Below are 60,948 nucleotides of genomic sequence, written 5' to 3' on the forward strand. Positions count from 1 at the left end.
TCTCTACAGAAATAGAGCACAACAATGATGAAAATCATCTTGAATGTATTTGGGTCAATATAAAAGGGTGAAAACGATATTGCCATAGGTCTATACTATAGGCCACCCAACCAAACAGAGGAAGTAGATGAACTTTTGCTAGTCAGCTAACTAAGGTATGTAGGAAGCACATCACAGTAGTAATGGGGATTTTAACTACCCTGACATCAACTGGGAAACAAACTCTGCACCAAGTGGAAGATCCAACAGGTTCCTAACAAACCTAGCAGACAACTTTGTTTCCCAAAAATAGAGAAGGCGACAAGGATCAGCCATATTGGACTTAATTCTCACTAACAGAGATGAAATGATAGAAGGTGTTGAAGCTACAGGAACCTTGGGGCAAGTGACCACGCAATATTGGAATTCAACATTAAGCAAATACAAGTAGTAGAACAAAGTCAAACTAGAGTCTTGGACTTTAAGAGAGCTAATTTCAATAAACTTAGAGAGATCTTGAGAAGGATTCAATGGATGAGAATCCTCAGGGGGAAAACAACTCAAGAAGCTTGGGAAATTTTGAAAAGTGAGATTATAAAAGCACAGTCTAACACAATACCAATGAAGAAGAAAAATAGTAGATCACAAAAGAAACCAGCATGGATGCATAAAGAACTATCTGACAAATTGAAAGACAAAAGGACAAATATAAAAAGTGGAAAGAGGGCAAATAACTAAGGCAGAATATCAGCAAATAGCCCGAGCCTGTAAAGATGAAGTGAGGAAAGCTAAGGCTCACAATGAACAAAGGCTAGCGACAAAAGTAAAAATAACAAAAAAGCTTCTTCCAACATGTTAAAAACAAGAAAAAGTCAAGGAAACAATTGGCCCATTGCTGGGAGAAAGTGGCAAGAAGATGACAAGCAACAGGAGAAAGCAGATCTACTTAACTCATATTTTGCATCTGTCTTTACACAAAAGGAAAAACAATCCAACCTATCAAAACAGCACTACAAAATACAGATTAGATACACAAGTTAAAATAGGGAAGAAAATGGTAAGTGAACACCTGTCTACCCTAGACGAGTTCAAATCACCAGGACCGGATGGATTACACCCCAAGGTTCTGAAGGAACTGGCAGACGTGATCTCAGAACCACTGAACTATATCTTTCAAAGATCCTGGAGCACAGGGAGCTGCCAGAGGACTGGAAAAGAGCTGATGTAGTTCCCATCTTCAAAAAGGAAAAACAGATCCAGGAAACTACAGACCTATCAGTCTGACCTCAATACCGGGAAGATTCTGGAAAAGATAATCAAGCAACGAATCACCGAACACCTAGAAGCAAACAAAGTAATAACCAAAAGCCAACATGGGTTTGTCAAAACAGATCATGCCAGACTAATCTTATCGCATTCTTTGACAAAATGACAAAATTAGTAGACCAGAGGAATGCTGTTGATATAATTTACTTGGACTTCAGTAAAGCATTTGATAAAGTAGACCATAACCTACTACTAGATAAAGTAGAAAATGTGGGTTAGACAGCACCACCACCAGATGGATTCGTAACTGGCTGACCAACCGCACTCAACGTGTAGTCCTCAACGGAACTACATCCACATGGAGGAAGTATGCAGTGGAGTACCCCAAGGCTCTGTTTTAGGCCCAGTACTCTTCAACATCTTCATCAATGACTTGGACGAGGGATAGATGGGGAACTCATCAAATTTGCAGATGACACCAAGCTGGCAGGAATAGCCAACACTCCAGAAGATAGGCTCAAGTTACAGAAAGATCTTGACAGACTTGAACATTGGGCGCTATCTAACAAAATGAAATTCAACAGTGAAAAAGTAAGGTTCTACATTTAGGCCAAAAACAAAATGCACCAGTACCGTATATGTGGTACCTTGCTCAATAGTAGTACCTGTGAGAGGGATCTTGGAGTCCTAGTGGATAACCATTTAGATATGAGCCAGCAGTGTGCAGCAGCTGTTAAAAAGCCAACACAGTTCTGGGCTGCATAAACAGAGGATAGAATCAAGATCACGTGAAGTGTTAGTACCACTTTATAATGCCTTGGTAAGGCCACACTTGGAATATTGCATCCAGTTTTGGTCGCCACGATGTAAAAAGATGTTGAGACTCTAGAAAGAGTGCAGAGAAGAGCAACAAAGATGATTAGGGACTGGAGGATAAAACATATGAAGAACGGTTGCAGGAACTGGGTATGTCTAGTTTAACAAAAGAAGGACTAGGGGAGACATGATAGCCGTGTTCCAATATCTCAGGGGTTGCCACAAAGAAGAGGGAGTCGGGCTGTTCTCCAAAGCACCTGAGGGTAGAACAAGAAGCAATGGGTGGAAACTGATCAAAGAAAGAAGCAACTTAGAACTAAGGAGAAATTTCCTGACAGTTAGAACAATTAATAAGTGGAACGACTTGCCTTCAGAAGTTGTGAATGCTCCAACACTGGAAATTTTTAAGAAAATGTTGGATAACCATCTGACTGAGATGGTATAGGGTTTCCTGTCTGGGCAGGGGGTTGGACTAGAAGGCCTCCAAGGTCCCTTCCAACTCTGATGTTATGTTATGTTATGTTAAAAACCAGAAAATCCAATTGCCTCTTGAAAAAGCACCTTTGGAACTACCTGTTGCTTGCAGCAACTGACCAACTGGCTTGTTGTCTGAACTTGACATCATTCAGTTCATGTGTGATGCTAAAGGAAAATGTGCTTCACTCATTCCTGCAGTATGAGAATCCAGCTGTTTGTAGTGTAAACAGATTTGTCTTAAGGTAATGTGTAAATCCAGCCTAAATGATTCTTCAAATTCATCCTCATTCTAGTTTCCAGTCTTTTTGCTAAGTTTATTTCCCATTAAAAGTAAAGGTAAAGGTTCCCCTCGCACATACGTGCTAGTCATTCCTGACTCTAGGGGGCGGTGCTCATCTCCATTTCAAAGCTGAAGAGCCAGCATTGTCCGAAGACGTCTCCGTGGTCATGTGGCCGGCATGACTCAATGCCAGAGGCACACAGAACGCTGTTACCTTCCCACCAAAGGTGGTCCTTTATGCTTTTTTTACGTGCTTTCAAACTACTAGGTTGGCAGAAGCTGGGACAAGTAACAGGAGCTCATCCCGTTACGCGGCACTAGGAATTCAAACCGCTGAACTGCCGATCTTTCAATTGACAAGCTCAGCGTCTTAGCCAATGAGCCACTGCATTCCTTTATTTCCCATTACAATCAGTTTATTCATTCTATGGTGCTTTTGTTAGAAATAATTGTATTTAATGAATTCTCTTTTAATCTGCCTTTTCTTTAACCATAGCTTGGTAGCAGCAGCGTCATCCTGTTCATAACAAGCTTTTCGCTGGATTTTAAGATAGGCTTTATTTTATTTTGAATCAAGCGTTGCGTTTTATCTTCACTACATTTGTAGAACTGCCTACATATCAGCCATTTTTCATTTAGATTATATCCATCGTTGTTCTGTTCAAGTGTTATTTGCGCTCTTGTTTGTTTAAAAAAAATGAGATGAGTTTTAACCCAACACATCAGTCAAGAGACGCTGATGGTTCAGATCATTGAAAATAGCACAGCTTCTGAGTATCAAACAACTCAAAATAGCTTAGATAAAAATATGCCACGTTGTCCTTTCTCTCTTATGCTCATATACATATGCACAGAAGCACAAGCATTTGGCTCACACACTGTAGAGCCAGATGGAAACAATATTACAGGATGGGATTTACATTAACATAAATGCAAAAATCTCAAGAGGTTTTATTGATAATATCTGATAAAATCTGACGTCTATTTTGTTGTCTCCAAGAAAAGTACAGGTAGTCCTGGACTTATGACCACAGTTGAGCCCAAAACTTCTCTTGTTAAGCAAGATATTTGTTAACTGAATTTTATCCCATTTTATGACCTTTCTGGCCACAGTTATTAAGTGAATCACTATAGTTGTTAAGTTAGTAACTTTGTTAAGTGAATCTGGCTTTCCCATTGACTTTGCTTGTCAGAAGGTCCCAAAAAGTGATTACATGATCCCGAACTCTGAGACATAAGGTAAAGGTAAAGATTCCCCTCGCACATACGTGCTAGTCGTTGCCGACTCTAGGGGTAGGCAACGACTAGCACGTATGTGCAAGGGGAACATATTCATATTCATAAATATATTTATGAATATATAAACACGTATATTCATATTCATAAATATGAACCTCTTGCCAGACATCTTCATGTTGATCACGTGATTATGGGAATAACTGCAAAGGTCATAACTATGAAAAATGGGCAGAAGTTTTCAGTGCCATTGTAACTTTGGTCACTAAATGAACTGTTGTAAGTTGAGGACTACCTGTAAGCAACATGTGATAAGCGTTTGACATGTTTGGCACTTGGGGCAAAGTCTCATTGCTATAAACTTGCAGCAAGGAATGTAAAGAACACTCATCTTTCAACTAATAAGACTAGGGCAGGGGTCTGCAAACTTGGCTCTTTAAGACTTGTGGACTTCAACTCCTAGAGTTCCTCAGTCAGCAAAGCTGGCTGAGGATCTCTGGGAGTTGAAATCCACAAGTCTTAAAAGAGCCAAGTTTGCAGACCTCTGGACTAGGGCAAGAACAAGTTTACTTAGCTAGTTTTTAAAAGTTTCTACCCTATTTCTTTTCAACTATGAATCTTCAACTTTAGTATTAACTAAAATAGGAAGAAAAAAAGTGAAAAAAGGTATAATGTACCATGCAAAATTTCGCATGAAAAATGTGTAGAAAATAAATGTAAAGTTAAGTTCTCCATAAATTGTCAATCAAAAGTGTACATAGTAATTTTCTTGTCACTGAATCCAGAACTAACAGTTTACCATTTTTTATTTAGTCTCAGCAGCTGTTGTTACATACCTTATAAATAAATTGTATTGCCTCTCATGCGCAAAATTCAAACTTCACAGTCTGCAACCTTATTTTAAATTTTTACTTTGGGGGGTGGAAACCCTATTATGTATTCCTCTGTTGCAGTGGTGAAATCCATTTTTTTTTTACTACCGATTCTTTGGGCGTGGCTTGGTGGGTGTGGCAGGGGAAGGATATTGCAAAATCTCCATTCCCACCCCACTCGGGGGCCAGCCAGAGATGGTATCTACCGGTTTTCCGAACTACTCAAAATTTCCGCTACCAGTTCTCCAGAATCTGTCAGAACCTGCTGGATTTCACCCCTGCTCTGTTGCCATATCATGCAGAGTTTGCATTTGGGATGGATGAGGCCACATGGAGCCATACAATCCATCAACTCCTCTGTAAAAAGCTACAGCGTTTGCTTGGGTCACAGCAGTGAAACTAATCTAGAGAGTGAAAAGCAAAGCATGTTTTTAGCTGTGCATTTGCTGTTGAAGCAATTTTCTGATAGCAGGCACATGGTGCTGTGAAATAGTTGGCATTTCACAATCTAATTTTTACAAGCTGCACAGTACTCCAACCTATAAAAAGAGCTTAAATCTCTTATGCAATGGTTGTGTTGTATCTTTCTTTGAAGCTGAGAGAATTTGTGGGATGTAGGATTAAAACAACAGTTTATATTTTCCAGAAAGGACAGTAGATCGATTTTAAATTTATATTGTTAGAAATTTTAAGTGCACAATTTAAGTAACGTAACTAATTTTAAAGTGTTGCTTTGGCATAAAGAAATACAGTAATTTCTCCCTTCATTCTGAATATAAATTAGGTATTATATTACAGTTCCTTGAATAACTTTTTTACTTGCGACTACAACACTTGTATATCATTATATAAAATATATGTCTATATACATATTAAGTACGATCACATACTTAAATAATATGTAATCCACAGTCGAAGCTGGTTTTAAAAAAATAAAGAAAACTAGACTAGACGTGAGTACACTTTGTGCTTAAAAGTTCAGAGAAGTTGCCTAGAGATTCAACCTATTTATATCTTTAATTGGTTTTAGATTCCCATCAGATCTAACGGGTCAGCGAATATTTCCACAGGACTATATTTTTACAGAGCAAGAAGCCTTGCTTCTTAGAAGAACTTCCAAAGTATCCTGCTTTTTTACTCTCAACAGCAGTGGAATTGATTATCTAGCTCCTGTTAGTTGCCACTATATGAATCAGCACAGACACAAGGATCATCTTGAGGTGAGCCTATCAAGAAATTGAAGCTGAGTAGAAAGCGGTCACCCACTACAATAGTTTGCCCTATTGCCACCCTCTGAATTTTCTCTGTAAAGAACCAAAGTCAGTGAGCCATTCTGGAGAGCCATGTCCATCCTAAGGTGAAGCTCTAAATTCATAATCCTCTAAGACCGTGATCGCAAACCTATAGCATGTGTGCCACAGGTGGCACGCAGAGTCCTCTGTGCAGGCACACCAGCTGTCGCTTCATCCCAGCTCCACCGTGCATGTGTGGGCACCTCCCGCCAGCCAGCTGGTCTTTTGGGTCTTTGCTGTGCATGCGCGGGGGGTGGGATGCATGGGGGATGCGTGCACATGCGTGGGGCTCATGCGTGGGGGTGCAGGTTGGTACAGGAGGCTTTCCATGCCCAAAATGGGGCACCGGGGGGTCCTCCCACATCCCCCATGCCCCATTTTGGCTTCCAGGTTGGTGCAGGAGCTTTCCAGGCCCAAAACGGGGCGCAGGCCTCCTGCATCAACCTGGAAGCCAAAACAGAGTGCAGAGAGGGCAGAGCACGTTTGCAGGGGGGGCACTCACATTGCGTTTTGGGGGTTCTGGAACGCGCACATGCATTTACGCGTGCGTGTGCGCACTTCGGGCACTCAGCACCAAAATGGTTAACCATCACTGCTCTAAGAGGTATTCTGGGGAGATCTGGGCCAGCAGTTCTGCCAGGTTGATGTTTCACCTAATCTCTTTGCTCTACAAAGAAAGATGGGGGACAGAAATGTACTGAGGAGTACCTAGTAGCCAAGTCTCTGCTTGCTATCTGATGCAGTGCAACCCAGTGCTAGGATTTGTGTGCTACTGGAGACAACTTGGCCTAAATTACAAGCATTCCAAATGACGCCCACATGCTTATTTACGTGATGTTAAATCTAAGCATGGGAGAAGACAAAGGCCAGCTTAATTCAAAAAACAGCTCAGCAAGAATACATAGGGAGGCTCTGTGCTATTTCCCATTGATTGACTAGAGATATATTTTCATCAGTTCAACAGTAAAAAAAATGTCACCCATTTTGTAATTATCACTGTTAAGAAGGTAATTATGATCTTGTTTCTGGGCTTTGGGGTTTTTTTTAATTATCACTATTAGCCTGGAATTGTATCGGGGTGAAATCCAGCAGGTTCTGACAGGTTCTGGAGAACCGGCAACGGAAATTTTGAGTAGTTGAGAGAACTGGCAAATGCCACCTCTGGCTGACCCCAGAGTGGGGTGGGAATGGAGATTTTGCAATATCCTTCCCCCAGGAGTGGGGAGGGAATGGGGGTTTTGCAGTATCCTTCTCTGGAGTTTTTTTTTTTTTATTTATTTGCATTTATATCCTGCCCTTCTCCGAAGACTCAGGGCGGCTTACACTATGTCAAGCAGTAGTCTTCATCCATTTGTATATTATATACAAAGTCAACTTATTGCCCCCAACAATCTGGGTCCTCATTTTACCTACCTTATAAAGGATGGAAGGCTGAGTCAACCTTGGGCCTGGTGGGGCTTGAACTTGCAGTAATTGCAAGCAGCTGCTGTTAATAACAGACTGTCTTAGCAGTCTGAGCCACTCAAGAAGTGGGGTGGGAATGGAGATTTTGAAGTATCATTCCCCCAGGAGGGGGCAATATCCTTCCCCTGCCACTCCTACCAAGCTACTCTCACCAAGCCACACCACACCCACCAAGCCACACCCACAGAACCGGTAGTAAAAAAATTTGGATTTCACCACTGATTTGTATATATCCCTATCTCAGGATATTTCTTGTGAGATATTTCTCTTGGTGAGGGGCATAATGGTTATGGTTAGTAATTTAGCTCTTTGGATATTGAAATATTAAAGCAGGTTTGGATTTGGGGTTTAGCATGTGTCTGCTTTGTTTTTAAAAGACCGCAGAATGGCAAGAGAAGGATTAATGGAAGTAAGAGGGTCCAAGTGTGCTTAATTAGGGAAGCGAGAAAGGGAAGTGGATGCGTGAAAGTATAAGAAAAAAAATGGGGCCTGAATTTATGAAGACAAAAGTGGAAGATATTGGGCCAAGAGTGGCTGGTAAAAAGAAAAGACTTGGTCAAATCCTGCATTATTGGTTCTGACCACACTGGAGGAAACTTCTCATGTTTGAAAACAGTGGTGGGATTCAAATTTTTACTACTGGTTCTGCGGGCATAGCTTGGTAGGCGTGGCATGGCTTGGTGGGCATGGCAGGGGAAGGATACTGTAAAATCTCCATTCCCACCCCACTCCAGGGGAAGGTTACTGCAAAATCCCCATTTCCTCTTGATCAGCTGCGACTTGGGAGGCAGAGAATAGATGGGGGTGGGGCCAGTCAGAGATGGTATTTACCAGTTCTCTGAACTACTCAAAATTTCCACTACCAGTTCTCCAGAACTGGTCAGAACCTGCTGAATACCACCTCTGTTTGAAAGTCATCATGAGACAAGTAAGATGTTGAGCGGTTGCATGAATTTGCCAGAAATTTCATCACTGTTGCTATTGAGGAATGGGCAGATACAAAACTGGTGATCACGGAAAAGATAGCAGAAAATCGTCTAGACCTCCAAGAATCCAGTTACAATAAATAAGAGAGACCACACTACAGACACAAGGTGGACTTAGAGAGTTGACTAGAGCCTTAGTGGCAGTCTCTGTTGGCCTGTTGTTCCTGCTCCAGGCTGGAAAAGTTCAGTCAACCAGGAAATTTTACAGACATGAGGGAGTTTATTGGACTTCTAGAAAGAAAAAAAATTGGGACTTTCTTTTAATATGATTGCTCTGTGTAAATGCTGGGGGAAGAGATGGAAGATGATTCCCACATACATCTTGTGAGAGAATCCAGAGGCTGGAGGAAGTGTGCCTGGTCATGTAGAACCCCCAGGAATGGAAGTAGGGGATGAAGGTTATAAGAACCGGCCAAATAAGAGAGCAGTTATGAGATGCAATAGGACTAGGAATTAGTGTATAGTATTAGCATGATTGGGAACGTTTGTCACCCAGCTAAACTTGCAGAAGAATAGTGATGTTTGTGTTTTGAATGACTGTGTTTTGGATGAAGTACTGCCGGATAGTGGACTATGACTAGGAAGAGGGAAAAGGATTGTAAAAGATATACCAACAGTGATGAGGAGCACTGCTCCAGAGGTGATGGGTTATGAGTAGCTTTGCATGGAATTGGACATGTTCATAACTCTACCCTATATCCATCTTCCCAACAATGGCCATTATTTCAGGGTTGATGGAGTTCTCAAGACTGTTGGTGCTGGATAATTTCAACCTCCATATCTTAGAGAAGGGTTCTGGTATAGCTTGTAAATTTATGGCCTCCATCATGACAATCAGGGCAGGGGTCGGCAACCTTAAACACTCAAAGAGCCACAAAGGTCCTAACAGGAAGCCCCCCGTTCAATTCTGAAGTCGACCGGAAGTCCAATTCTCCCACCATAGAGTCTCCTCCTAGCACAGCATCGTTCTTCCTCTACCTGTCCTAACTGAAAGCCCTATCAATTGTGGACTTCTTGCCCTAGAGTCTCTTCCTGGTCCGCCGCTTTTCCTCCCTATAACTGGAAGCTCCTCTCAAAATTGTGGTGGTAACAGGGAGCTGCAGCAGAAGGATAAAAGAGCCACATGCCTCTCCAGACCCCTGTCTTAGGGAAACATGGCTTCAACACATGTGGCTGAGCATACACTATAACTTGGCATAAATAAAATGTGATATTCTTTATCAATCTGTGGATCAAGGTTAAAGTTCTGCAAAGGATCCACCCCAGATGTTTAATGGATCCGAATAGTTTCCAGAAGACATTTGGGGTTTCCCCCAACAATCTAGCAGGAACTTCTGTCTTGTGCCTGGTTTATCTACAGAATGGTGAGGTAGCCACTGCAATTGATACAACTGCTTCAGTGCTGCATCTCTCCAGCCAGTTCATTGGTTTACTGATAAGTAGAGAGAAATGAAATAGGTGAAAAAACACATAGAAAGATGGTATAAAACCAAAAGTGGACATGACTTAGACTGGTAAGAACTGAATATTGTGCCAACTGTGATAAGAGGGATGACACATCAATTCTTCTTTGTGTTTCTTGGCATTCATGGAATCCCAATAGCCAGTCCTGTTTCCCGTTAACCCAAACATTTTGGGGGAGGATGTGCAAACCATATCAGTATATTTACTAAATAGGGCAGGAAATAGTAGGGCAGATATATACCTGCCCCACTATTCCTGCCCTCTCCTTGGCATGCCATGTTGTCTTTGTCTTTCTGGTTTTCTGCATCATTTGAGTAAATATCCTGATTTTATACAGTATAATATTTCACAATAGAATCCATATGATAGCTACAGCTAAATCAAAGTAAGTGTCCTGTTGTTGTTTTAGAGCTAGTGCTATGTAAATATTACTTTAATTCTCATAATAAGAAATGCTACTGTGCAAGCAGGAGGTTCAGTTTGTGATGCTTTCTTGTTACTAGCAACTAGTCTCTTATGATGTTCTGTGTGCCTTTTAATAAAACAGATCTTGTTATTACTCATAATGGAAGGAAAAGATTAATGGTAGTCACCCCTGCTAAGTATAATATTATTGGAAACCAACATGATTCTTTCTTTATCTGGAATAACTACTGCAGCTACATATATCCTGCCTGGCTCAGAATATGTTCATAATTTGGTCCTTACTCATCTGAGAATTGATTTCAAATATTTCAAATATTTTTGAAATATTTTATTTTTCCATTTAAGGACAAAAATGCACAAACACTTTTTGTACAATGCTGTAAAGGAACAAAGCCCCTACTGCTGGATATGAATCTTGAGCTTCTTTAAGTCAGAAACTGATGTATATGTTCCTGAGTTTTGGTTGATCCTTTGTGCCTATATGCCATACTAAGAGAGCATGGGTCCTTATAGCTGAAGCTAAGTACTTTCAACGGTTTTTTTGGGGGTATTCTGTCTACTTCTAAGCCCACCAAAAAAACATTTGCGGATACTTAAAGTATCATTAGTGCATGCACCTATTCAAATCTTTCTATTCCACATTGTGTTTATTTTTAGTTATATTTTTAAACAGCCATGTTCCCACTTTTTATTTTTATGTTGAACCCCAAGGCATTTTCTAAATCTAATGTTTTCTTTAAAAAAAAAATAACAATCTAAATTATTGGGCTCTCTTTTATTCAGTTTCAGAAAGATAATGTTATTTTTTAACATAAAACTGTATTAAAATGTTAAAATGAAAAATAACTAACAAGAACTAATATTTAGAATGAAGATAAAATAAAAAAAGAAGGAAATAAGAAAAGAACTAAGCCAAAAGTGCAAAAAAATTAAAAATAGTTCCAATTTTTTACAGCAATTATAACGATAGAGTAAGGGCCTAATTTACATTTACACTTATAAACGTAAGATGATAGAACTTGTTGAGATGGCCAAATCTGACAATTTTTAATTAGAGATAAGACATTGTTTAATGCTGTTTAAAGTGGCTTTTTGAGTGAAACAGAAAAAATAAATAAAATTATGATGTATGGTGGCTTTGATGGTTTTCTAACCACCAAAACCATACATCGTAATTTCAATTTTTTTCCCTGTTTCACTCAAAAAGCCACTTTAAACAGCATCAAACAATGTCTTAGCTCTAATTAAAAATTGTCAGATTTGGCCATCTCAACAAGTTCTTTCATCTTCCCCATCCATTCCTCCATTGTGGGTAAAGTCAAACCTTTCCATCCTCGTGCATGTGATGGCCTTTCTGCAATTGGAAAGATAATGTTACCGAAATGCTTGCCAAAACAAACAAAACAAAAACCACTGAGAGAGGATTTACCTGGAATAACTTTTGCATTTTGCTATAATAATAATAATAATAATAATAATAATAATAATAATAATAATAATAATAATAATAATAATAATAATAATAATAATAATAATAATAATAATAATAATTTTATTTATAGACCGCCCTTCTCCCAAAGGACTCAGGGCGGTGTACAGCCACAAGTAAAATACAAACAGAAAACAACAGTACAAAACTAAAAACAACTCTTAAAAAACCTATTTAATTTGGCTACTTATAAATAAAAATATTCCCACTAAAATTTACTAAAAAATTTAAAAACCCATAAATCAATTTAATAATATTAAAATTTAAGTGAGTCCAGCAAGACAAAATAAGTAGGTTTTGAGTTCGTGGCGGAAGGTCCTAAGGTCAAGTATTTGTCTAAGTCCAGGGGGAAGCTCGTTCCATAGGGTAGGAGCCCCCACAGAGAAGGCCTCCCCCTGGGGGCCGCCAGCCGACATTGCTTGGCTGACGGCACCCTGAGGAGCCCCTCTCTGTGAGAGCGCACCGGTCGTTGGGAGATAGACGTTGGCAGTAGACGGTCCCGTAGGTATCCCGGTCCTAAGCCATGGAGCGCTTTAAAGGTAGTAACTAACACCTTGAAGCGCACCCGGAAGACAACAGGCAGCCAGTGCAGTCTGCGCAGGATAGGTGTTACATGGGAGCTCCGAACGGCTCCCTCAATAACCCGCGCAGCCGCATTCTGGACTAGCTGGAGTCTCCGGGTGCTCTTCAAGGGGAGCCCCATGTAGAGAGCATTGCAATAGTCCAGACGAGGTAACGAGCATGAGTGACCGTGCATAGGGCATCCCGGTCCAGGAAGGGGCGCAACTGGCGGATCAGGCGAACCTGATAGAAAGCTCTCCTGGAGACGGCTGTCAAATGGTCTTCGAAAGACAGCCGCCCATCCAGGAGCACGCCCAAGTTGCGCACCCTCTCCATTGGGGCCAATGACTCGCCCCCAACAGACAGCCGCGGCTGCAGCTGACTGTACCGGGGTGCCGGCATCCACAGCCAGTCCGTCTTGGAGGGATTAAGTTTGAGCCTGTTCCTCCCCATCCAGACCCGTACTGCCTCCAGACACTGGGACAGTACTTCGACAGCTTCGTTGGGATGGCCTGGGGTGGAAAAGTACAGCTGCGTGTCATCAGCGTATAGTTGGTATCTCACCCCAAAACCATTGATGATCTCACCCAGTGGCTTCATGTAGATGTTGAACAGGAGAGGCGAGAGAATCGATCCCTGCGGCACCCCACACATGAGGTGCCTCGGAGTCGATCTCTGCCCCCCTGTCAACACCGTCTGCATCCGGTCAGAGAGGTAGGAGGAGAACCACCGATAAACGGTGCCTCCCACTCCCAACCCCTCTAACTGGTGCAGCAAGATACCATGGTCGATGGTATCAAAAGCCGCTGAGAGGTCTAATAGGACCAGGGCAGAGGAGTAACCCTTATCCCTGGCCCTCCAGAGATCATCCACCAACGCGACCAAAGCTGTCTCCGTATTGTATCCGGGCCGGAAGCCGGACTGGAACGGGTCTAGATAGACGGTTTTATCCAGGTACTGGGGTAGCTGACGTGCCACCACACTCTCTACAACCTTCGCCGTAAAGCGAAGGTTGGAGACCGGACGATAATTTCCTAAAACAGCCGGGTCCAGGGAAGGCTTCTTGAGGAGAGGTCTCACCACCGCCTCTTTCAAGGCAGCGGGAAAGATCCCCTCCCGCAGAGAAGCATTAATAATCCCCTGGAGCCAGCCTCGTGTCACCTCCTGTGTGGCCAGCACCAACCAGGAGGGGCACGGGTCCAGTAAACATGTGGTGGCATTCAGTCTTCCCAGCAACCTGTCCATGTCCTCGGGAGTCACAGGGTCAAAATCATCCCAAACCACCTCAACAAGACGGGTCTCGGAACTCTCGTCTGGATCTACCCAATTTTGATCCAATCCGTCCCGAAGCTGAACGATTTTATCGTATAGATAACCGTTAAACTCCTCGGCACGCCCTTGTAGGGGGTCCTCCCGCCCCTCCTGTCGAAGGAGGGAACGGGTCACCCGAAACAGGGCGGCCGGGCAGTTATCTGCCGACGCAATGAGGGAGGAAACGTAAGAACATTTCGCATCCCTCAGTGCCACTAGGTAGGTCCTGCTGTAGGACCTAACTAGTGTCCGGTCAGCCTCAGAACGGCTGGATCTCCAGACACTCTCTAGGCGTCTTCTTCGGCGTTTCATCTCCCTCAGCTCCTTGGAGAACCAAGGAGCTGGTTGAGATCGACGCCGGGTCAGAGGCCGCAAAGGCACGACACGGTCCAAAGCTCCAGCCGCGGCCTGTTCCCAGGCCGCAACTAGCTCTTCAGTCGTGCCGTGGGCCAGGTTTTCGGGAAACGGCCCAAGCTCCGTCAGGAACCTCTCAGGGTTCATCAGGCGCCTGGGACGGAACCAACGCATTGGTTCCGTCTCCCTGCGGCGGTGGATAGCAGTCTGAAAGTCCAGACGAAGGAGAAAATGATCTGACCATGACAAAGGCTCAATACGTAAATCATTTAAAATCAGATCATTCAACCACTGGCCAGAGATAAAAACCAAGTCTAGGGTGCCACCCCCAATGTGAGTAGGGCCATCAATTAATTGAGTCAGGTCCATGGCCGTCATGGAAGCCATGAACTCCCGAGCGATCGAGGATGCCGCACCAGTTGATGGCAAGTTGAAATCCCCCATGACCAAAAGTCTAGGGGTTTCAACTGCCAACCCGGCCAACAACTCCAACAGCTCGGGCAGGGCTGTTGTCACGCAGCAAGGAGCCAGGTACGTGATCAACAAGCCCACCTGAGTCCTATGACCCCACTTCACATAGAGGGATTCACACCCAGCTATCTGAGGCACAGGTCTCCCTCGGTTCCAGACTCTCCCTAATAATAACCGCCACCCCGCCACCCCGCCACCCCTACCTATGCATTATAGGTAGTCCTCAACTTACGACACAATTAAGCCCAGCATTTATGTTTGCTAAGTGAGCTTTGCCCCATTTTATGACTTTTCTTGCCACATTGGTTAAGTGAATCACTGCAGTTGTTAAATTGGTAACATGGTTGTTAAGTGAATCTGGCTCCCCCATTGACTTTGCTTGTCAAAAGGTTGCAAAAGGTGATCACCTGACCCTGGGACACTGCAACCATCAAAAATATGAGTCAATTGCCAAGCATCTGAATTTTGACCCCCATGACCATGGGGATGCTTTAATGGTCATAAATGAAAAATGGCCATAAGTCACTTTTTTCAGCGCTGTTGTAACTTTGAACAGTCACTAAAGGAACTGTTGTAAGTCAAGGACTACCTGTGCTTCACTGATAGGACATCTGCCCTTTTTTTTTTCATTTTTTTGAACAATGAAAGAACTATCCATTTGTGTGCACGTAGTATGCCAGGAATCCATTGCCCTGCCTTATGCTGAACTGCCTGTGACTTCTGAAATAATTTACAACCACCTACAGATAAAGTTTTGGCAGGCAGATATCTTTTGGCCACTTACCTGCATGAGACAAGCCAAATGATGGTCAGATTCACCTTTATACTAAGCCAAGGGTTTTTCTAAGTAAATTATATCTTACTTGTTTCCTTTGACATTCTGAGTCAAAAGCTTAATGTAGTATAATCACAACTGTAAAGGTAATTGTTTTTGAATTTTTGGAAATGAATGCTCATAGTTTCATTGCAAATTAATTACTTCCTAGTATTTGGCAAACTAAATGTTACTCTTACAAGGGGATTGGGAAACTATGATTTAAAGTGCAAAGCTTGCAAAGCAAAATCAAATTATAATTTACTCTTACAGTTTGCAAAGGTACAGTTTGGTTTCATACCACCAAAACAAATTTCTTTTCAGTGCCTCATTGTGTTGCATGAATGCAATCTACCCATTGAATACCCATGTTTATGGCCAGTACGTGATGTGATTTCTGCTAATTATGGTTTATTGTGATGCAATTTCTGTTAATTAAGGTTTATTCAGCAAATTTATTTATTTATTACATTTGTACACTGCCTGACTCCCAGAAACTCTTGGCAGTTAATAATAATTTATCAAATTATAACGATTAAATAAATCATAGGCTATGATGCAGGGATGCGATCATGATTTCCTGGTTTGGATACAGCAAGAATCTGTGATTTAATTCATTTTATTACTGAAGGTTATGAAGGAGGGCAGATGATAGATAGATTATCATGGCATATCATGATTTAATGTGATTTCTGGACCCCTCCAACCAGTTACTGTCAGACAATAATTGAAGGTGGAAAGGTCAGATCATTTTATTTTATTTTTCAGTGCAATCAGTAGATTTTGTGGTAATCTTACAGATCGTACTAAACCATTATTTCGTAGGTCATTGTTGATTGAATAACTACAAGTCAGCCAGATCCACACATGCTAAACCATGGCTTACAGTTCTCCCACAACCTAAGGCAGAATCAATTTACAATCTTGTGTTTAGTGACTATTTGAAGTTACAACAGTCCCAAAAAAGCAAAACCCACAATTACTAGCACCAATGATGTTGTCTAGTTGGGTAATGGAATATCTGTAAGCAAACAACCAAGCACAGACTACGAAGGACTGCACAATTTGTACTTTTTAAAGTTCCTTCTGTATTTGTATTGTAGGAGGGAAAGCCATATTAATCCATGTAGCTGAAAATGAAAAGAATCTAAAAGCACATTTTAAAGCTAACTATTTTTAATAAACAACTAAGATCATGGCATCTGGCCCTCATAATTCCTGGCAACTGGGGAAGAAATGGAGGTAGTGACAGATTTTATTTTCCTGGGTTCCAAGATCACCACAGATGTGGACTGCAGCCAGGAAATTAAAAGATGCTTGTACCTGAGGAGGAAAGCTATGGCAAATCTAGACAGTATACTAAAAAGCAGAGACATCACACTGCCAACAAAAGTGTGCATAGTCAAGGCTATGGTTTTCTCAGTTGCAATGTATGGCTGTGAAAGTTGGATGATAAGAAAGGCTGAGCATCGAAGAATTGAGGCTTTTGAACTATGGTGCTGGAGAAGACTCCTGCGAGTCCCTTAGAGATCAAACCAGTCAGTCCTAGAGGAGTTCAACCCTGACTGCTCTTTAGAAGGCCAAATCCTGAAGATGAAACTCAAATACTTTGGCCACCTAATGAGAAGGAAGGACTCACTGGAGAAAAGCCTAATGCTGGGAAAGATTGAGGGCAAAAGAAGAAAGGGACGTCAGAGAATGAAGTGGCTGGATGGAGTCACTGAAGCAGCAGGCATGAGCTTAAATGGATTCCAGAAGATGGTAGAGGACAGGAAGGCCTGGGAGAACGTTGTCCATGGGGGTTGCAATGGGTCGGACACGACTCCACAACTAACAACAACAAAAATAAACTGCAGGGTATGAAAGCATATTCCTTATAGTAAAATTGGTCTCAAAAGGTGTTTCCAGAATTTCCAGATTTAATATCTCATAAAAATAGGTCTTTAGGATTATAGATATCCTAAACTACAAATGGCCACTAGATAGCAGCAACTCGGAGTTGCTTTGGAATGGTCCCCTGGATTTTTACAACTCAGATCTGGTAGCCTTACAGTTTTCAGTGAGTGTGTGTCTCTTGTCTGTAGTCTGTGTTCTGTTACTCTTGCCTTTAAGGATACGTTCAGAAAAGATTAATGAAGGGCTTTGTGCAGTGAGAGAATTTCATCACTGAATCCTGATCTTGAAATTCTGCTTTTATCCCATTCTAGAGCCCAGATTTACAGTAGTGATTTAAAGAGCCTTACAACATCATCCAAACCCTTGTTCTGCTGATAGCGCACAAAGATAGCTAGGTGGTGCCATAATGTGCTATTAATCACTAGTGATGAAATGGCCTTAAAAAGCACAGACGGAGAGTGTCTTTGGAGGGAAAATGTACTGTCTTAGCTACTGTCGTGTAGGGAATAGCATTATGAACTCATCTGTTTTGAAATTTCTCATCTAGTTCCTGCTTTGAAAGTGACTTTTGATTTTCTAGGTGCTTTAAAGGAGGGGTCTCCAACCTTGGCAACTTTAAGACTTGTGGACTTCAACTCTCAGAATTCCTCAGCCAGCTTTGCTTTAAAGTAACTTTGGGGTAAGTTTGGAGGTGTTTTTCCCCCCATGCTTTCAGGTAGCAGGGGTTGCTGCTTTTGCTGCTGCTGCTGGTGGTTTTCACATATCTCTGCTCCAGGAGATGCCTCCCCGTTTATCCTAAAGTCCATGAGGCAGCGGTGGGTTTCTACCGGTTCAGGCGAATCATTAGCGGCTGCGGCAGAAGGCTCTGTCCACCCACCTGGACGTCATCACAGATGCTCTGCGTATGTGCAGAAGGTTCTGCGCATGCACAGAAGCGCCACACGTGAATGAAGCAAGCACACACACACACGCATGCTCATAGTTCCGAACCAGTAGCGAAAGTAAGTGAAACCCACTACTGCCATGAAGGGAGTTCCTGGAATTAAACTGAAGCGGGAGAAGCCTGGCAGCTGCAAATGGCTAAAGAGATGCATGCACAGTGTCAGTTTTATAAGGCAGGCCAGACTGAGAAACCAATGCCACGCAGGTCAGCACCGCTTCTATCAGTATTATATCTAGAAAGTGGGAGGTCATGAGTTCAAGTGCCACCTTAGTCATGAAAGCCAGCTGGGTGACTTTAGACCAATCACTCTTCCTCAGCCCAACCCACTTCACAGGGTTGGTGTTGTGGGGAAAAAATACGAGGAGAAATTAACTATTTTTAATAAACAACTAAGATCATGGCATCTGGCCCTCATAATTCCTGGCAACTAGATGGGGAAGAAATGGAGGTAGTGACAGATTTTATTTTCCTGGGCTCCAAGATCACCACAGATGTGGACTGCAGCTAGGAAATTAAAAGATGCTTGTACCTGAAGAGGAAAGCTATGGCAAATCTAGACAGTATACTAAAAAGCAGAGACATCAGAGACATGCCAACAAAAGTGTGCATAGTCAAGGCTATGGTTTTCTCAGTTACAATGTATGGCTGTGAAAGTTGGATCATAAGAAAGGCTGAGCATCGAAGAATTGAGACCTTTGAACTCTGGTGCTGGAGAAAACTCCTGCGAGTCCCTTAGAGATCAAACCAGTCAGTCCTAGAGGAGTTCAACCCTGACTGCTCTTTAGAAGGCCAAATCCTGAAGATGAAACTCAAATACTTTGGCCACCTAATGATATATATTTGCTGCCTTGAGTAGTTCGGAGAACTGGTAAATACCACCTCTGCCTCCCGAGTCCCAGCTGATCAGGAGGAAATGGGGATTTTGCAGTATCCTCCCCCTGCCACGTCTACCAAGCCATGCCCACAGAACCGGTAGTAAAAAAAATTGAATCCCACCACTGAGACAGACCATCACCTTGTAACTAAGATAAAGGGTCTGAACCACAAACCCTATCTATAAGTTTTTGCCCCAAATGTGTGTGTGTTTATGTACTGTATAACTTAATTATTTTTCTATCAAATGAAAATTGCAGAAGACTTAATACGGCATTATGCTGAACCTATACAGAACTCTACTTATCTTTTTAAAGAACATATGAAGAGCTTAGGTAAAAATCCAACACCTATTATGTACAATACCTGACCTGATGCCTATGGGAAGCACAGTAGCAAAAATATTGGTCATCGCCCCTGTAGCTATTTAGCAAGTGATCACTTCAAAGGGCAAGATATGATTCGGAGCATGTGTGGACATGCATAGAACATGTCAGCTACACCTTAAAGCAATTGCTTCTTTCCCTGACCTCGCACAGCTGCTTTTGCTACTGCTGTCTGACCTAGGGAAAATATGCTTTATCTGCCGTGAATTTGTTTAATCTGTCTTTAAAGCTCTCTAAAGCAGTGTCCAAGTTTACATAAGGTAGCAAAAAGTGCCCCTAATTAGTTAGACATCATGCAGGCTCTCCGATTTTTTGGCTGAGGTATGCAACACCTATCTAATCAAGGTCCAAAGGGAGCTTCTCATTGAGATCACTTGAAGGTAAATAAGAGTTTCCATGTGGTTGGCATCCTGCTTTGTCATTGAATGCACAATTTTCCTGCTCATTTTAAGGACAAGAATGTTATAAAGCAGGGGGTCTCCAACCTTGGCAACTTTAAGACTTGTGTACTTCAACTCCCAGAGTTCCTCAGCCAGCTTTGCTGGAAATTGAAGTTCACAAGTCTTAAAGTTGCCAAGGTTGGAGACCCCTGTTGTAAAGGGTTTGTCAGAATTGTCTTCCTTCTTTCCAGCCCAGCAAAATAGTGAAAAGAAATTATGTAAAAAGATAGGCTTCGAACTCTGTCTGCTAGCAGGAGACCTTTCTTAAAACTGAAAAGAAGAGGAATCAATTTAATTGGCTGGAAAAGTTGACAAAAGAAAGAACAAGTAAAATGGAAGGATCCAGCAAAGAACTGAGGTGGGAAAATTACCTGGGAAAAAGGAGATTCTGCAAATCTCTTTTCCACTCAAATCCCCCAGGTATCCCCCTAAATATATGTTTAGATACAAAGCACTCAAAAATAACACAAGGGGAAAAAACTAAAAGACACAGAGAGATGTAATATCCTGATGAATTCCTGGAATGAACATGCTCGTATGTTACAGTACTTCATTACCCAGAAGAATGTTCAGATCAGATGGCTTCTATGGTCACTGCTGATCAAGGATTTGAAAAGAATTTAAATGGCCATCCTCTAGATCTGAGGTATCCAACCCTGCAACTTTAAGACTTGTGGACTTCAACGCCCAGAATTTCCCAGCTAGCAAGGCTGGCTGAAGAATTCTGGGGATTGAAGTCCACAAGTCTTAAAGTTGCCATGTTTGGAGACCCCTGCTGTAGAGCATGGGTTTCCAACCTGTTGACTTGCCTGGGCTTCATTGAGTGAAGAGGAATTGTCTTGGGCCACATATAAAATATATAATACAGTTAATGTATACAAATCACAAAATAATGTTAAAAATTCACAATCTTATGGGGCTTACATTATTAACTGTTCTGGGCTGCATGTGGCTCATGGGCTGCAGGTTGCACATACCTGCTCTAGATGTTTTCTTGTCTTGACCTTAAAAAGCAGCACAATGATTCCTCTACAGCTACTCCATCCAGAACCTTCTCTTCTCTAGATCTCCTGCTAGATGCAAAGAAACATTGGTCTCCAATGTTGAGAAACAGGCCAAATTCTTGAAAAATGATGTACCCTTGATACAATGGCAAAAATATCTCAGTAAATTCAGGGCAAAATAACCCACAAGTTAAAATGAAAGTGATACAGGATGCTACAGAGGAAGGTTGGCAGTGCCTAATTTTTAAATTTGGAAGTGCACAACCTCGGATATGGTCTACATGTCTCCGATATGATAAGGTTAAAGTAAATGTTGAATTTAAAAATCATTATGTCAGAGTTGCCCTTTAAGAAAAGGTCGCGCCCAAGATTGTCAGGATACACTTCAACTCTTCCCAGGAGAAACAGCAGCAAGCCAAGAAAAAAAGGCTACATTATAATTACTTGCTGATATTTATAGGTTGCAAACCTACACTTAAATCGAGAGCGCAGTGAAATACTGAAGGTATAAACTTGACTTGGTTTGCCTATATACAAATAAAGGCACAATTTAAAAAGGGCGTACAACAAGGAAGTAAAGAAATAAGTAAGAATGAATTTGAAACAGAATTATGCAAAGATGACAAACATGTAATCGCAGGAATTTATAAATTGCTGTTAAATTGTGATACAGAAATTCAGCACGTTAAAGAATGTAATATTAGATGAATGCTAAATTGTGGGCATGGAATTAGCATGGATATTTGGGGAAAATGTGAACTGGAAATATTAAATTTATCCCGTGCAATAATTTAAGAGATTTTTTTAAAAAAATAAAATGATATGTAGATGGCCTTTGACACAGTGCAAAAAAATTAGAACCTATTGGTGGTGGGCTTGTGAAGTGTTGGTGAAAATAAAGGGAAATCCTTTTCAGATGAAATCAGAGCTGGACTCATTAGCGTTTAAGGGAAAAAACTGAATAAAAAGCATGGTCTTTTATTGTTGTAATCACTGTGGCAAGATAGTTGGCTGGAAAATATGTGCAGAAATGGAAAAAATAAAGAAACTCCACATGTTGAAGATTGGATATTTAAAGTTATGAACTTGGCAGAAATGGAGGGGGAAAAAACTCTGACATGTCTAATGAGGGAGGAATCTGCAGAGGATTAAAGACTGGAATATTTATTACAAACGTCGAAAAAAAATCTTGATGTTAAAGTAGATGGGAAAAGCTTGATGATAAAGGATTCTATAGATTAAATAAGGAGAGATAACAGAAGATTTAAATAGTGATTGCAACTGTATAAATGTATAAGATATAGTTAATGGTTCTGTGAGAAAAGTGAAGGAAACGGCTATATGTTTTTTAAATTAAGTGTTTAATTTTGTATTCGTAGATTTAGATTTATGTATTGCATTTTTAGGTTTATTTTATGCATAGAAATTTAATAAAGTTTATATAAAATTAAAAATGGCCAAATTCCAGAAGGCAAACACTTTCATTCTACAAATACAGTAGGAACAGAACAGAACAGAGTTGGAAGGGACGCTGGAGGTCTTCTAGTCCAACCCCCTGCTTAGGCAGGAAACCCTATACTCGTGATGGCTAACCTATGGCACATGTGCCACAGGTGGCACGCAGTGCTCTCTCTCTGGGCACGTGAGCCATTGCCCTAGTTCAGCTCCGCCACACATACACATGCACCTCCCGCTGGCCAGCTGGTCATCAATTCTCTGCCACTTATGCATGGGGGCAGGATGCGTGCGGGGGGCTGTGTGCACGTATGAGCTGGGGGTGGGGACGTGAGCATGTGGGGGGTGAGGGGCATACACAGGGGCCATGCACGCATTGCATTTTAGGGTTTGGGTGTGGACTTTGGGCACTCGGTCCGGTAAAAGTTAGCCATCACTGCCCTATACTATTTCAGACAAATGCCTGTCCAAACTCTTCTTTAAAATTTCCACTGTTGGAGCACTCAAAACTTCCGGAGGCAAGTTGTTCCACGGATTAATTGTTCTAACTATCAGGAAATTTCTCCATAGTTCTAGGTTGCTTCTCTTCTTGATTAGTTTAGATTAGAAATGTAATGCCTATAGTTCAGTCGGCTTTTAAAGAATGAGGAATTAGGATGGGAGTGGAGATGGGACAATGACACTCTGCTGAGTTACAGGAAAGAACATGGTAATTATCCCACCTCGCCATTCTTGAAAAATCTAACCACGTTTGGATGTCGGAGAAACAAACTACTGGCTAAATGGAGGAGTCAAAAATAAATAAATAAATCCCAAAGCAGCCAGCTTTTTGTGCAGATCTGAGCTCAACCTGAGGGAAACTTTCTGTCTGAATGCACATGAGCCCAGTTGTCAGTCCAATTGTAGGCCAGAAAGAAAAGCTGAAGTTAATTACTAACATCTTCTTGAGTCTTTCAGCATGCAATCACATGCCTCATTCCAAGAAGCACAAAAAGGGTCTTATTTTATTTATTTGCTCAATTTCTGTAGCTGTCCATCTTAATTCAATTGGCTCTGGGTGGCAAAAAATATTGCAACAATTAAAACCATAAACACACACAGAGATAATTCTCTCTCTCTCTCTCATTCTCTCTCCATACTTTTTTCATTCAAATTTTAAAGAGAATATTTGAAGAGGGGGGAAATTATAGAGTGGAAATTAGTTTCTCCCCCACCCCTGAACAATTACTGATGGCTTTTAATGAATTTGCAAAATTCTAATAGACTGTATGGTGTATATACAGTAGATTAAACTCTATTCTTTCTCCTTCATCTCTTTCAGAAAGTTTATGTGAGAATACTGAATATTCGTTTCAATATTATTTTGCATAGATCACAGAGAAAATGGACACAAATGTGGGGTTAATCCAAATTTCCCAACACGATCCTCTACAAATGTGATGACCCTGCTTGTTACTGTTTCTGGAAGTTGCGTCCCATGCTAGGGCAGGCTAAGTTAAAGATTCTGGGCAGCTGCTATGGTTTTGTCCTATTGGGAATGAAGGAATTAAAGATTCACTGGGGAAGTGAGTTTCAGAGAGGTCATGACTGAGAGCTGATGTTATGGATAAGAGGTCAGTCCAGGAATGCTGCAGAATGCATGACTCCAGTTGCTGTCTTCAGCATTGACTGCAATAGGGAAATTGCTTGCTAGCTATTGGTGATATTTTTTATTTATTTATTTCATCAAGCATGTATTTTATGACAGATACACGTATAAACATAATTATAAATACATGTAAAGGATATGAATAAAATAAAACATTAGGACAGGGACAGTAGGCACGTTGGTGCGCTTATGCACGCCCCTTACAGACCTCTTAGGAATGGGGTGAGGTCTACAGTAGACAGTCTAAGGTTAAAGTTTGGGGAGTTTGGGGAAGAAACCACAGAGTCAGGTAGTGCATTCCAGGTGTTGACCACTCTGTTGCTGAAGTCATATTTTCTGCAGTCAAGTTTGGATCGGTTTACCATGAGTTTGTATCTATTGTGTGCTCTTGTATTGTTTTGGTTGAAGTTGAAGTATTCATTGGCTGGTAGGACATTGTAGCAGATGATTTTATATACTATACTTAGGTCAGACCGAAGATGGCGAAATTCTAAATTGACTGGGATTACTTTGTAATAAATTGGATCAAAAGGCATGCAGTGATTCATGCAGTTGTTTTAAGCTTAGATTGAGTGAAAAGATGAGAACTGGTGAGGCTGGAATTTTTTTATGGCAGAGAAAGGTCTTTTGTAAGGTAGAAACTGGGAAAGACTGATGGCAAACCTTCAAGACTGAGAAACAAGCAAGGACATGGTCAGGCATTTGAAAATGTGGGAGGGAAAAACTCCATATTTAAATCTAAGGAGTAATATATATTTATCAGAAATAAGTTTCCAAAATGCTGATAAGGAAGAGCTTATGTATCTCTGCAAGAAATCTACTTATCTAACCTTCTAAAGGTGATTGAGAATGTGGAATAGGGAGGGTGTTTAATTACTATGTCAGGTCCAAAGTCCTGATGCTGAGGCTCAGCAAAGAGCAATATAAGATGTGATGACAGCAGAAATTACATCAGCTTGGTTCATATGTGAATTAGGTGATAGGTTCTTTCTGATGAACATAGTTACCAAGGAAAATGCTAGTTCTTTCTGACTTTTCCATAACTCTTTGTTTTATCCATGAAGAGGGGGAATATTGGTACATTTAGATTTTAAAAATCCAATAACTAATTAAAACATTATACATGGGTGATAATCCACATACAAAATGAGAAAAAGGGGGCAGGAAGCCCCATAAAAATTAACTAAGAATCCAAAATTCTTTTCAAGAAAGGCAAGAATGCAAATAAACTTGTTGGGGTCTTGGAACCACTGTTTTCAATAGAGACCATCCTTGCTTAAAAAAAAAATCTGTTATAGTCTTTAATAGTTATCTCAAGTTGCCGTATGTCTAGGCAAGGCAAATATGAAATTATTTCCAAGATAATTTGATTATACATTTTATGGGCTATCCTGATGTAATGTAATGTAAAAATGGTGGAATTGTTTTTGAATGAAAAATCTATTATCCCAGGCTCCTCTACTCTACTACATTGATCTACTCTAGATTAATGTGTCTCAACCATGGCAACTCTTAAAATGCATGGATTTCAACTTCCAGAATAGAATGGATTATCAATGCACATGAGTCAGATGCAACAACATCTGGGAATGGAAAATCTCTCTGTTCTTTTGCTGATGCTACTGCAGTAAAAGAAGACCAAAGCAAGACAGGGGCTGCGACATATAGTAAGAAAGGCTAACCTTGAAAGGGCCTTGAACTCTGCCATCAAGAGCTTAAATTGGGCTCTGGCCCTAATGGGAAAACAATGTAAAGACTTATGATGGGAAGAAACAGGGGGAATATGAAGAAGGTGCAGAACAATGTATACCGAAACTTTCTAGACCAAGGTCTATGGTTGGAAAGAAGAAACCTTTTGAAAGTTATAAGCCTTTGGACTTTTCTTCTTCATCCCATTTTTTTTAAATTTGCATTTATATCCCGCCCTTCTCTGAAGATTCAGGGCGGCTTACACTATGTCAGGCAATAGTCTTCATCAATTTGTATATTTATATACAAAGTCAACTTATTGCCCCCCAACAATCTGGGTCCTCATTTTACCTACCTTATAAAGGATGGAAGGCTGAGTCAACCTTGGGCCTGGTGGGACTTGAACCTGCAATATTGCAGGCAGTTGCTATTAATAACAGGCTGCATTAGCCTGTTGAGCCACCAGAGGCTTTTTTGGACACTTTTGGACACACATTTTTGGACACTTGGTCTCAGAAAACGTATCCATGAAGTGGTTCACAGTGAAATATTTTATTTATTTTTATTTATTTATTTATTTATTTGTCATAACAATATATACAAGCGTTACATAAAAGGTTATAAATATATGAACGTATATATGAGGAGAAATGAGGTACTAAAAACGTGTATATACATAGGGAAAGAAACAGTAGGACAGGAACGGAAAAGCAAGTGATCCACAGCTGTAAAACAGCATTAGTGTCTGGGTGAATACTCATGATTCATAACCACAATGCATGACCGTTGAAAGGAAATAGTTCCAGGAGAAAATCATTATAGACATGGGCAGAAATGTGGTTATTTACAGTTGCTACTCTCAATCCAGTTGATCAAGATTAGGGATAATGGAAGGAAGAGTTTAAACTTTCTGGAGGTCAGCAAGCAACTGAGTCAGACTATTATTTTAGGATACAGAAACACAAAATAAAAATGCCCCAAAAAGAATACCAGCAATTTTAAACTGGTTTCCATAAGGAAATAAGGCTTTTCTTGTTTAGCTTGAGCTTCACCTGAATTTCTATTTACAGCTGAGCTGCCTATGGTATCCCTGGGGCTTAGAGAATATATCTGACAGCGTAGGCAGTCATTTTTGGGGCAATAATTTCTCATCAAAAAAATCAGGAACAGGATATATTCTTGAGCCACTTTCTGATGACTAACCGTCTGCCTAAATAGGAAGTATACTGAAAAAAGCTTAAGAGACAAGCTTATAAATAACCCATGTTTTGATGATGTTTCCCCCCCAGAGGAATAGATTTTTACAGGCTTTTAACAAGAATAGTTACCAGAATTGAAATTTATATTAAATTAACAAACAAACAAGCAAACAAACAAAAGTTTTCCTTTCATCCGATTTCAGTACTAATATAGTGAGTGCATGCTTTTAAGATTCATGCATTTGGGCAAATTGGCCTTCACCTTCTCCCCCTCAATATTTTTGGGAAGATGTTTTATTATTCTTGCAGAGTTAATGCAAGACCCAAAGTTGTGCATTGCTATGCATTCCTTTCTTTCTTAAGACAGTTTTTAAACCATGGACATGCTTTAAAGGGTGCAGCAAAATCTGCACCTTTTAAAATAATATTGTCCTATGCCACCTTGTGTAAGGTGTGTAATATTGTATGTAAGTGAATATTGCTAACTGACCATTACTAAGATGGCATAATCCATAGGAAGCCTTGGATGATGTCTTGCCTTTTTTTCAAGAAATAAGCCACATACAGAAGAAATTAGTCATGGAGAAGATGAGAAAAATTGTCCTTATTAATGTTCTTTTTGTATATATGCATTATAGATACAGGGGCCAGATATTTTGATCATCCAGTCGATATTGATGATACCTTGAGGTAAAATGGGTGGCCTATAAATTTTAAATAAATAAATAAATAAATAAATAAATAAATAAATAAATAAATAAATAAATAAATAAATAAATAAATAAATAAATGTAGTAAGATAATAGTAACTTCCCCAGAGGCTTTCTTTAGGTAATTTAGGTAGATTGTCAAGAGATTTTCAATATTTCTCAGTGGCAATAGGGGGAAGGGCAATTAATTCAAATTTACTTGCAATTCTTGAAATTAGAACAGTAATTGGCGAGAGATTCACTGACATAGTTCTATGGCTTTTGATTTCAATCAATATTCGCTTTTTATAGTTAGTACTTGGTTGTAGTACAGAAGACAACCCAGGTTACAAAAATAAGTTTTTTTTCAGCATACTCATTCACAGTTTCCATAAAATTGAGATCTAGAGCTGTGCATATGGTTCCAACTATAGCTTTGACATTTTAGAAAATGTGAAAAAGAAAAAAAAAATTCAGCTCCACTCATTTGTTTTGGGATACCGTATATACTCGAATATAAGCCGATCCGAGTATAAGCCGAGGTCCCCAATTTTACCCCAAAAACTGGGGTAAACTGGGGACTCGAGTATAAGCCGAGGGTGGGAAATGAGGCACCTACGGTTGAAACCTCCCTCCTCAGCTGAGAAGGCTGGCGGCTCCCGCCCGCCCTCTCACTGCACCGGCAGGGCTTCCCGTCCGGTAAAATGTGAAAAAGAAAAAAAACTGAGTATAAGCCGATCCGAGTATAAGCCGATCCGAGTATAAGCCGAGGGGACGTTTTTCAGCACAAAAAACGTGCTGAAAAACTCGGCTTATACTCGAGTATATACGGTAATTGAAAACTGTCTAGTTCATTCCAAGGGAGTATCAGCTGCAACTAATTATTATTTATGATTTTATTTATTTAAATATTCAATGTATAAATTTCAAAAGGAGATTTTTTAAATAAGTTAATAGTGTTTTCTTGCTTGCAGGGTCATAGTCATGCAATTTCTGTATTCTAGTAGATTCTGTGGTAAAGTCAGTACTAGGAAGCCAGGGTTGGGTACTACTTACTACCGGTACTTCCGGTACTACCAGGTTACTACTTACTACCAGTTCACATCATGCCCGCGCTCATGTGCAGATCACTTTTGATGACGTTTGGGTCAGTGGGCGGAGCCTCCCGCCAGTTTTACTATCGGTTCTATAGAACTGGTCCGAACCGGGGGCAACCCATCACTGTAGGGAGCACAGGATAATAAGCAAATCTATTTTTAATAAGGTATAATATGTTCCCTTTTGACAGCAAAAGGGAACATATTATACAAACTTCAATATGCTCCAGTATATAGACCTGCTTCACTTATTAATTCTGGTTTAGTATTTTGCTTAGATATATTTGTACTTTGTTCAATAAACTGTAGTTAAACCGAATCTTACAAATGATTCGATATCCATATGAGGTTAGCAGTTCCTGATTGTAAGAATGGGGAATCAACAGAAATGGTTTTTTTCCTTCTAAGTGGTCTAAGAAAAATAATATTCACCTGTGAATTATTTCAACTGTTATTCTAGAACTTAATTTGTATTAAACTAGGTAATCTGTTTAAGATAACTTTGAATAGAATTGGCAACAGAACTAATTAAATAAATAAGATAATTTGGATTATTTTGCAACCTTGTTTCAGTAGGACCACCCCTCCAATATTGAAGTACTCCACCCCCCCAAAAATATGCCAAACATAAAGACTTTGTCTTCCAAGGCAAACAAGCAGTTGATACTATAGCCAGATGTTTTAAAATGTTTTATCTGTGGTTTCCTTATACCATGTGAATGTAAAAAACAAGGAGAGAATAATAAAGGGAAAGATGCCATAGATAAAGTTTTCTCTAATTAAATTTGGCAACTAAAATTGTACGTGTGTGTCAAAATTTCAAAGAGTGTTTCAGTGTTGAATGTATAGTTTTTATAACAACAACAACAAAAACATTTATGGTGTATAATTTTGAGTTCTCAGAGCCTCACTATTGTGTAGGCTTCATATAAGCTTGAAAGTATTCTCATTCTCCCTCCCTCCCTCCCTCCCTCTCTCTCTCTCTTTCTCCCTCTCTTCTTTTTTTTCTGGGGAAAATGTAGACTATAGATAGCCAGTTCTTCTTCTATGTACAGGAAAAAGTGTCTAGTATTCTACTTTAGTTCAAGGACATTTTAGCAAAACAGAAAAGTCCAAAGGGCTAGTAGCAGTAGTGGGTTGCCCCTGGTTCAGACCAGTTCTATAGAACTGGTAGTAAAACTGGCAGGGGGCTACGCCCACTGACCCAAACATCATCAAAACTCTTCTGTGCATGCGCAGAAGAGTGCGCAAGCGAGCGAGTGGAGCGAGCACGCGTGCACGGGCACAATGCAAACCGGTAGTAAAGGTAAGTAGAACCCACCCCTGGCTAGTAGGCTACCATTTCTGAAGGGGATAGGCCATCATCTATTATGCTGCAGAACTGTTCCCTCTCGTCTTACAACCAAGCAAGATGTCAGAGCTACCTCAAGAGCTACCCACCTACCAGAAAAAGTGGGCAGCATATTTTAAATGGGGAAGGGGGATTTAATGAAATTCACAAGCTTCTGGAATCCTTCACAATATTAGCCTAATAAGGTACCGGTTTAAAAACAAATAGCCAAAAACATCAAAACAAAAACAAAACAGAAGTATCACTAGATAATTAAGAATCAGAGCTGGGGAACAAAAAGAATAGTGAAATAAAAACCAGCTGGGAAAGATTATCAGAGTGGTGTATATCATTTCTGTCTTTATGTCTACACTTGTAATGGGCTGTAAGAAGAACCTTGAAGAACAGAAAGAAATGCTGCAACCAAGATAAGGGTCAGATTAAACAAGTGTGAGTCAAAAACAAATGTAATTTGAGAAAACATCTCAGATTTGACCCTCCCTAGTTCTCTTGTAGATAAAGGCAGTAGGGGGGTGGTGCTTTCAGATTTGCAAGATTCTGATGCTGTAACCCTATAATTAAAGTAGTTTTAATGTTCATATCCTTGACTTCCAAGGCTGGTTAACCCCTAAGTGCTGACTCACTGAACTAACGTATCATAAAATTTTAAGAAGTAAGTTTATCCAGAATTGCTTTACTAACATGCTTTGCTAACATTATTAAATTTGAAGATGGTCTAGAACTCTCCAGTCCACATGATTAGATGACAACAGCACATAATATAAGTGATGCTTACAATTATCTTACAAAAAGGCAGTAATCAACCCACAATTTCTGGAAATCTTAGTTCCAATTTATTAAGGTTGGAAAAAGCTTCTTTGGAATCTGTATGTCATCCATAAGAATATAAAATACTATTATTCCTTATATTTTATGTCAGTGTATTCTAGGGCCTAACACACTAAAAAAAAAACAACCTCTCACTATTTCTTCCTATTTCTGAATAACGTTCATAAAGTAAAAGCATGTTTTTATTTGAATAGGATCTCCATTTTATGACAGTGTGTTCTAGGGCCTAACAATTTTTTTTATTTCAAAAAAACCTCCTTGTGGTAGTCCTTCCTATTCTGAATAATATTCATAAAGTAAAAGCATGACTGACTGACCTTGTGATGAACATTTCTATGCTTGGCACTTTGCAGGAGCTTAAAACTTCCACGGAAATGCTTTCTTGGTAGGTACACATTATAAATTAGATTGTTTGCACTATTTCCCAAGCTGCTTATCTCTGCTTCCATTGAGGGAAGATTATACGTACCCATTTTTGTATGTCAGTTTCTTTGTCCTTGGTTCAAGGAATTTCAAGCATTTATCTATGACATTTACCAGACTCTCCTACTTGGACCTTTACCACCCCAGACTATTTTCAAACAGATAACATAGGGAGTTGGCCCTCACCATCTGATCCTTCACTTTGCTCTGGTATTTAGCTAGTGGTTTGATGAAGATTGTAGAGACCTTGGCAGGTTCTGAATATGGACACCTGCCCACCTCAACAGAAAGAAGTAAAAAGCCTCAAACAACAAAGCTAGGGCCTTGATTTAGTGCTGTATAGGTTCACTGTTCTTCACTTTATATTGTAAACTATATTTACTTGTAACGTGACAATTATCTTTTAGTTTATTAATCTCGATATATTGAAGGTATACTTATTGATCTGAATTGGGGAAGAGAGAGCTATGGCACTGAAGGGACTAGGCAGGGGTCAGCAACCCGTGGCTCTGGAGCTGCGTGTGGCTCTTTCATCCCTCTGCTGCAGCTCCCTGTTGTTGGTCGGCTCCACAATCAATAGGGCTTTTGGTTAGGACAGGTAGAGGGAAAGGATGCCATGCTAGGAAGAGACTCTATGGTGGGGGAACCGACTTCCAGTCAGCAGAGGAAAAAGGACGCCGTGCTAGGACGAGACTATGATGGGGGAACCGGACTTCCGGTCAACTCCAGAATTGAATGGGGGCTTCCGGTTAGGACCTTTGTGGCTCTTTCAGTGTTTAAGGTTGCTGACCCCTGGACTAGGCTAAAAGTCAAGAAAACCTGAAAACTATCTTGCATTTTGGTCCCTGCCAAGGTTAGGTTGGCCAGGCCAGTTTGCCTTCTGGTTGTACAGTGCTACTTTCAAATGCTAGGTCAGTTTGGAAGCAGTCTCTATCATTATTTGCTACTAGATCAAAGGGTTGAACTACTGATATTACTAAAGTCTAAGAGAGAGTTTTGAAGATGATCTCACCTAGTTCTTTCTATGTATATACTATGTAGACCAATACTTATCTGTGAGATGTTCTTGTTCTTGTATGAACAAGACATGATGTTCAATTCATGCTGTTCTAGCATGTATTGAGCAGATGAGGTGGTCTCAGATATTATATCAATGCCCATGCTGAGATCTCATTTTAATGAGGCTAGCGTGGGACTGAACACTGATCATTATAGAGGTCTCTTAATTCTTCATCAACCCAACAACAACAAGAGGTTGTATCTTGTATCTAGAGTTTGTGAGAGAAAAAATATTTCAGTTGGAGGAAAGTGACTTGATCCCATGTGGCCTTAATAGCTGGGAATACATTCAGCCAGCTATGCCAGGATATCATTGAGAACATTTCTCTAAGGGATTGCTAGAGTTGAAAATGACTTGATGACACATAAGCAATCAATCAATGCAGCACTGCTTATCCAAATAGTCTGTGCATTGCGAATACATACTATCCTCAGAGAGGACTTAGAAATTAAAGCTCATTGCAGAATGAGGCAGTGAAGCTCCTGTCAGAAACTACATAAGATTTCCATAATGGCAATTAAAATCATGAGCAGTTTAGAAACACAGTACCTGAAGAAAAATCACAGTTCAGCTCTCTCAGCACATTAAGACCCGCAGACATCCTGTGTTAAGATCTTCAGCATCCTATGACACAGAGAAGTTTGTTATGTGGGAATGTTGGAGGGGGCCTTGCTTCCTGTGGCATCCTGGCTTTAGAATGGCCCCTTCCTGGGGGCCAGGCTGTTGTTGTCACAAACTGTCTTTTGCTACCCTAACCATTTACTCCTGGATTTAGAATTTAACATTCAGAGCCCATCTATCTTGTTTGCCCCTGAAGTGCCTACATGGCAGAAGTAGTATTCAGCAGGTTCTAACCAGTTCTGGAGAACCGGTAGCGGAAATTTTGAATAGTTCGGAGAACCAGTAAATACCACGTCTGACTGGCCATCTATTCTCTGTCTCCCAAGTCCCAGCTGATTGGGAGGAAATGGGAATTTTGCAGTAACCTACCCCCAGAGTGGGGTGGGAATGGAGCTTTTATAGTATCCTTCCCCTGCCACGCCCACCAAACCATGCCATGCCCACCAAGCCACGCCCACAGAACCGGTAGTAAAAAAGTTTGAATCCCACCACTGTTACATAGCTATTATTTTGTGTTTGAAACTGCATGGCTTTTAAAATTAATGAATTAATTGAGCTGCATTTAAAGTTTATTTTATTTCTATGGATTGTAAGCCTGACACTAATTCCTCTGGAGAGGGGTAGGCTATAAAGACTTTTTTTAAAAAAAATACACCAAGAGGGAAAACTCATCATAGGGCTGAGCTTCCTGAGAGATAGTTTATCTGTCATTTATGCATGTCTCTTTGGATTGCAGACAGAAGAAAGAACAGGATGCTTTCCAGGATATGTTTTTGATCTCACTGGAACCAGGAAATCAGGCCAGGTGGCTTGATTCTGTGAGAAACCCAGTTCAGATTTTGAAGAGTAAGTGCAATCCATTCTCATTTGAGCCTGTTCTCTCTTTTTTCAATGCCTGCTATATTTCTCCCACTTATTCAGCTGAGCAAAAGGAAAAGACTAGAGAAGAAGTGCCACTTCTGACAGAAAGAAGGCAGGATGTTCAGAAAGGGGCAGATGATAACAAAGAATATGGCATTCTTACCAGAGAGTCTACAACTAGTTTTCCCACCTATAAGTCCCAAGAAATTTGTCTTGCAAAATTTATTCTCTTAATACGAATTACTGGAAAGAAAAAGAAATATATTGAAATATACAAAAAAGATATTGAGACTCTAGAAAGAGTGCAGAGAAGAGTAACAAAGGTGATTAGGGGACTCGAGACTAAAACATAAGAAGAACGGTTGCAGGAACTCGGTATGTCTAGTTTAATGAAAAGAAGGACTAGGGGAGACATGATAGCAGTGTTCCAATATCTCAGGGGTTGCCACAAAGAAGAGGGAGTCAAGCTATTCTCCAAAGCACCTGAAGGCAGGAGAAGAAGCAATGGGTGGAAACTAATCAAGGAGAGAAGGAACTTAGAACTAAGGAGAAATTTCCTGACAGTTAGAACAATTAATCAGTGGAACAACTTGCCTGCAGAAGTTGTGAATGCTCCAACACTGGAAATTTTTAAGAAAATGTTGGATAGACATTTGTCTGAAATGGTGTAGGGTTTCCTGCCTGGGTAGGGGATTGGACTAGAAGACCTCCAAGGTCCCTTCCAACTGTGTTATTATGTTATGTTATGAAATACCATCCTCCTTCAAGGGGCAATATTGTTCTTCTATACTCACAACTGGGCAATGCCTTTGATTAGGATAGAAGTTTATACTGAGAGGCATCCCATTATGCACAATAGAACTTCCTTCCTGCTAAATGGGTAGAACTACTTTTCCCATCAGGAACCATATGTATTCTATAATACATGGGGAGACATGACATTGTTTCCCTTGGCTAGGGTTGATGGGAACTGAAGTCCAACACATCTCTCATGATGTGAGCAGCTGTTGATATCATGGACCCACAGATTTGCTTTCCTATCTCAATCTCTAATCTTGGATGAATTGTACTTCCTCATTTAAAATTACTGCCCAAGGTTCATTTGGAAATCTTTTTTTTTTTTAACAAAACTGGTTCTAAAAATGGGGCAGGGCATTTTGTGATCTTGTGATTTTAATTCTTTTGTATGTTTTGTATATCTCTGGTATGGTGCTTTGGTTTGTTTTGGTTGTTATTTACTTTCTGTAGGTGGCTTTGTGTTATTCTGATTAAGTAACTTACAAACTGAATAAAACAGAATAACCATGACTTCAGAGCAGGTTTTCTCAGTCTTGGTGTCATCCAAATCATTGGACTTCAGCACTAGAATTCAGGCAGTGGCCTTGGTCCCAAAGTGTTTTGGAATGGAAGGTCACACATCTAAAAGACAACTAAGTTGAGAAGGTTTAGTTTGAGATTTCATGTTTGGTCCAAATGCAGAATATGGCTTAGTTTTCATCTGAACTAACCAGAAAACATAGCCTGGAACAAATATAAGGCAATTTATGTTTTTCTAATTAGCTGAATACAGAAGTACCATGTGTTCTGCGTCCGAATGACACATTAAATTTAAAAACTAACCAATTGTTTTAAAGTTGTACCAGTCAGACTGGGCCAGCAGACATGAATACATCATTGCTTTCTTAATGATAAGAAAGAATAAGTCTAATATCACCATGGAGCTGTTATTTGCCAACAGAAAGAAAAGGAAGTGGTCATTTGAGAAGCTTTCATCTGGCTCTTTCACAACAGTTATGCTCTTTGCAATTCCAAAGAAAACTGAGATTAATACTAACTGTATTTATTTGAATTCTCATGGACTTTTCCTCTGTTTATCTTTATGAGTTTTAAACAATGTTTTTCCTATTACAAGATTACAACTGCTTCAGCTATAATGTTGCTGGGAGACCATAAACTAGAAGTTATCTTGACAATGTAATCTGTGAATAAGACACAATTAAGAAAAAGAATTAAGTTCATGGGATTAAGGGTGTAAGTATAATGAGCTAAGATTTGAGCTGTCTGAAATAGTCCTGAAGGACATTTTTAATAGATTATTGGAAATGTAAGGAATAAGGATGTTAATGACAATTCATTAAGCTAATATCTTAATAGTAATAGCAAGATTACTATTAAGAGCCGTAGCGGCACAGTGCCTGCCAGCTACCTTCAATTTGCCAGTTCAAATTTCACCAGGCTCAAGGCTGACTCAGCCTTCCACCCTTCCGAGGTCAGTAAACTGAGAACCCAGATTGTTGGGGGCAATATGCTAATTCTGTAAACCGCTTAGAGAGGGCTGTAAAGTACTATGAAGCGGTATATAAGTCTAAGTGCTATTGGTATTGCTAATAGCACATAGGTTTCTATACCGCCCCATAGTGCTTTACAGCATTCTCTGAGTGGTTTACAATGTCAGCATACTGCCCCCAACAATCTAGGTCCTCATTTTGCAGGCTGCGGAAGGATTGAAGGCTGAGTTGACTTTGAGGCTGTCAGGATCGAACTCCTAGCTATGGGCAGAGTTAGCCTGCAATACTGCATTCTAACCCCTGCACCACTTCAGCTCCTATATAGCTGCCCATTTCTCTTCATGGCAACTCCACTACTGTAAATTACAGCATAGCACCAAACACAAAAGCTACAATATGCTGTTTTTATGGTAGCAGCCTAATGAAGAGCCTGCCTATTGGCCATCACTATTGAGCTCAAAATTTTTGAAAACCTGTCAAGAACAATACTAATTAAATCTTGCTACAAAGTTTAAGCAAGAGTGGCAATGGCAGTTAGACCAGACTAATTATGGTAAAAACAAAAAACAAAACAAAACCTTTTTGCATTGCATTTATTCCGCATACATAGCTGTGTAGTCACCTTCCTTAAAAAGCAAGTGCTTAATAATTAAACTCTGAACTTCCAGGTACATTATGACAAGTTCAGAGTATATATAAAGTCTTAAATTACAAAGTTCAGATCCCATGGTGACATGGAGAATATGATATAAAATAAATGGTAATAATTTATTTATAACTATTGAAGATGAGCAAATACAAAGAGCAATATAGCCTGTAGCATAGATATGATAGAAGTGTTTTTTTAAAAAAAGCTGAATATTTTGCTGATGTTTAATTCTTCTGATCACACTAAACAAAGAAAAAGCCATTTGTGCTGATGAAAAGAAGTGTTAATTTACAGGGAGAAATATCTGGTAGCAGATATGCAGCTTGCAGATGTCTTACAAGATGTTAAAAAAATTATAAGTGGAAGTTTTGTCTTGTATGGCCCATTGTTTTCAATAGATTTTGCTTCTAGGAAAATGTGCATAAGAATGCAGTATTATATAAAATATATTTGGTACATATGGTGAATCATTTTTAAATTCTATGACTCTTTCTTCCTCAGCTGGACTTTTGCTATTCTTACTTAGAGCTTTGATCTATAGTTATAAGTTTAAAAAAAGACAATCTTTGAAGTTAAACTGTATGAAACTTGCAGCTCTATGAAAGCTATCAACTGATAATATAGCACTGGGATTTCTATCATTTATTCATATCTGATCAGAAATCTTTGTGAAATTTTAAACATTAGATCATCATGAACTTACAGCATACATACATCACAATTCAACTGAAATACAATAGATGCTACATGCCTACTACTAGCCTATTTTCATCCTTTAAAACATTTTCTTGGGACAGTATATTCACACAATACTGCTAAATACTCATCCCTGTCCTGTGTGACTCTTCAACTACAGCTGAAGTTGAGTCACTAAACTTGGTTTTAAATTTTGATTATAGCTAACCAGAAATGGTAGTTCCATATTCTAAGGACACTTTAGCAAAACCAAAATTCTGTTAAGACTTATGTTTTTGTTTCTTTATATCCTGCCTTTATACTTTTTACAAATAACTCAAGGCATAGCATTATGTTGTGCTGGAAGGAGGAAAGAGGAAGTAATGAAATGGCTCTAACTTTCAAATAAATTTTGTGCGCTGGGTTACTTGTTAGTCATTTGAGATTATTTGCATAAAAACTGGATGTACATATCATTCAAAACAATGTTTTATACATACAGTATAAAAAAATCAAATAATTAGATTTATATATAAAAATAAGGTGTCAAAATGCACACATGTACAGACACAACAAACAACTTTGAAATAATAATAATAATAAAACATTCTTACATATTCTAGTTTTTCCTCAAGGTCTGCTGCAGCTTGTTTCATTGTTTTTTACTCAGTCTCATGCTTATTATAATGCTTGACCTGCAGAATGTCCATGATTTGAAACCTGACAGGAATGTACTTTTAATTAGCCTGTTTACTTCTCTCAAAACTTTCTATCTAGATCAAGTGGCTGGAAAAGTGATGAAATGGTTTACAAATGATGAGATTTTACAAAAACAGTTAAAAAACAAACCAACCAACCAGGAAGCTTAGGAAAAGGAAAATAGTAATTAAAATGTTCCTGTTGAGTTTTAACCTGGGAATCCTGTTCATATTAAACAAATATTGTAACTACCGAGAAAGATTTGAAACATTAACTGCAACAGACTTCATTGAGGAATAGCTTGGAAAAGGAGATAAGGGGGTGTTCATGCGTCCAAACAAACTGGAACACAGTAATCTTCAACTTATGACCACTGTTAGGATTGTTGCTAAGGAAGTTAGTTGTTAAGTGAGTTATGCCCAATTTTGCGACCTTTTTTTGCCATGGTTAAGTGAATTACTGCAGTTAAGCGAATCGTAAGCAAATCTAGCGTCCCCCACAGACTTTGCTTCTTTGAAGCCAGCTGGTAAGCTCCCAAGTGGTAATCACTCGACCCTGGGTTGCTGCAACCATCATAGTTATGTGCCAGTTACCAAGCACCAGAATATTAATCATATGACCATGGGGATGCTGTTACGATTATAAGTGGAAGGACCAGTTGTAAGTCATTTTTTGTCAGTGCCACTGTAACTTCAAGCAATCGCTAAACAAAAAGTTGTAAGTTGAGGACTAAGTTGTAGGCAAACTGAAGCACAGTGTCAGAATCAGCACAAGCTGGAAAACACTAGTATTGAAGTTTCAACTTGGAGCAGGAAAAATCTGGCAGGGAGCCAAGGTTAAGTAAAAGACCATACTGTGTGTCTTGGCTCCAGAAACAATTGGTTACTCTTAATCTTAACAAGACAACCTAATCATATAGATATAGCCAGTATCTCTAAACCTTCTGACTTCTATGTGACTTAAAGTGTCCTCATTAGATCATCCAGCCACCACTGAAATGATTAAAAAATGTTCTGATTACAGTTACTGTTATTTTGGCACAGTGGTGATTTAAAAGCTGTTAAAAGTCAGATGTAAAGCATACTATCCACCAAAAAGCTCTATCCAACAACATTAAATTTAATGTGGAGAAAAGAAAAGTTTTACACCTGGGTAGGAAAAACTAAAGATACAAGTACAGATTAGGTGAAACCTGGTTCAAAAACAGTAATTATGATAGGGACCTTGGAGTCCTAGTATCAATCACTTAGACATGACTTAACAGTGTGCGCAGCAGCCAAAAAAGCTAATGCAATCCTTGGTTGTATCAGCAGAAGCACAGAATCAAAATAACGTGAAGTATTAGTAGTGCTTCATAAAGCCTTAGTAAGGCCACCCCTGGAATACTGCATCCAGTTTTGGTCACCACATTACAAAAAAAAGATGTTGACATTTTGGAAAAAGTGCAAAGAAGAGCAACTAAGATGATTAAAGGCCTGGAAGCTAAAATATATGAAGAATGGTTGCAGGATTTGGGTTTGGCTAGTCTAGAAAAAAGAAGGACTGGGGGGGACATGAGAGCAGTATTTCAGTATTTGAGAGGCTGCCACAAAGAAGAGAAGGTCAGTTTATTTTCCAAAGTACCAAAGGAAAGGACAAGAAACAATGGATGAAAACTAATCAAGGAAAGAAACAACTTGGAATTAAGGTAAATTAGGTAAGGTAAGGTAACAGTGAGGACAATTAACCAGTGGAAGAGTTTGCCTTCAGAAGTTGTAGGTGCTTCATCTCTGGAGGTTTTTAAGAAGAGACTGGACAGTCACCTGTCTGAAATGGTGTAGAGCAGGCTGTGAAACTCCTGGCCCATGGGCCAGATGCGTCACATGCTGGACACACCCACGCCCGGTTTAGTGAAGGGAGAAAAAGTCCCACCACTGCCGTGACACCGTGAGTTTGACATCCCAGGTGCTTGAGCAGGGGACTGGACTAGAAGATCTCCAGGGTCCCTTCAAGCTCTATTCTGATTGATACCATTTATTCAGTCCCTGCTTTTTGAAATACATTTTATTAAAATACAATGCTACAATTTTCTTAATTGTAAAACTTCATGTGACTGTAACTAAATCAGTCTATATTCCATTCTGTAATTTGGTGGGAATCAATGGATATTAAGACGTATTATTTAATGCAACTAATTTTAGGAAAACGCTGAATTCCTATACTTGCAAATGTTTACATTTCACAGCGATGTTAAGCACAAATGTGTTCAACTATTTCTAGAAAGTGATAATATGAAACATACCAGGAATAATTAGGTCATGTTATCACTTGTTTCTCAATCTGCAGTGAAAGTGAGGCATAAACAATAATAAAGGAAACGTTGTTTCAGAGGCAAGTTAAAATAACTAAACAAAAACAGAAATAAGGGAGAGTGTCTTTTCCCAATTCCTTTGCTACAAACAGAAAATTCAGGTGCATTGCACATATTATGGTAAAATATTTCAACTTAATGTCATTGTGCTATGCATGATTATCCAGGAAGAAGCCACTTCTCTCAAAGCAGCATATAAGAATAATACATTGTGCTAATTATAATTACTAGAGTAAAGCCTTGGCACAAATTACCATGTTGTATATGTATTTTGCAAGGCCTAGCTCTCTGGAGAAGACTCTATGCTGGGAAGCGTGGAAGGTAAGAGAAGAAGATGGCCAGAAGCAAAGTGGAGGAACTTGGTTACAGTGGCCAGGGATAAACCATTAAAAAAAATCTGAAAAACCAGGTTAGCGACACATCATCATGGAGAAAATCTTGCATGGAGAAAAGGTTGCTATGAGTTGAAACCTATTTGATGGCATGTAAAAAAAAAAAAAAGGCCAGGATGTACTTTCAGAACATAGTTTTCGAATCAGCATCTGGGAAGAGAATTTTAAAAAAATAATCATAGTTTGTGAAGGAAAACATACATGTCTGGTAATTTACTTTTGCTTTGTACAAGTTTAGATTTTTGACAGGGAGTAAAATGTGCTGAAGTGTGAACAAGGGTGGATTGCATTCAGACTGGTTTCATTTTTCTGGAGAAATTGACCTGTCTTCAGTATGGAAGAATTATCCTCAATCCTTAGATGGATGGATACTTTTCAGTGGTGGGTTTCAAATTTTTTTACTGGTTCTGTGGGTGTGGCTTGGTGGGCATGGCATGGCTTGTGGGTGTGGCTTGGTGGGCATGGCAGGGGAAGATACTGTAAAATCTCCATTCCCACCCCACTCCAAGGGAAGGATACTATAAAATCTCCATTCAGTCCCCAATCCAGGGGAAGGTTACTGCAAAATCCCCATTTACTCCCGATCAGCTGGGACTTGAGAGGCAGAGAATAGATGGGGGCAGGGTCAGTCAGAATTTTTAGTACTGGTTCTTCGAACTACTCAAAATTTCTGCTACCGGTTCTCCAGAACTGGTCAGAACCTGCTGAAACCACCTCTTATACTTTTCATTTAGAACAGGGGTTTGCAAACTTGGCAACTGTAAGACTTGTGGACTTCAACTCCCAGAAGTCCTCAGCCAGCTTGCTGGCTGAGGAATTCTGGGAGTTGAAGTCCACAAGTCTTAAAGTTGCCACGTTTGGACACTCCTGATTTAGACAGAGTACCTTAAAAATAAAACGAAACACTATCTATGGAGGATTCCAGCCATCCTATTTATTGATGCGTTGACTTCAGTGGGCGATAAACAAGGCGGAGACAAACAAGGCCCTGTCACAGGATGGTGCTGGGAATAAATGGGGCCAGTCAAATCCATCTTTTTGCCCGCCGGCAGCTTCGAGTCTTAAAAAGAGAGCCGGTGGCATCTTGAATTATGGGACTGGCTGGTTTATAACAGGTGTTAGACCTCCTCCCCCTCTCCCTCCCTCGGTGCAACCCTGACTTTTTTTTTTTTTAAATGACCAGGGAGCATTTCTTCCAAAGTCCCAAAGAGGGAAGCCGCCCGCGGCGCTCCCGCGTGCAAATTCGGTGTGACAGAACCTCCCTTTCGGCGTCTTCCCATTGGCAGAAAGAGCTACAGCTGGAAGCCCCGCCCCGCCGCCCTCGGCTCGCTACGAGGCGAGCCAAGCCAAGCCAAGCCAGAGCAGGCGGGCGAGTCCCGTCTAAGGGCAGTCAAAGCCGCGCACACTCCGCCGCGCGCAACCAGAGGGGAAGGAGCCGGCGGCATGTGCCTGGCTCCCGGGTAGAAGAGAAGGAAGGAGCCGCGGTCAGAGCGAGCTTCCCAAACCGCTCCTGGTCTTGGCCGTCTCCTTTTGCGACCAGTGCGCTGACTCCTGGCTTGTGGCGGTAAGGCTTGTAGGATTTCGCCCTCTGCTTCTTTTTTTTTTCGGTCTGTGGTGCGTGGAGCCTCTGCGGGGAAAAAAAAAAGGAAGCCCAGCAGCTGGGACTTTTTCGCGCGAGTCAGCGGGCGGGTGGGAAAGGAAAGGTAGCGTTGCCGACAGAAGCGGCTTTCTCCCGGTCAATTCTCTCGGGGGTCCGGAGCGCGGCTTAACGCAGGTGGCGCTTGGTTGGGAGGCGCCGGCGAGCCCCGGTTGGCTCGGCTCGGCTCGGCTCGGCTCGATCCGCCCGGCGCGAAGGGTTTTGCGCGCTCTTACCCACCCTCAGAATTGTATCGCCGGACGCGTTTCACCTGCTTCGCCGGGGGTGTTTTTTTCTGTTCTGTCGGGCTTTTAAACAAAACAAAACAGGATGTGAAAGAGCTGCCCCAAAGGTTCGCTCCCTCCCCCCCATCCCGACAGAGGCGGAAATGAAAGCAGATCTGCGGTTTGGGCTTCGGTGATGAAATATTTCTCGCTTCTGAGCTCCCTTGAAGGGGCGACTTGCCATTCTTTTTAAGTGCAGGTGGTTTCTTGATGCTCCGTCCTCCAGGTTTCTAATAGGTTTTTTTTAAAAAAAGAAATAACGATATAGCTTTAAAAGCCTATGGAGAGGTTCGGTCTCCCTCCCTCTCTCCCTCCCTCACTCTCTCTCTCTCTCTCTCTCTCTCTCACACACACACACACACACACACACACACACACACATCTATCTATCTATCTATCTATCTATCTATCTATCTATCTATCTATCTATCTATCTATCTATCTATCTATCTATCTATCCTGTTTTCTGGAAAATAAGACATCCCCTGATAATAAGCTTAATCGTGCTTTGGTGCCCATGTGCTAAAATAAATGTCCCACCGAAAATAAGCCCTTCCCGAAAATATTTAAACACAAGCTGGAAATCAGGTAAGATGGCAAGAGGAGCCCCATCTTGTTCCATGTGCCCCAAAATAATAAGACCTCCCCCAAAATAAGGCCAAGTGCTTATTTCGGGGTTTAGAAAATATAAGACAGGGTCTTATTTTTGGGGAAACACTCTATCTATCTAGCAATGGATCTTGCAGATATAGCATTTTGTTTCTTTCGGCCCCAGGACAGTAAGGTTTCTCTGTTGGGAGGATGAGTGAACCTTTCTTGCACAATGCGGAATTTGATCCATTCTGAAGTAAACTCTGTTGAATTCATCTTCTGGGTAATTGCAGATTGCATTACAATGGAACAGATTTTCTTCTGGCATCATAAAGTTGAGTAGAGTCTGATTCTGTAGACACATGAAGGGTAGTAGTGCATAGGTACTTGACCTGCGGGAAATTTGTTCGCATAGATACAGTATGGAGCAAATGAAATTCTGTACCAATTAGCTCCAATTCTCCCTCCCAGTATGTTTTGATTTCCAATTCATATCATATTGAGAACTGAGTTTGGGTAAATGATTTACACTTTGGACCCAAGAAAGCACCATCTAAAGGGGATGGAGGGAATACTGTTTTCTCCAGCCTAGCATCCCTCCAGGGTGTTGTGATTTGCACCATACATTATTCATGTCCATCCTTTGGATTTGAATTCTGGGAGCTTGGACTACTGCTCATGAAGAGGTTGCAAAGGTAAGGTGCAATTTTTTTTGTGTGTGTGCCTTAAAATTTCACTGCTCTTAGGCTTTTTTAAGTAGTCTTAAGGAGTTATGCAGCTTCTACACTAGTATTGAGGAGTTACACTGTTGCTGATTGTAAAGACTAGAAGTTAGGTGTTTGTGGGGAAAATGAGATGTGGCAGATAAAGAATGAAGATAGAAACTGGGTGGGTGTGGAAGGGAAGTCAGAGGCTGCTTATTGGCAGCTGTTGAGGTTTATGAACATGTTGTTCCAGTTGTGGGTGAAGAAAGACAGCCTAAACAGAGTACAAACCATAAAGGTATCCTCATAATAACCTTATAAGAAACATCCATATAATGTAAGGATAAACAGCAAAACAAAACACTTCACTTGAAGTATCCTTGACGACACTTCACTTCAAGTAGAATGTCTTTATGTTTGCCATACTACATAATACCTTCTTGAGCTTTAAGAAACTGAGCTTGTATACGGTAATTTTCAATGTCTTCTTTGTACTGTATTCACATGACATGAAAATCCAAGGTTAATGGAACTTAGTTTTCCTGAATTGTGAGCTCATTGAACCCTAGATTAATCACAGGCACTGAGTTTGGTTCAGTATGCTAAGCTAAAGTATGGTTAACTAGCTTTTTTTCAATGTATTGCACTCACACAGCCTTGGTAAATCTTCCTATCAGTATGGTTCTTTGCCCCGGTATGCTATGAATCACTATGAAACAGTGTGCCTATTTAAGGAGATGTATGCCTGTACAGTCAAGTGGGGAACGGGACATTAGACTTTGAATTTCTCCTATGAATTCACTTTGGATCCTCCTCCACATAACTGTTACATGGAATGAAGTGCCAGAATAGATCTGTGGGTGGCTGTCAGCTTAAATTCTAATAGTGTAATAAATTCTGCCACATTGCTCTTCTTTTTTGTAAGCATGGTATGATATCCTGGGTTTTTAGTTTGTATGTTTGCTATTTATTCATTAAAAATAAATTCCAAAAGGGATTGAAAAGCAATGGTTCCATTTGACTCAAAAATATATGCACTTTAAATACGTTAAAGTATAAAGTATATTTTAAAACATTTGACAACCATGGGGCAAAATTTGGAAAAGGGCAGAATGTGGTAGGTAGCTTCTAATTTGTAAATACATCCAGGAAGAATGGAACAGGGCACCCTATACTTTCTAAAGTATCCTCAAGCATCCCTGCTTTATTGTACCAAACTCAGTACTTTCCCTTTCATATATTGCTTCAAATAGCTACAGGTACTATGACTCCTAGAGGGATAGCATGTTCAAAATTGCTGATCTTCTTTATTTGAAACGTCAAGGGAATCAACACTGTTTATTCCAGGCACTTGAATAAAGACTTTATTCTTAACTAAATGTACAGCAGATACCAGTTACTTCAATAAGAACTGCTCACCCTATATTTTTATGGAAAAGAAGTTAAGGCTAAAGTTGATTAGGTGTTACTGTTTTAAACCTCAAAACCACCATAGAAAAATAAGAATAGAATAGAATAGAATAGAATTTTATTGGCCAAGTGTTGATTGGACACACAAGGAATTTGTCTTGGTGCATATGCTCTCAGTGTACATAAAAGAAAAGAAATGGAATAATAATAATAAAATAATAATAATAAATAATAAATAATAAATGGAAAGTGTCAAAAACAATGGGCTTTGGTTCGTTTTGTTTAAATTCTACTTTTTTACAAGTTCTAAATTCTTTTTTTAATATGTAAACTCTTACTTTTTTCCGTTCATGTCTGCTGTTGTCTTTAATGTAAAAAAAAGTTTATTCAATGAGCAATGCAGTTGCAGTGCTTGCTCAACATGAGGCATGTCAATATTTTATGAGTGACTATGTAATACTGTCATACCATTCTGTAATTTCAGTTGTGATTGCTCTGTTTGCTTCAGTATAAGATCTTCAATACACTGAATTGACCTTATGTTGGGCCTAATTAAAAAAGGTGTCTGGTATTATCCTGGCTCTGAATTGTGGATTGCTGCTCATTACAGTATTTGTCTAGTTATTTGTATTGTCTGCAGTTCTGAGTTACACCCAGGCAATTTAAACATTCAATTCATTTCACAAATGAGACCCCCTCAAAGGGATTTATTTTCTTGTATGGATCGTCTTTGGACTCACCTCAAACATTTTGTCCTTGGGAGGATCCTTGCTGTAGGACTGGTGATCTTAGGTGGTACTACATTTGATTGGTATCTGCATTTAGATGTCAGCATGTTTTTATAGATTAGCTTTTCCCAGTTGGGGTTCTTCAAGAGGTCACTAGGGGTTCGGTAAGGGATTGTGATTAAAAAAAAATCATTTTTTGAACTTTGTGTGCCACATGATGCTAACACTCTCAGGAATGGAAATTTTTACATGCCGTGACACAACAGCTGGCTTGCAAATTTGCTGTTGTTGTAAACAATGTGTAGGTTAGAAGGGAGTTGTATTATAAAATACATACATACATATATATATATATTACAATTTTTATGCAAAGGTTCCCTGAAACCTGAAAATTGTTTCAAGGGTTCCTCCAGGGTAAAAGATTGAGAAAGGCTGCTACAGACTGATGGATAATACATTAATTGGGAGCCATGTTATGCTGTGTGCAGTAATGAACCAGAGGTGCCCTGGGCCAGGACTGTTAAACTCACGGCCCACGGACCAGATGCATCACACTCTGGCTACACCCATACCCAGTTTAGCAAAGGGGGAAAAAGTTGCAGTACATCACGTGATGCTGCCGTGACGCCATGAGTTTTGACACTCCTGCCCTGTACTCCAATGTATGACATAGACCTTGATGGCTAAATCCTAAATATGCTTATTAGGGCAGAAAGTAGATTAATAGTTCAAATACAGATAGTCCTCAGCTTACGACCACAACTGAATTCAACATTTCTGTTATTAAGCGAGACATTTGCTAAGTGAGTTTTGCCCCATTTTACGACTTTCATTGTCACAGTTGTTAAGTGAATCACTGCGTTGTAATTTAGTAACATGGTTGTTAAGTGAATCTGGCTTCCCCATTGACTTTGCTTGTCAGCAGGTCGCAAAAAGTGATCCCATGACCTTGGGACACAGCAACGGTAATAAATACGAACCAGTTTGTCGAGCATCTATCTCAGGGGTGAGATCCAGCAGCTTCTCACAGGTTCTGGAAAACCTGTAGTGGAAATTTTGAGCAGTTCGGCAAATAGCACCTCTGGCTGGCCCCAGAGTAGGGTGGGAATGGAGATTTTGCAATATCCTTCTCCCAGGAGTGGGGAGGGAATGGGGATTTTGCAGTATCCTTCCCCTGGAGTGGGGTGGGAATGGAGATTTAGCAGTATCCTTCCCCTGGAGTGGGGTGGGAATGGAGATTTTGCCTTCTTCCCCTGCCACGCCCCACAGAACCGGTAGTGAAAAAAATTTGGATTTCACCACTGATCTGTCTGAATGTGAATCACCTGATCGTAGGGTTGCTGCAAAGGTCATAACTCTGAAAAACTATCGTAAGTCACATTTTTCAGTGCCCTGGTAACTTTGAACAGCCACTAAATGAACTGTTGTAAGTCAAAGATTACCTATATGAGACTAGGATCTAGTATTCTGATCCTGAAGTCAGCACCAGCACTAATATAACATTATGGGTTTTACCATAGTAGTGCAGGAGCTCCAGAGCCACCCATTAAGCATTTTATATGCAAGTGCAGCAAGTAAGTAAGCTTGATTTATAATTGGCACATAGACCAATAGTCACAGCCAAAAAGATGATTCCATTTGAGCACGGAATCTGAACAACATTCTTGTCACCAGAGATGGCTACTCAGAGTCCGAGTGATGAGAGTCTTGGGAGCAAAAACATTCTTGCTTTACTTATGATTAGTTGTTGACAGTGTCGTTTATGATTTTGCATAAAGTAAAATTAGCATAATATGAATTAGTGAAATTGAACTTTGGAACAAAGAGATGCCTCTCCCCCACTCCTTCCTTGCAAATTAGGTACTACTGCACAGCAAGTTTCTAAACCTGTTTAATGTGGTTCCTGTTTATTATATATGAAAATAAGACTTGCAGGGCTGGCTTTCCAAGGATACTAAGCACTAATTATCAATGCAAAGTATAGTTGCTCAGAAAAGGTAATATAAGAAAAGTATTCTTTTCTCATTCAGGCTGAGTTGCTTGATAAAAGTAGTAAAAAAATCCTTGTATGAATAGATTATAAATAAAATGTATTCAGATGCATAGCTATAGGTATCCATAATAAGCCCTATGCCACAAATCTTTCTTTTTATAGATTTTTTTCATTTTTTAAAATTTATTTACTGCTTATGTCACCATGCGGCTACTCTAAACAGCTTTCAGTGATATGAATAAAATTAATAATAATATACCTCTTTTATCTTGTCCCTACTTTTTTCTTTTGTGCCAGGCCTATTTTTTTATTTTCTTATTACAATTTATTACATAAGTGTGCAGCCTGCAGCACTAAAGTGGTTGCCTTCCTCTGCCTTAAATGTATGTAAAAGAGCAAAAGAAATTCGCACAATACTATAACAAGCAGATATAGGTGTATAGCCTGGACATGGGAGATAAAAAGCATTAAGGAAGTAAATATAAATAAAACTTCAAGCAAGTGAAATAAGGCTAGTTCCTATATTGTGCTTTTTCTGCCTTAGTATAACATGTGATCTAGTTCCATAGAAGCAACAGAGCTATAATTTGAAACCATGTTTTCTCTTTGTGGTCCTGTTTTTTGTTTATTCAATTTGCATCTCAAACAACACTGACCTGGGACAGTGAACAATTGTAAAACCAATTAAAGCCAAACCTAATAGAAATTTATAATGATACATGTAGACAGAGCTACTGAGAGAAATATGAATGTGACCATGAAACAGGACCCTTAACATACTTCAGGCCCCAGGATTGGGCACATAACCAGGCTTTCAAGGTTTAGGAAAGGCCAACAGAGTAGAGGCCATCTTAATTTCTGAAGGGAGAATGTTCCAGCGGGCAGGGTAAGACAATTAACTGATACTGGGAAGAGGTCCAGCTTCTACTCATCCTTCAGCCACAGCCCATGAGCCACTCGTTTTCTCTCAGCCATACTATTTCACAAGGTTGCTGTTAATGGGGCAAAATAGAGGGAGGGAACACCGTATACACTATCCTGAGTTTCCAAATGAAAGAGGATGCAAACTGAATAGCTAAGTAGTTTTTAGAAATAAAAACAAAAAACAAACTTTATCGTTCAACTTGAAAAGATCCTTTGAAATTAGCTTTTCCCAATGCTGAATTGTACGTCTGTTGTTACTGGTAGTCCTTGCTTAATGACCAGTCACTAAGCAACTGTTCGAAGTTACAATGGACCTCCCCAGAGATACTTTGTGACCCATTTCCAGAGTTCTGATGGCTGCACAACCCCCCCTCCCCAATCAGAAGATGATCTCATTTTGGATACCTGGCAATAGGCTCACATTTACTTTCATTTGCCATGTCCTACTGTCACGCAATTGCGATTTGCAGTGTTTTTTGCCAGTTTCTAACATTGACTTGCAGTTTCCACCAAAAATGCTCATCGAAGAAAATGGATTTGTTTAATCACCATATTGTTCACTTAATGACTGTCACAGTCATGTGACACACATAACAATTGCCTTGACTTAAGCCCATAACTCTGGGCTCAGCAGTGGTTGTAAGTTGAGGAATACCTGTAATAAAACTGTGCTTCTACTTGGATACAGGTGTTATTATTTAGTAATGCTTTTACTTTTCTTCAGCTGAAATAACTGTTATTTAAACCACTCACTCTAATTACCAGTGGTATAACTTGGGTAGCCTCAGAGCTCCTCTTTGATATGTCCTTCTACCCAAATCTCACTGTTCCTTTCTTCTTGGTTGACAGATGGAACAATTAAAGCCTCATCTTTTTCCATGCTACGTGCCTTCATTTAGGTATCTGGCTGAGAGGAAACAGATTTATCATTGGCTGAGTGACAGGTTCCATTTATCCAGTCATTGTAATCTGTAATATGAAAAGTTGGGGATATTAACCCTTCCCAGAACGCTTTTGGGCTCCTTTATCTTGCTGTACAGCTTGGTTGCTCATACAGCTACAGTCTTTCTTCTAGTGAATGGATCACTGGTATCCTCGCCTTAATCTGATATTTAAAAGAGGCAGGGCTCCATAACCTGAATTGTTTTTTGGACACATTGAAAAAGACAGAAATGAAAATCAAACTATATAGTAACATCTGCGGACCAGTGGTGGGTTTCAAATTTTTTTACTACTGGTTCTGTGGGTGTGGCTTGGTGGGCGTGGCATGGCTTGGTGGGTGTGGCTTGGTGTGCATGGCAGGGGAAGGATACTGTAAAATCCCCATTCCCACCCAACTCCAGGGAAAGGTTACTGCAAAATCCCCATTTCGTCCCGATCAGCTGGGACTCAGGAGGCAGAGAATAGATGGGGGCAGGGCCAGTCAGCATTTTTACTACCGGTTCTCCCAACTACTCAGAATTTCTGCTACCAGTTCTCCAGAACTGGTCAGAACCTGCTGAAACCCACCTCTGCTGTGGACCCTGTAGTATGGAGGCATAGGTTAGGAATCAGACCCTTACTTGCCCTAAGAGAAAACAATCTCACAAGAAAAAGCAAAACTAAGTTTCATTCTTCTAAAAAAGGGAAAGAGATAAAAGATTCCTTTTGGGATTTAAATAGTTATAAACAGTAAAGGAGATGAAATGGGTTTCTCCAGTAGTGGGTTGCAAATCCCGTCGCTTCCGGTTCACTCTTGGCTACGTGCATGCATGCATGCGCGCCATTTCTGCACATGCACAGAAGCGTCCGGGTGGGTGGGCAGAGCCTCCCGCCGCTACCAGTTCGCCTCCATCCGGGGCAAACCAGTTGCAACCCACCACTGGGTTTCTCGCAGAAAACTATAAAGGAAAATATAAGGTTCTGAAGCTTTTGGTTGGAATGTCCCTCCATTGAAGTTGTTCCTTTTACCAGAGGAGCTGTTACTGATTTTTTTCCTTCCCCTTGGACAATTGTTTGTAATTTCCTAAATGACCATAGCTCTTCTGCCTGGAAACCTGAGGGATTGGAGAGAAATCTCCCTTTTGCTATATAAAAAGAAAGCATCTCTTCTTCATGAAGATGTAGATTCGAATCAGATGCCACATTTGGCTTGACAGTAAACTTGTGAGGCCATGCCTGTCCATTCACTCCATGTACATTACATCTTTTTTTTCATATCGACCTGCTTATTGGAGAGTATCTCACACAGTGCTAGGTCATGATTTTTTAATTTTGTTGTGTTGAACAAGCAGAGATAGTCACACATAAATACTAAACACATAATGGAGTCATCCATTATGCTAACCTAAAGCAAGCTGGCTATATTATGGCTTAGTCATAAAATTACATATGCTTCATTGCACCTAAAACCTATCCATCATACATTTAATAGGTTACTTCTGGGAACTGATAAAATAAATTCCAGGTATACAAAACTTATCTGATTCTCATCTACCACTCATTAGACCTTGAAAGTTATTCCTGAGGATCTTTTGAGGGATTTATGCCTCCCCAAAGACTGCTTTGATTATGCCAATGGAATAACATTATAGATTGTTGGCTATTGGACTTCTGCCATTATATTTACTTTGGCCATAATGCAAACAAAACCTCCTGAAATTATTTAACAGGATAGTTAATTTTTTTCATTTATTTCTACAAAAACTTTGATAACCCAGATTAATGTCTATGAATTCATATATTAAGTGGTTGGTGTGTTAATGTTTCCCTCCAGTATTATTACTCTACATGCAAAGAGAGAATTGGGTTAGAAAAAAAACATGGTCATGTCTAGAAAATAATTGATTTGATGATGTTATCTGGGTAATTAAGGTTTCTCATGGTTTTATCCTACAATTTCCTCCTGATTTTCCAAAGGCAAATGGCTTTTGTGAGATACTGGGTGTGAAAATCAACTTTTTGCCAATCATCTGTTAACCAGCTGTTGAGGTGCTATGGAGGATTAATATTGAGCTTAAACAATGTTAGTTGTGTCTGTAACACAGAGTTACAGAGAAGCAAAGTATAGATGAGATTGGGAACCGTTTCAAACATAACTTTGATCATTATGGCCGTTGGACCTATAAGTAATACAAAGTTCAAGGTCTGATAGTAGTCAGGATATCATGTAAAGAACACAATGTGAGCAAAATTTCCAGTAAAATTTAGAAATAAAACTCAATATAAATTTTAGGAGCATTAGAAGCTAGTAGATATATATTGGAGCGCTTTCAGAGAATTCAAATATTTGTTTCTGTAATATATGCTAAGGTGTTGCATATCACGGTTGCAAGATGTAGCAATGGTTTTAAAAAGAGGTATGATAAATTCCCTCAATAAATTTTCTCAAAGATGAAACTTTCAATATATGCCTGTATGTTACCTTCAGTACTGCCTATGAAGTAGGATGCCTCTAATTACCAGAGGATGGAAAACTCAAGTGTGTGAGTATTGTTGCCCTTCTATTTGTGGACTGTTGAAGGAAATGCATGTTGGAATGAACCTTGTCTGATCTAATATATTACAGGTAGTCCCGATGTATGACTCCAATTGAGTCCTACATTCCTGTTGCTAAGCCAGGCAGTTGTTAAGTGAGTCATGCCCCATTTTACGATCTCTTTTTTTGTGCCATGGTTGTTAAGCAAATCATCACAGATGTGAAGTGAATCATGTGGTCGTTAAGAGAACCTGGCTTTCCCCATTCATTTTGCTTGTCAGAAGCTCCCTAGGAAGGTTGCAAATGACAGTCCCAAGACCATGGGCCTCTGCAACCATTGAAAACATGCTGGTTGCCAAGCCCTCAAAGTTTGATCACATGACCTCAGGGATCCTGTAGATGTCATAAGTGTGAGAACTGGCCGTAAGTCATTTTTTCAGTAACTTTGAACAGTCATTAAACCAATGGTTGTAAGTTGAGGACTACAGTACTTGTAGGCCCTTTTGCTTTAAATTCTAGAGATAACTGTAAAGAGACTTTGATGCTTCTCTCTGTGTACTTAAACAACATTTTTTCTTCTTCCAAAGAAGAATATTTGATACCTGTTCTCTACTGTTTAATTTTGGCAGTATCTTTTATATCTGAAATAGACAGATAGAGTTTGATCAATCATATAATGAACATATTCCTAAATATATTCAAGTGTCACGAAACAAGCAATCTCCTATAATGCTTTTTTATGGGTTTAATTTACAAAACAAATCATTGAGAAATAAATTCTACTGTGTTCCATTGAGCTTTCTCTATATAAGTGAGTAACAAATTGTGATCAAAGCTAGCGGTATTGGATTGCAGCCAGATATTTGTTGATTATGAATAAACATTCCAAGCAAATATTTTGATATTACATTACCCTGTAGCTTGCTTATGTGCTGTTAACTTGTGTTCTGCCCAGCCTCCACCCAGTATTGTGGCTTTAGCTTCATTCATTTCAATAGGTATAATTTCAAACTGCATGTTAAATACCAGCCAAAGAGAATAATTATAGAATTAATAAATCTATAAATGGATGTTCAAAAATTAATCTGTAATAAAATGAATTCCTTATGCACAGTCACTCATGCCCTTGTTACATCCCGCCTGGACTACTGCAACGCTCTCTACATAGGGCTCCCCTTGAAGGGTACCCGGAGGCTTCAACTGGTCCAGAATGCGGCTGCGCGGGTGATAGAGGGAGCGCCTCGTGGCTCCCATGTGACACCTCTCCTGCGCATCTGCACTGGCTCCCAGTGGTCTTCCGGGTTCAATTCAAGGTTCTTGTTATCATATTCAAAGCGCTCCATGGCTTAGGACCAGGGTACTTACGGGACCGCCTACTGCCATCAGTAGCCTCTCACCGACCAGTGCGCGCTCACAGAGAGGGCCTCCTCCGGATACCGTCAGCCAAACAATGTCGGCTGGTGACCTCCAGGGGAGGGCCTTCTCTGTGGGGGCTCCCACCCTCTGGAACAAGCTGCCTCCGGAGTTTCGTCAACTCCCCGACCTCCGGACCTTCTGCCGCGAGCTGAAGGTGCTGATGTTTCGACGTGCAGGACTAGCTTGAACATAGTTTTAAATTAAGGTTTTTAATTAGGGGTTTTAAACGGGGTTTTAATTGTATTTAAAAAATTTTAGGCCATTAATTGAATCAGTTTCTTATATTGTTTTTAATTTGTATTATATGTATTTGTTTTTATGGGCTGTGAACCGCCCTGAGTCCTTCGGGAGAAGGGCGGTATACAAATATAATAAATAAATAAATAAATAAATAAATCCAATTACTGTAGTATTAAACTTTTAATTCATAAGATGAACATGCTGTAGAAAGAGAATGGAGAGTTAATAATATAATAATAATAACAGAGTTGGAAGGGATCTTGGAGGCCTTCTAGTCCAACCCCTGCCCAGGCAGGGAACCCTAGACTATTTCAGACAAATGGTTATCCAACATTTTCTTAAATTTTTTCAGTGTTGGAGTATTCACAACTTCTGCAGGCAAGTTGTTCCACTTATTAATTGTTCTGACTATCAGGAAATTTCTCCTTAGTTCTAAGTTGCTTCTTTCTTTGATCAGTTTCCACCCATTGCTTCTTGTTCTACCCTCAGGTGCTTTGGAGAACAGCCTGACTCCCTCTTCTTTGTGGCAACCCCTGAGTTTTTTGATATGTTTTTTTCCTGTAATATCTATCACCAAAAGGCCAAGCTTTAGGATGCCTTATTAGGGAGTAAGATAGGCGATAGCTAAATCTAGGATCCTACTAGGAAAGCAACAAATATTTATATAAAGAAAAAAAAATACTGTCAGTTGGAAAGTGGGCAGCTGCTGGTCTTACAGATTGCCAGAATTGTAATTCCTGAAAACTGTTATATATCAGTATTTATCAGAGAATCACTCTGGCAGATTCTGGAAAAGACAGGAGGCCTTCAAACCTTAACATGCTAAAAAGGGGAGGATATCCTGTCATTTCTCTTTTTTCTCTCTATGTTGTCTCTTTTAAGAAATGTGTAGGTTTTAGAGATTTCCGTACAGTATTAGCGAATTTTAGCTATTTTGTGAAGCCTTTGTGGTGGCTTTTGTATGTGCCAGTAAGTGCTGAGGAATTAAATGTTGACATTCCAAGCAACCAAGGAAAAGATAGTTATTTTGCTTGATACATCATGTCAGCTTTACAAGTAACAAGTAAACACTTTACTTTGTGGTTTTGTAACATTTTGATGGATGAATACTGAGGTCAGAGGTATAATTAAAAGAATATTTTCCTGTTTTTACAGATTCTTTTAGGCAGTATAGCTAATATGCAAGGTTTTGAAGTGAAAGAATTAATACACTTATCAGAACACGACATATTAATACAAGCATTAGTTCTGAGACAGCTGTAGTCTCTGTGATAAAGAATTACCAGTGAACACAGTAGTACTTATCAGAGAATCATGAACACAGATTACTAGTTTAACATTCATATTAAAGTGATGTTTTTTTTCTGTTTTGCTGAAGGGAGCTTGTTATCAACTTCCACAACAAGCTGCCAGATCCTTCTCTGTAATCTCCACTCTACCCTCCTTTATCTAAATTCTGGGAGACTGGATTCATCTATTTGAAATGAAAAGGTTTTACTCAGGGAGGGTGTAATGTATCTTTAAAAGTTTTGGCGGGAAAAAAGCACGTTGTTGATTGGTTGAAGCCACCGGCTAAACTGTATATAAAGAGAGGTTTTTCCCAGCCTGGGTTGCTGGGTTCACCATATAGTAAAGAGCTGTTGTCACTATCCTGGTCTCCTGCCTCGTTATTGCCCAAATCTAACACTGGCGACGAAGGTGGGATTTCGAGGCTAAGAGCGCCAGGAAAAGAGCTGAACTCACCAGGAAGACGCGAACCCAGCAAACAAGGGGCAGAAAGCAGCGATGTCCGGCTACACACCGCCAGCGCCATTCGACCCAGCTAAGGAAAAATGGGGGTCATACATGGCTCGTTTCGAGTGTTTCCTCGAGGCAAACGAACTTCAAGGAGTTTCAGACAACAGGAAACGAGCGTATTTCCTGAGCCACTGCGGTCCAGAAGTTTTCGACACCGCAGAATCCCTGGCTGAGCCAACGCCGGTACAGTCGGTACCGTGGCAAACTCTGCAGACTTTATTGAAAGCCCATTATGCACCAACGCCGTCCAAGTATGTGCAATGGTTCGAATTCGGGGAGCGCAGACAGCAAGAGGGCGAGTCCATCAGCGCATACATGGCCGCCCTGAGGAAAGCCTCAAAACATTGCGAGTACCGAGACTTGGATGAGGCATTGCTGGAGCAACTCATCCGCGGGGTCAGGGACATCCGTTTGCAGAGGCGGCTGCTGTCTAAAAGCAACCTAACGCTGGCAAACGCCTTGGACAAAGCCAGGGCTCACGAGATGTCTACCCAAGCGGCGGAAACCCTACAAAAGCCGCTCGCACCAACAGCTGGTGCGAAATCAACTCCGGTCCACAACGAGGAGATCCAGGCTGAGTCGGACGGTGAGGAAGAGGAAGGAGTCTTCCACACCGGGAGGCCGGAGAAAGAAGACCGGGGTGACTGCGCGAGTTGTGGAGGGCAACACCAACGACAACAATGCAAATTTAAGGATGCGATTTGTCGGCGGTGCGAAAGGAAGGGGCACCTAGCACAGGCCTGTCGAGCACCCCAACCTTCCCGCCAAAAATTCAAACCGACCAATCAGAGCGCGGGAACGGCGAAGCGGCCCGTGATTGGTCAATTCAAAAAAGGCGCGAAGTTGAATCAGACTACCGTGAGAGTGGGTCACGCATCAACACGCCTAGAAAAAAAAATCTTTACGAAAACAAAGATTGAGGGGGTGCCGTGCCGATTGGAGGTGGACACCGGCTCATCGATCACGATCATGTCCTGGGACACTCTCGTGAGAGCCTTACCCGCCATCGCAAAGCGCAAACTGCAACCACAGAAACTAAAGGTACAAGACTACCAAGGGAATCGCATCCCTGTTCGAGGGGTAACGTCCGTCCACGTCGAGTATGGACAATACAAGAAAACCCTGCCCATCACCATAGTTGATGGAACCCTGCCAAGCTTGTTGGGACTGGACTGGTTCCGAGCATTGGGCATGGGAGTGACTGGAATCTTCAGAAACGAAGTCGACCTCAAAGACACACTCATGAAGGAGTTTGAGGACGTTTTCAAGGACTGCCTGGGCAAGTACACGGGGACCCCTATCTCCTTTAACTTAGACCCACAAGTTGCCCCTATTCGTCTAAAGGCTAGGAGGGTCCCGTTCGCCCTAAAGCCCAGAATCGACCGGGAACTGGACAAGCTAGTAAACCAGGGAATTCTAGTGCCAGTTGACCATGCTAAGTGGGAGACCCCTATAGTCACCCCAGTCAAACCGGACGGGTCGGTCCGGATTTGCGCTGACTACAAGGCAACGCTTAACAAAGAGTTGCAAAAGAGTGCTTACCCCGTTCCGGTGGTACAGCACTTACTGCACTCATTAGGGCAAGGGCAGGTTTTTGCCAAGCTAGACTTAGCCCAAGCCTATCAACAGCTACCCGTAGATAGCAGCACAGCCGAAACGCAGACAATTGTGACTCACAGAGGGGCTTTTAAGTGCACCTGGTTACAGTTTGGGGTTAGCGTGGCTCCAGGGTTATTTCAGAACCTAATGGAGCGGCTGTTGCAAGGACTACCAGGGGTGGTACCATACTTCGACGATGTATTGGTATCCGCTGAGAACCTAGAGGAACTAGGGGTAAGGCTGCGAAAAGTTTTGGGCATTTTCCAGTCTGCCGGTCTAAAAGTTAAACTGAACAAATGCCAGATCGGGGTTGAGTCTGTGGACTTCCTGGGCTACCGGATAGACAGGAAGGGATTCACCCCACTGAAAGCAAGGTACGGGCCATCAGGAAGGCCCCAGTTCCAAAGAACAAAACGGAGTTACAGGCATTCTTAGGTCTGGTCAACTTCTACGCGGTATTCTTAAGAAATAAGGCAACAGTAGCCGAGCCGCTGCATAAATTACTAGCAAAATCAGCTGCATGGTCTTGGGGAAAGGCGGAAGCTAGGGCATTCGAAGGGGTAAAGAATCTCCTATCGAGTGATAGCCTCCTTATCCAATACAATGGCACGCTGCCATTAGTGTTAAGCTGCGATGCATCTCCCTATGGGGTGGGGGCTGTGCTCAGCCACAGGTTGCCAAATGGCACAGAAGCCCCTATTGCATATTACTCCCGAACCATGTCATCAACCGAAAGGAATTATAGCCAGCTTGATAAGGAAGCCTTGGCTATAGTCTCCGGAGTAAAGAAATTCCATGAATATGTATTTGGTCGTGATTTCGAAATCATCACGGACCATAGACCTTTGCTAGGACTGTTGGCAGGCGACCGCCCAACGCCCGTGGCACTTTCGCCCAGACTGACCCGATGGACTATCTTCCTGGCAGCGTATTCTTACAAACTACTACACCGGCCAGGGAAGGAATTAGGGCATGCAGACGCCCTGAGCAGATGCCCGTTACCAGAGACTATCGAAGACCCCACTCCGGGGACACCAGTTCTGCTAATTGACTCTTTGGACTCTGGCCCAGTCACATCCAAAGAGGTGGCTCGGGCTTCGTACAAGGACATTACAATAAGGACTGTAATTGGTTGGGTACAAAGAGGTTGGCCGCTGCGGGCGAGCGTTTTAAAGAGTTTGTAAAAAAACGTGGGGAACTCTCAGCTCAAGGGGGGTGCCTGCTATGGGGGGATCGAGTGGTGATCCCGGAGAAATTGAGGGAAAAGGTATTGGGGCTCCTTCACGAAGGCCACCCAGGGATCGTGAGAATGAAGGGTCTAGCGAGAAGCTATGTGTGGTGGCCCTTAATGGACAAGGAAATTGCTGAAAGGGTAGGGAAATGCCAGGCCTGCCAGGAGTCCAGACCGCTACCCCCAACGGCCCCGATTCGGGAATGGGAGAGACCCCAGGGCCCTTGGTCTAGGATCCATATCGATTTTGCCGGCCCTTTCCACGGCCAAACCTTTTTGGTAGTAGTCGATGCCTACTCCAAATGGCTGGAAATCATTCTCATGAGATCCATGACAGCCGAGGCCGTGATCTCAGTCCTACGGCACCTATTTGTAACCCACGGGTTGCCCGACACTCTAGTCTCCGATAACGGCCCGCAATTCACGGCAACCCAGTTTGAGGGGTACTTGGCAGAGGAGGGCATCCGGCATGTCCTCTCGGCGCCTTTCCACCCTGCGACGAACGGCCTTGCAGAACGTTTCGTTCGGAGCGCAAAGGAAGCGTTGTCCAGAATCAGGCCAGGCGATTGGCAAACAAAAATCGATACATTCTTAGCAGTCCAACACAGAACCCCCTGTGTAACAACTGGCCGCAGCCCGGCAGAGCTATTAATGGGTCGGAAGCTTAGGTGCCCACTAGACCGTTTAAACCCAAACTACACACCAGACGGTTACAAAGGGGCACACGGTAAAACAAGAGGGATGGCAACAGGCGACCTAGTGTGGGCACACAACTACAGCGAGGGCCCGACCTGGTTAGCAGGAAAAATCCTAGAAATAACAGGACCAAAATCATATCTCATAGAGATAGAGGATGGCCGGGTATGGAAGCGCCACATAGACCAAATAAGAAAACGCATAACCGGTAAAACAGAATCAGACGAAACAGGCCCTGACTATCCAATGTTAGAATCCACAGCTAACTCAAACCCGGGGCTAACGCGGGACTTATCTGAGTTCCAGGAGGTCCAGCGACGCCAACCGGTTCCTCCTGAAGACAGCAGGGACGACTCTGCAAATAATCCAGGGCCGGATGGCCTAGAGGAGGAGCTGAGAGGAACAAACAGTCCCTCCGGTCAGCTCGACTCACTCCCAGAGAATGAATTGCGCAGGTCTGAAAGAGTCAGGAGACGCCCAGTCTACTTGCGTGATTACGTTGAAAAATAAGATGTAAAATTTATGTAAATATGGGTAAAGTGTTTTCTGGGAGGGAAGGAGTGTAATGTATCTTTAAAAGTTTTGGCGGGAAAAAAGCACGTTGTTGATTGGTTGAAGCCACCGGCTAAACTGTATATAAAGAGAGGTTTTTCCCAGCCTGGGTTGCTGGGTTCACCATATAGTAAAGAGCTGTTGTCACTATCCTGGTCTCCTGCCTCGTTATTGCCCGAATCTAACAGAGGTGTTTAAAGCTGCAGCCACCTACTCTTAAGTTCCTGTCCCTTGAAATCTTGTGAATCTTGTGAAATGCTCCTTCTCCAAAAGGAACCAACTTTTAAATGAATGGCTCCAGTTTTTCCTTTTCAGCCAGGATTGCCAGTCTCAAGCAGTTTTGGAACATTAGGAGCTAGATAGCAATAGCACTTAGATTTATATACCGCTTCACAATGCTTTCCAGCCCTCTCTAAGCGGTTTACAGAGTCAGCAGATTGCCCCCAATTATCTGGATCCTCATTTTACCCACCTCAGAAGGATGGAAGGCTGAGTCAACCTTGTGCCCGGTGAGATGATTGGAGTAATGAAGAAAATAAGAATTTTTGTTTTAGTAATAGCAACAAAATAAGGATTTCAGAGCCCAGTGTAATTGTAACCAGCTAATACGGTTGAG

General features: G+C 40.9%; 1 protein-coding gene and 1 long non-coding RNA gene across 2 annotated transcripts; one reads left to right on the forward strand and one right to left on the reverse strand.

Moving 5' to 3' along the window:
• Positions 1-21,110: 21,110 nt before the first annotated feature.
• Positions 21,111-43,212, reverse strand: LOC131186512 (uncharacterized). The gene is made up of 3 exons (XR_009152378.1): positions 42,951-43,212; positions 33,089-33,163; positions 21,111-21,166 (listed from the first exon to the last, which is right to left on the reverse strand). It is a non-coding gene; the product is annotated as an uncharacterized LOC131186512 (long non-coding RNA).
• Positions 43,213-59,072: 15,860 nt separating this feature from the next.
• Positions 59,073-60,451, forward strand: LOC131186504 (uncharacterized protein K02A2.6-like; the record flags this gene model as incomplete). The annotated part of the gene is made up of 1 exon (XM_058160161.1): positions 59,073-60,451. A coding segment is annotated over one exon (1,218 nt), but the record flags the coding sequence as incomplete, so codon positions are not given.
• Positions 60,452-60,948: the final 497 nt, after the last annotated feature.

Source organism: Ahaetulla prasina, chromosome 1 (assembly GCF_028640845.1).
Source record: "Ahaetulla prasina isolate Xishuangbanna chromosome 1, ASM2864084v1, whole genome shotgun sequence".
NCBI lineage: Eukaryota > Metazoa > Chordata > Lepidosauria > Squamata > Colubridae > Ahaetulla > Ahaetulla prasina.